This window comes from Durio zibethinus, chromosome 10 (assembly GCF_047325235.1).
Source record: "Durio zibethinus cultivar Kanyao isolate XHJ-2024 chromosome 10, ASM4732523v1, whole genome shotgun sequence".
Classification (NCBI taxonomy): domain Eukaryota; kingdom Viridiplantae; phylum Streptophyta; class Magnoliopsida; order Malvales; family Malvaceae; genus Durio; species Durio zibethinus.
The window spans coordinates 18,928,510-19,000,598 of NC_143171.1; the positions used below are offsets into that span (position 1 = coordinate 18,928,510).

General features: G+C 29.5%; 1 protein-coding gene and 1 long non-coding RNA gene across 7 annotated transcripts; both read right to left on the reverse strand.

Moving 5' to 3' along the window:
• Positions 1–16,105: 16,105 nt before the first annotated feature.
• Positions 16,106–34,721, reverse strand: LOC111291809 (putative sugar phosphate/phosphate translocator At1g06470). 6 transcript variants are annotated; one of them, XM_089766879.1, is made up of 13 exons: positions 34,457–34,721; positions 33,265–34,027; positions 32,994–33,163; positions 32,641–32,726; positions 32,435–32,484; positions 30,632–30,699; positions 24,533–24,633; positions 24,349–24,361; positions 20,508–20,650; positions 20,198–20,284; positions 18,314–18,408; positions 16,679–16,838; positions 16,106–16,498 (listed from the first exon to the last, which is right to left on the reverse strand). In XM_089766879.1, exons 2-12 carry the CDS (start codon positions 33,783–33,785, stop codon positions 16,709–16,711), a joined length of 1,464 nt encoding a protein of 487 aa, XP_089623005.1. In that variant the 5' UTR covers positions 33,786–34,027; positions 34,457–34,721; the 3' UTR covers positions 16,106–16,498; positions 16,679–16,708. The 6 variants fall into 6 exon arrangements, with proteins under 6 accessions (XP_089623005.1, XP_022739580.2, XP_022739579.2 ...); XM_022883845.2 differs by having other exon boundaries at positions 16,106–16,507; positions 16,688–16,838; positions 20,508–20,692; positions 34,457–34,720; XM_022883844.2 differs by having other exon boundaries at positions 16,106–16,507; positions 20,508–20,692; positions 34,457–34,719.
• LOC149516520 (uncharacterized) lies at positions 29,453–30,619 on the reverse strand. The gene is made up of 2 exons (XR_016345809.1): positions 30,009–30,619; positions 29,453–29,688 (listed from the first exon to the last, which is right to left on the reverse strand). It is a non-coding gene; the product is annotated as an uncharacterized LOC149516520 (long non-coding RNA).
• Positions 34,722–72,089: the final 37,368 nt, after the last annotated feature.

Consider the following 72,089-nt stretch of genomic DNA (forward strand, 5'->3'; position numbering starts at 1 on the left):
ACTGAACCTTTATAAATTCTTGTATTTCATTTCTCTATCCCTACTCCTTTTAGTTTCATAGTTACTTAGATTTGTTTCAAGTTCATTAATTATTGTTTATTGTATCATATTTTCATTAAGTATTATATTGATTTTAATTTTCCATTCAATTTAATTAAAATCCAATTTTGGAAAAGAATTTGTAGACAATTCGATTCACCCTTTATTAATTTGATTGTTATCTACAATTAAGCTAATATCCAGTACGCCATGCATTATCCTATCATTTAGATTAGGTAAAAATAATGGATTGTATTAAATATGCTCTCAATGCATCTTATTGAACTATCGTCATAATATGCCATGTAGAATAGCATGGTGTTTGTATCATCAATGGTTAATAAACCAATTGAGGTTGCCAGTCCACATGCCATATGTATATTTTTTAAGTGCATGCATGACAACTTAGGACATATAAATTGTTTATATGCATTGCTTGTTACTAGGTACAAAATGGAGAGGCATACTCTTTAATCCGTAAGCTAATTGCAGTGTTAATCTAAAGTGGATAAGTAGAGGTTGGTTTATCCCAAACTGTGTTTAGAGTTTTGATTCTTCTAATATTATTATCTCCAAATCAAGTTCATTGGTAAAGACGAGACTGTGATTTTGAAATCGACATACATTCCTAAGATATAAATAAATCGACTAGCATCTCTTAATCAAATCTTGGATCTCAACACTAAGATGAGCACTAAAAGATGAAACCCACACCACTCACAATATCAATTAGATAAAACAACATGCTCCACCTAAACGTGTGCATTAAACTTTTCAAAAATACTCTATTGTGAAAATTATCACACTTATCATAAGTGCACAATATTATAAATAAAGTAATATAATGATAAGAAAAGTATCAGTCTCACAGAGATTGATGCCCAATTATCTACTAACTAGCAAAATTATTTTAAATCTAAATTAAGGGGTAAAAGAAGATAAAAAATTTTAAATTTTAGATAATAAACAAAACAAGAAAAATTCCAAAGTGACTAAATCTAAGATTTCAGTTTCATTCAACCATCTCATTTGAATTACTCCTCTCTTTGATCCTTAATTAAGTTGTTAACTAAGAACACTAATTTATCTACAAGCCTCTTTTGATAGTCATGTAAACATATTCTCCTAGATAACCCTATATTTCTGTAGTGATTAATCTAACAAGAATCCATTGAGTACAACTCCCTTAATGGCAACGTGTGTAATGTGAGCATACACCTATCTCACACATGCACATGTTATTCAATTTAATCTAGATCCTTAGATTGAGTTTTTTCCTAAATGAGAGTTAATTAAAATCTTTGTTCTCTAAGTGTACTTTTAATCTTTATTTCATAAGTAGGGTATTTTAGCCACATCTGATGCCATGTCATTAGTTATATGGCTATAACTTGTTACATTGCATTTATATCTCATTTTATTTTTTTTTTCCTTTTCTTTGATTCCCTTTTTGCCTTTTTTTCATTGACTCCCTGTGTCAAACCCAGCATCATGAGATGAATTTTTTTGGATTGTGGTTGAATCTTTAATTAAGTTTTTATTTTTGAATTGAGATTTTAGTCACTTGTTTGAAAACTACCTTTGGAAAATATTAAGAAATTTTATACATTTATTCTTTAAAAAAAAAAGTTAAAATTTAAATTTGATAATTTGCTTCAAGATGTTATTAAGATCCGTCAAAAATAGAAAAATTTTCTCTATCTCCTTCACTAAATTCTAGTGTTTTCCTTGTCCCATGCGCTTTCTTACTTGCAATAAGGCGTTAATTTGAAAATTGCAATTTCAATCTTCAAAGAAGATTTGAGAATCACATAAATTCCTTTCATACTATACTCGTTCTCAAAAAGAGACGAGGACATTAGAATGTCATATAGGGAGATTTTAAACCAACTGGAATCCGCCAAGCAACTGTTCCTGGAGCAAACTGAAAACTAGGGTATTCCACAGCTTGAAAGGCTGTACACTTGTACTGTATCATGGAAAACATTTTTGAAGCAAGTTACGGAGGAGTTGGTGGTGATCCTAAGCCTTCAATTGTGTAGTTTTTATTGAAATTCGTAGAGAATGAGGTAAATTTCTGATATTGAATGCCTCTTATAACAGAAAAGAGAACAAAAACAAACCTTTTGGGTAAGTGTTGTAAAGTCGGGATTTTCTTTTTCCAATTCATGTTATCGAGTTAAGGCAATCTCTCTCTTTCTCAAACAGTAAGCTTTACATAAAATATGAACAGCCTAATAAGCCATATTCTGGTGCTGGCCATTTTATAAGAAAGCCGACAAACCATGCCCAATAGATAGTAGAGTTGGATTCCTTCCATTATTTTCCATTAATCTGTTTTGATCTTCTTTAGCCGATATTAGGACTCCTCATAGCCTTTAAATTGTTCAATTCATGTATAACATGAAGTCTTTTAACAGCCTTGCTCCTTGGTCTCCTTCTTGGAGGCCGATTCCTCTTAGAAATATGACTCACCAAGTCAAAGTTGAACTCTTTCATGCAACCTTCTTTCACGCCAACTAAGAGTCCAAATTTGATTAAGAGTTCAATTTCAATTAAATTCTTTCATAAAAATTCCTATTTTCACGCCACCTAGGATTCCAAATTTAATTAGAACTCCAAGTCGGTTTAAGCTTTTTATTTCAGACAATTTTAAATCTCTTCTTGCCATGTCAACTTGCCAAATCAGCATCCTAGTTAGTAATTTTCTGCATTGCACACTACAAAAGACTCTATGGATTTACATCCAAAATTATTGGAATTAAAATCTACCTCCCTAAATCGAGTACTGACTTGAACTTGCATAGGTTTCATAGCTTGAAATTGCATAAAAAATCATCACATTCTTGAGCCAATAGGTAAGGCATTGCTAGCCTAGAGCAAATATTGCATTTTCTCTCCAAAATTCTTTCAAATTGCCAAAAGTTCATCGAAATTCATCTTTTCTTGAAAATTTCCTACACATAGACAAATTAAGCAAATTAGAATTGAAAATTAAGTTAATTTGTCAAGAACAAAACCAAAATCCATACATTTAAATGTTAAAAATAACTTTATTTTATAGAGTTATCACTATCATCCTTTACTTTGAGGGTGTTTCCCATTTTGTCAAGGATATACATGGGAAAATTGATTTCCTGGCCAATAGCTAACAGCCATAGGTACTCTGTGGTGACGTTGTTATGAGTTCTACTCTTGCATTGCACTGAGGTTGCTTTAAAGTCATACTAGTGTCACAGACCTAATAAGGAGTCCTGAATCTCACATCGAACATAATAGGAGGGTCACTGGGGTATAAAAAGGTTCACACCACCTCTTCCTTGTGAGGCACCTTTTGTAGGACAAAACCATGAGGCTAGGGGGGTCAGAGCAGACAATATCTCACAAGGGTGTGAACCGTGGCAGGTAGGATGATCTGGGACGTCGGATGAGTAGATGCCCGGGTCCTGGAGCTGCACGGGTTTGGAGCTTAAGTTTCGACCTGTGACAAGTGGTATCAAAGCCAGCCCTAAATCGTTCGATCCACGCCAAGCACCTCGAAGGAGGTAGGCAAGGTGGCCAGCCTCCGTGACGAGGGTGTCACGAGGTTGGGTGGGAGAGAATGTCACGGATCTAATAAGGAGTCTTGAATCCTACATCAAATATAATAGAAGGGTCACTGGGGTATAATAGGGTTCACACCACCTCTTCCTTGTGAGACGCCTTTTGTAGGACAAAACCGTGAGGCCAAGGAGGCCAGAGCGGACAATACCTCACAAGGATGTGAACCGTGGCAGGTAGGCTGATCTGAGACGCCGGATGAGTGGATGCTCGGGTCCTAGAGCCACGCGGGTTTGGAGCTTAAGTCTCGACCCGTGACAAGTGGTATCAAAGCCAGCCCTAAACCGTTCGATCCACGCCCAGCACCTTGAGAAAGGTAAGCAGGGTGGTCAGCCTCCGTGACGAGGACGTCACAAGGTTGGATGGGGGAGAATGTCATGGACTTAATAAAGAGTCTTGAATCCTATATCAAACATAATAGGAGGGTCATTGGGATATAAAAGGGTTCACACTACCACTTCCTTGTGAGGCGCCTTTTGTAGGATAAAATCGTGAGGCCGGGGGGCCAAAGCGGACAATACCTCACAAGGGTGTGAACCGTGACAAGTAGGCTAATCTAAGATGTCGGATGAGTGAATGTCTGAGTCTCGAAGCTACGCAGAGTCGAAGCTTAAGTTTCGACCCATGACACTAGAACCTCAATGGTAACGACTTTAAGTGAAGAGGCATATGCCCTCTTATTATGCACACCACTAGTACTAGTATTTTCTTTCCAAGTCTTTTTGATACCAAAGTTGGTAGGTATAGAAGATGGACCACTAGCATTTGAGCAGCCAAGAATACTTCCTAAGAAACTGTGTACCAGTTTACTCCTTGTCATTGAAGAAGGTATGAAAAATGAGAAATTATCAAATATAATATCAATGTAATTTTTGAATTCAATAAGCGAAATTAACAGGATGATAAATGTTTTTATGATATATTTTTTAAAAATTAAAAAAACTAATTAAAAAATAAGTGGGACATATATCACATTTAATTTCACTTGTAGAGTTAAAAAATTTTACTAATAATATATCAAATAATTTTTCATAAAAAATATCTAATTTCAACTCATTCACATTAACTTCTCTTGGATGGATTCTTGACTCTCGGCATTTTATTGGGCTTTGAATAACTTCGTGGATTTTGGCCGAATTTGATGTTTTTGAGTGATGAAAAAGTGTTTAATCACACAAAAAGTTTTCGGGTGTTGAAAAATCAAGTGGATTTGGTCAGATTTGAGGAATTTTGAGTGGGTTTGAGGTTTGGCATGAAAGGGGTGAGGTTAGAGAAGGAGCTAACACGAAATGAAGAACAAGAGTTGATAGAACATTCGAATGCCCGAGGAAAAATATCAGGCAATGTTCAATCTTAATCCGACATTAATTCAATACTCTAAGGAGCGCAATCGAATCACAAAGATAAATCCTCTAAAAAAACATTTCTAAAGCATTTTAAAAATGGTGTCAAGCAATAGGACAAAGAATTCAATCATGAAACATATTTAAGTCAAAAATATAGACAGCAGGGGAAAATCAAAGTTCATTAACAGTTAGCATGCCTAGTTCTCTCCTAGTTCTGCAAAAATGATTCTCGCTCAAGGTTTAATGAAAATATTGACCAACTGATGCAAAGTATTAGCAAATTCAATAAATACATCACCTTTAAAAACATGATTGCAAATGAAATGATTAATAATGTTTATGTGTTTTGTTCGTGAGTGTTGGATCGTGGTAATGGTAACGACACTAATATCATCACATTATATAGAGATTTACGCATGAAGTTAAAATCATTCAATTGAGCTTAATCCATAAAATTTGAGCACAACTAGCTGTTCTCCAATAGAATTGGTTGACCTGATTGAATATGTGAAGTTGTTTTAGAGAGTTTTGTTTTTCTTTTCTTTAAATAATGTAAAGAAAGTGGCTCCATCTTTTCCTTTTGGATGTCCCAATTTTTTTTTTTTATTTTAAACACTTAATACTTTTATTCATTTTATATTTTAAATTTATTTTATTTTATTTTTTTTACTTTTTGACAATAAAAATGTTGTACATCTAGAGTGTATTGGATGTACAAGATTTAAGATAAAAATGATATTATGAATAGAATTTTTGTTTTAATATTAGTGAAAATCAAAGAGGACAGATTTCGAAACAAAAAGGGTAATTTTTTTTAATGATTAAGTAATATTATTTGTTGTAATGATGCTATGTAGCTAATTTCATTGATATATTTCAAGTTTTCGATCTTCCCACGAATTTATTAATACATTTTTATTGGAAAAATGTATATTATAAATAATATCGATAGATTTCGTTTGGATTGACGTTCAATAGGCATGTTGACTTAGTTTAATTTTTTTTTAATATATAAAAGAGTAAAAGAAACATTTATAAGTATCAAAATTTAAATTTTAAATCTATTGAATATCATCTTTTTATAAATGATTATATGAATTAATTGAATTGAGTATAAGATTTAACATAACTTTAAACAATATAAATTTTCAATTGTAATTGTTTGAGTAATTATAAATAGTAAAGCTATTTATAATTCATGATTGTTTGAGTGAATAAATATTGAAAATAATACAAGATGTAGTTAACTTTTAAAATCATTTAAGCGAAAAATTAAAGAAAAAATAGCACGAGTACTCTTCAGAATTTGCAGGATTGAATAATTCAAGAAAAGCACATGCAGTAGTTAAATTTTGTTTATGTGGAAAAGAAAAGAAAAAAATGATTCCTATTCTCAATTAAAAATTAAATAATTATTAAAAATATAAAAATTCAATTTGTACAAATAATATATATATGAACTAATTTCGGAATTTGACCTAAGCTTTACTCTCAATAATTTCAACTTTAAAATCAATGTGATAATATTTATAACTATATCATATGAAAAGTATTTTCACTTATATCTAATTTTTTTATATTTCAATCTTTGGTATCTCTAAAGGCTAAAATATTAACAAATATTTTAATTATTTTAATTTTTAAAATGAGTCTTTATATTTTTGTTATATTTAAATAAATCATTATTTTCCTATTTCTATCTAAATAAGTCTTTATCTTTTAATTTGTATCCAATTCAAATGAAAGATTGATTTATGTTGAAAACTTATATAAGTAAAAATTAAAAGTTAAAAATTTATTTATATACTAATTAAATATTAGGAACTTATCCGAATATAATAAAAATATAATAATTTATCTAAATAAAGTGATAAATTTTAAAATTTTTAATTATTTTAACCATCTTTCAATATTAAAAACAATGGTATGTCACATCTAATTTCATTAATATTTCAATTTTTAGATATTTCTAAATATTAAAAAAATCCTAAAGCAACAACGCGCGAGTTGACAGAAGCTTGTGAATTCTATTTGTGATGGTTAAGTTAGGCCCGTATGGATTCAATTGGAGCTGCAGTGGAGGTCCATTTATCATGAATTGGTGTGCCAAATGCAATTTTACATCATTTGGATGCAATTGATCGAAACGTTTATTACCAGATAGTGACTGGTAATTTTAGACAACCCTTTGTTTACTTTTTCAACCCTTTGTTTTCATCTTTATTATTTTTATTTATTTTAATTTGATTTTTATCTTTTTTATTTTGATTTTTACCTCATTTTTATTTTATTATTTTAATTTTTATCTCATCTTTTATTTTTTATTTTGATTTTTTTGCTTTATTTTTATTCAAAAATTATAAAATAATTCTTTACCTTAATATAACTTTATAAATATTAAATGATTTAAAATTTTTATTATATATAATATTTAATCTAATATCTTTAATAATTATTTTTTTTCATTACAATTTATCACACCGCCACAGTTACTTTTACATCAAAACACATATCCCATTATCGATTTTAGTCTCACGCTACAATTATCAATCTCACCTCTACAACTATTTTTAATTTTATCCAAATCAATCTTACTATCCATCCAAATAGATCTTTATATTCTTTTTATTATAGGTTTTACTAATTTTTATTTATGAAAAAAAAAACGTGTATGTACATGCAAAAAGAAAATAATATTTTTTATTTTGGAGTAGCAATATTTCTTTGCATGAAAACAAAGCAACTTGTTAGCCTTGAATTGATTCTAATTTTGAATTGACAAAATATTAAGCTAGAAAAACTTGATTGTGATTTTGCAAAAAGATTAATTTAGTATATTGTTCTTATGGTTTATCATTATTGTACTAAATACAAAATATGTTTATCAAAATAATTTTTGATATGCTAAAATTAGGAAAACTTGAAAATATGTTTTGAACTCAAAAAGAAAATGTTTGTAAGTATTTTATCAAGCGAAAAATATTTTAAGATCAAAAACAAACTTTTTTCCTTGTTTGAAAATGTTTTTATGCATGTTGGGAAAGAAGGGATCAATCTCAAGGCTAAACTAAATGATCCCCTCTTGTGTAGGATTAATTGATTTTTCATCCAAAATGCTTCCAAGTTCATTTTTCAGTAAAACCAATTGATCCCTTATGGTACAGAATTGACTAGGTCTAGGGTTTGAAGAATGGATCAACCGGGTCTTCAACAGGATCACTCGGGTATGCAACCAAAAAGAAAATTGGCCTTAAATGTAGCTTGACAAGATCGATTAGGTAAGGAACCGATCGATCATGTCTAGGCACAAGATGGATCCGATCCTTCCACCCATTCAATAGGCTCTACCCAAATTTGTATGTAACGACTAGTTTTTCAAGTTTCTAACAGGTATTTTCAACACCGATCAATCTTCACTGGCTACAAACTCAATTCTTCTATAAATAGGACTCTTTTAACACCATTGAAGCCAAGAGAAAAGATCAAAAGAGCATTCAATTGATATCTCTTAAAAAATTAAGAGTTTTAGAGCTAAAATTCCATATCTTTGTATTTATTCTTGTATCCAAAATTATTGTTGTACTTATTCATCGTTTTCTTTATATTTCATTAGGCAAACACTCAAACTTAAAGAGGTATTTTGGTTTACAAAACTATTTGGTTTATTTTAAAAGTAAGAGATAAAGTATCTTCTTGATCTTATAAAGGTAAAAATTGTTATCTAGGCCTTAAGAAAAATATAGGGATTTAGTACAAGATAAGTTTGTATCTTGTAAGAGTTTTCTTCAATTTAGTGGATTAAAGCCTTGGTTCAATTTAATGGATTAAACCTTGGTGTGGACAACCAAAAGAGATGACAAAAGTACCTTATAGAGAAAGACCAAACCTTTTAAATCATTGTATTTGATTTTTCTCTCCATATCTCTTTACTTTGATTATTGTTTATATTTGCTTCAAATTCATCAATTTATTGTTATTTGCATCACATTTTGATATTGCTTTTAATTTTTCATTCAATTATCTTGAAGTCTTTTTTTGAAAAAATTTGAAAAAAATTCAATTCACCCCCTCTTGAATTACCATTTACATCTAAGAAATTAACAATTGGTATCAGATCTTTAGTATTTTTTTATAGGTTTCTCAATTTAGGTTCCAAGATGATGAGGATGTCCTCAAAGCTCCAATGATCGATAAATATGAGTTTTGTAAATGGAGAATAAAAATGAAGGTATTCAGAATGGCCCAAGATTTTAGAGCTTAGAATGTGATAGAAAAAAAGATTTAAATTTCTTCAAATGATATAAACTATTTGAAGCAAATGATGAATGATGCCAAGGCTAAGTGCTTACTTTATAGAGCTATTAACTCTCATATTTTCAACTTGGTCTCAAATTGTTCAACTTCAAATGTGATATTGAGGAAGTTGGATGAGCTACATGAAAGAAATTTTTTCAACCAACATACATCATGTTTCATGGCTCTTGAAAAAAGGTAACCTTTAACTCAATTGATTCAACTCCATATACTTTTTTATAAATTACAAGATGTATTTGATGATTTAGTTATGGAATTCGAATCAAAGAGAAAGAAATATAAGAAAATGATTTCAAAATTAATTATAGAGAATGAGTTCTTGATGAATGCAAAAATTATTTTGGAAAAAGAAAATGAAAAGGTGAAAATAGATTTTGAAACCTCTTAAAGTAGAAATGAATTTTTGGAAAAAGAAAATTTTGATTTGAAAAAGAAATTTGATGAGTTGATGAATGAAAAACAAAAGCTTTTAAGAATTGTTTAAGTCTTAAAATGATCAAATGTAATTTTTATAATTTTTATGGTCATACTACACATATTTATCCTATTAGAAGAAAAGTCCCATTTAGAATTGACAAGTATGGGTTCCAAAAAGAATAAGAGATATTGTGACTAATTGTTAAGGAATCAAAGTAGTTTGGGTACCAAAAATGAAATAAAAATTTCTCTTGTCGATGTGTTAGAATAAGGAGCTACAATATGATATTAAATATTAGAACTTTAAACACATAATGGAAATAGGTAACCTCAAAGCTAAATTTTTATTTGAAAAGAATTTAAAATTTGGATGCCTATTCTTCATTGAATATTAAGTGCTTAATTGCTATTGACATATGCCTTATTGAGATATCTTGATTATGCAATTTTGATTTGAAAATATATATGTTGCATAATCATGATATTATATTTGAGCTTGAATTGATTGGTCATTTACTTTTGTTCTTATGTGCATTATTGTAATGCTTGTTGAAATTTTTTTTTTTATGCTTGGAGTGGTTAATTGTGTGCTTGATTGTTTTTATATTTATGCACAAACTTAAAAGGAGCATGTAAAGCTTAATGATTTTGAATTTTTAAACTTTGCTTTGAAAATAATTTTTGCTAGAGTCAAATTTTAAAATATGAAATTTTGTTTTAGCAAGTTTTTAAGTATAAAATGAATTTAAAAATCTTGTTTTCAATTATTTAAACTTGCTTAAACAAAGAAACTTGATTAACTTGAAATTGTTTTTATTTTTCAAAGTGTTTTATGCAAGTCAAAAAGGATTTTGGAACTTAACAGATTAAATTTTGTTTTTGAACATATATGGGCATAAAAACCATTTAGATAATTTTATATTGTGATATAAAACTTTTCTTAATGGTTTAATAAACTTAAATGTGAGTTTAAATATATTTGTCCATCTTAGTAGTCTTTTCTAAGGAAATATGGACTTTAAGAGTTGATTTTTTTATTTCCTTGTTTCTAAGATCAAATGACGACTTGAACAATTTTGTTTTGTCATTTCAAAATTTTTTGGAATGATTCAAGTTAATTAAAAATAAGCTTAACTAGTTTTGAGATTTTTCAAGATCTTTTTTAAGCAAAAATGAGTAATAAAGTATCAAAAATAAAAAATCTTGAATATATTAAGCTTTGAATGGATTAACCTATTGTATTTTTCATAAATATATTTGTTTGGATGATTTTAGCCTGATGACAATGATTGTTGTGAATTTTATGCATATTGATTTGTGATTGTTAAAAATGCTTATAGGGCCATGATGCTTAAAATTACTTAACTTATTCATAATGCTTGGATATTGTAGAACATTTTTTTAACTTTATTGTTTTATTCTCAATTATTTTAATTCTTGATTTGTGATGTTGAAAATTGATTAACATCTTTTGCTTAGGTAATATATATTGATTCTTTGTTCATCTATGATTTTGTCAAAATACTTACTTTCATGTTGATTAATTCAACTTGACCTTAATCCTTATAATTTGAAAGTACTAAAATTATCTCTTAATTGTGAAAAATCTTTTGCAAATATATCTATTCTTTTTGCTTAAATGATTTGTTAAATTTTTTATGAAATATTTTTGTAATATACTTGCTCTTACGCTAAATGTTTTATTAATTTTTGTGAAATATTTTGACAATATTTTTTTGATATTGTGCTTAATTATTCTATCTCTTTTTTTAAAAAAATTTTTAATTGATGAGCTACTTGATTTTAAATGAAAATATATCATTGGTTCAAATATTGCTCTTGTCAAGTATGTGTGCTTATGTGACAAATATGATTTAGCTTCACTTGACATGTTTGCAACATGACTTAAAAGAACTATTTTCTTATAATGCTTATGTTTGCCTTAAGTCTTTTTTATTATAGCTTACAACTTCTGTTGATATATTTATACTTTGGTACTAAATTTTTAATTTGTTTTGATGATAAGTATGTCTTCCTTGAGTTTTTATTTTTAAATGGCCAAAAATTTACTTTGACATTTTTTTTGTGATTTCTTAAATACATATAAATATTAAATGTCTTTTTGTGTTCATAAATAATCTAAAAAAGTTTTATATTTTAGACATTATTTAAGAGCTTTTGCTTTAGTACCAATATTATACTATATGATGTTTATTATGATGAATGGCCTTGAACTTAAGCTTATATCTCCCTTTGCTATTAGCAATTTGTGCTTAACGAACAAAATTTATTTTGTCTATAATAACTTAAAATATGAAATTTATTTTCTAACAATTGGTATAATTTTTACAATTGATATTTTTAATGCTACTAATGAAAAATTTTTATTAAGAAATTTTTTTAAGTTTATACTAGGAAAACTTGAAATAAGTATAAATGGTCAACAATCTCTTTGGGATTTCAAGTATAGCAAGCAAAGCATCTTAATCAATCAAGCCCAAGTATAAAAAGATTAGCTCAAATGACGTGAAATGGAAGATTCAAAGCTTCATTCAACTACAATGAGTACAACAATATAGCTTAAAAAGGATTGAGGTAATTATATTAAATTTATGCTATATACTTACAATTTATAATGTTTAATACATGATTTGATAAAATACTTGCTTTGATATGTGTAAAAATGAGATATTGTGATTGAATATATGAACACATTGCACAATTAGTTACCGAGCTATTTGTAAGGATTATTTTAACACTCTTAAAAGCTTGGATTGACTATATACACTTTGCTTGATATTCATGCCTAATTTTTTTTATTGCTTTGATGAGAATATATTTTTAACGCATGAATATTTGGTTAATGCATGAATCTTTGAACATGTATTTGAGTTAAATTGATTAATTTCTTTGAACATGTTCATTAATTAAGATCATTGAAATAGAATGTACCACATTGTTTTTAAATATTTGCATATTTTTGGTATATTACTATATATGATTTAAAATGATTTTGCATATGCTTGTGTGATTTTGTTTGAAATAAATATATATTTGATTACTTGTATATGCTTAGATTAAATACATTATTGTGCATTCAAATAAATAGGAATATACTTGAATAATTATACTTTCACTATTTCATTGCTATAGCATATGTGTTTATCATGTTTTAAAAATCTTGCTAATATTTTTTATGACATGATAATTGATAGAACCTTATCGCTCATTAATACTCATTTCTTATTAATTGTATATGAGCTTATGGTTCTTAGTTTGATAGGATATACTTATGAAATATATGTTTATCATTTTAGATTTATTAATTTAATCTTTCGTATGCTTAAAATATGTGTAATCATTGAAATTTAGTGAACACATTTGCTAAGAATTTTGTGAACTTCCATTGATGCTTATTTAGTATGCATATCCTTATTGTTTATATCTTTCATGCAAAATTAAGTGCCTTAAATTGTTTCAGTTCTTTTTTGCTCAAAGGAAGAAAAACCTTGCAATTTTGCTTAGATTAAAATGATTTGTTTTGCAATAACAATTTGTATGCTTTGCCATAACATATCTTTAACAATTGATATCCTTAACATTTGGTATTAGCTTGTATATATGTACTTGAATTGTATACTTAATTGATATTGATGTTTTATGTTCAAAGCGCATTTGTTAATAACATGATCTATGAGTTGCATGCATATCATTTCTCTATTCTTTGCTCATATGTTTCATGTTGTTAGTTTGAATGAATAATCATGTGCTAAAATGTTTTAATTGGATACACCTTATATTTTTTATGCTCTTATGATTAAATACATGTATGTGAACTTTTTGTGTACATTACATTTGATTGCATGCATTCAAAATGCTCTTGATGTTATTGATATCATATACTTTGTCCCATGCCTTGAATTGATCTCTCTTTCTTTTGTAATAATAAAAAGGGAAAGAGTTCACGGATATTTCTTCTTATATGCTTATAGCAATTGGTATAGGATTTTTAATATTTGATATAAAAAGCTTAAACAAAAGGGGATGAAAATGAATATGTGAATATTTACTAATAGCTCTTTGTTTACTTGCTCATACCTTTTTGCTATGACAAATAAAAGGGAGAAACATTATGTGGACAAATTTTCTTATGCTTGATATACATATGTTCTTGTGTGTGCTTAATTTTATTATATGCTTTGACATATGTATGCATATGTTTATGCTTAATTGTTATATTTGCTTTAACATATGTTTGTTGAGTCATGTTGGATTAAGATGCATTGATTATGGGGGAGAATATTGAGTTTTAGCATGCTTAAGAGGGAGTTTTGCAAAATAATTTTTGAAAATGGCTTTCAAAATCCTAAAATATTTTTCAAGTTTTTCCATCAAGCAAATTTATCTTTAATTTTGTCATATAAAAAAAAAAGAGATTATTAGCTTTGAATTGATCCTTATTTTCAAATGATAAAACATTAAGTTAAATAAGTTTGATTGTGGTTTTACAAAAGATTAATTTAGTATATTTTTTTATTTCTTATCATTATTGTACTAAATACAAAATATGTTTATCAAAATGATTTTTGATGTGCTAAAAATTGAAAAGCTTCGAAATATGTTTTGAATTCAAAAAGAGAATGTTTGTAAGTGTTTTATCAAGTGAGAAATGTATTTATTCATGTTGGGAAAGAAGGGATCAATCACTTTGCTTACAAAATTGATCCCCTAGCTAAACCAATAGATCCCCTTTTATGTAGGATCGATTGATTTTTCATCCAGAATGCTTCCAAGTTCATTTTTCAACAAAATCATTAGTCTCTTATGATCCTGGATCAATTGGATCTAGGGTTTGAAGAATGGATCGATTGGATATTCAACAAGATCGATTGGGTATACAACCAGAAAGTAAAGCAACCTTGAATTTGGCTTAACAGGATCAATCAGGTAAGGGAACTGATAAATAGAGTTCAGGCACAAGATTGATCGAGTCCTTTCACTCAATCGATCGGATTTGCCCAGATTTGTGTGTAACGACTAGTTTTTCAAGCTTCCAACAGATATTTTCAACACCAATCAATCCCTAACGGCTACAAACTCAAATCCTTTATAAATAAAACTCCTCAAACACCATTGAAGCCAAGAGAGAAGATCTAGAGCATTCAATCACTATCTTTCAAGAAATCAAGAGTTTTAAAGCTAAAATTTTATATTTTTGTATTTGTTCTTGTATCCAAAATTATTGTTGTACTCATTCATCAATTTTTTTGTTATTCATTAGGCAAACATTTAACCTTAAAGAGGTATTTTAGTTTGCAAAATTATTTGGGTTGTTTTGTAAAAAAAATGTGAGATATGCTTTTGATCTTGTAAAAGTAGAAATTGTTATTTAAGCCTTAAAAAAAGATAAAAATATAATATAAGATAAGTTTGTATCTTGTAAGTAATTTTTTTCAATTTAATGGATTAAAACCTCGATATGGACAACTAATAGAAAAGATGTAAATGATTTATAAAAAATAATCGAACCTTTATAAATCATTATATTTGATTTTTTACCTGATCTGTTTACTTTAATTATTATTTATATTTGCTTCAAGTTTATCAATTTATTATTAATTGCATCATATTTTGATATTATTTTTAATTTTACATTCAATTATCTTAAAATTTATTTTTGAAAAAATTTGAAAAAAATCCAATTCACCTTTTATTCGATTACCATCTACATCTAAAAGCTAATACCATCTATATCTAAAAGCTAATACATCATACCATATTAAGGAATTACCTTATTGAAATACAATCCCTAATTGGAAACAAAAAGGGTACAAATCCCTTGAATAAAATTTTCAAGTAAAGAATTTTATTTATATAAAGATTTTAAAATTTTTAAAACGAAATTATCTTATTTCTAAAATAAAAGCTAATTGTCAAAATTTTTATTTTTTTTATTTTTTTTCATATTATTAGTAAATCTACACATTTATACAAAATTAACTGCACTCAATGCATTTTTCTTCATTTTTTTATTCTATCTCTAATATCATTATTTCTTTATTATAATTATTTTTTCTCATCAAATTTTAATATTCAAAATTTCTTTTTAAAAAATATTTATCCAAACAGTTCAATTACAAAGACTAGCATTTTGAAATGAATCAATTCAATACGCTTGCATTTTTAAATTTTTAAAAATTCCAAAATTCCTCTCTCAAACACCCTAAAACTCTATTGATATTTTCGTTTTTAAAAAAATAATAAAAAAAGGAAAGTTTAAAAAAGAATTAAAAAAATTTTCATCTACCATTAAGGCCTTTAAACTGAGTTTCATGAAAATTACACTCAAACTTATTTACATTCAGTGCAACAACAACAACCGTCTAACATGATGGCATAAAAATATGGATCTAGGATTATAATCTGCAACTTGATCTACTACAACTCATTATAACAATATGTATCTTCAATTTCTTAAGAAATGTCAAGTGAAAATAATGACAATCAAACTAACATTAAACTAGGTATGGGAAATCGCATATTTATGAAAAAAGGCATTCCCCCTACTGAAAACTTGATGAAACGTTTCATACAAACCTGTTTTCCACTTTAAAATGAACAGCAAAATGTCAAAAAATTGTTTGTGACTTGTACTAATGTAGGAAACCTTCCTGTTTAGCCACCAACATTATAGTAGGTAAACTACACGCACAGTTTGCATCAAGCAAAGTAACCGGAGAACCCTGAGAGCTAAAAGCTGGCAGTACTCTGCTCAGTATCTCCTGTTAAAACTGAATTTTAGTTAGGCCACAACACATCATGCAGCAAGGTCACAAATTTGGTGAGAAATTGAATAGAAGTACAGTGTGAGAATAAAAGTCATGCATGGCAAAATACCACCGTTGAACCCAGAAATATGTTTAGCGATCAATTTATTTTATGAAGGCATTAGGGAGGCTTACTAGGTTTACCGAATGGACATTGTATGATCTCTAAAGCTCTCTAGAGACATCATCTTGATCCTCCATCTCCTCAACAATGACGTACTTCGCAGCATGCTTAGTTGGGGATGACCCCGCTGTTTCATCTACTTCTTGTTTACCCTTCTGCAGCTTTCGGTATCTTCAAAAAGGATAAGAAAAACAACATAGGTATTTTAGGTCAGCTTAGCCATGGTAGAAACCATAAAGCAAAAGGAGATCATTAAACAAACTCAGGAATTACATCAGTGAACTCTAAAAGGAGTTGAAGAAATAGATTGGACAGACAAATCCATATTAAAATTTAATGACAAATCCATATCCTCAGTTACAGAAGATACCAAGTAATAAATTTGTCTGCTCAATATAATTTCATATCCTCAGTTGAACTCAACCGCATAGAGGGAAAAACTAGATATTGGTTACAAATCCAAGCATGTCCCTCTTCTTCTATGGAATATTAGTTCAGAAGTTGTGATTCATTGAATAAAGAGAACAATATGGGTGGTTACAGAAGTAATGACCAGGCCATCCACACAAATCGAGGTAAAAATTGCAAAACATGAATTCTTAGGGATTACTGAGAGAAATTGGAAATAGATGAATTAGGGTTTAAAATTTGGGAATTTGGAACTGGTTGAGTATAAATTTGAAATAGATACAATTAAGGTAAGAAAATTGGTAATTCATATCAGGTTATGTCAATTTGCCAATAACACAAGTAGGAGAAGAAGATAAAAAGTGGCCTCATTTTACTAAGCGCCAGAAATCCCACGGACAAGAAAGCCTCATCCTTTCGAGGGTTTAGAGCAGCAAATAGCAGTAACTCTCCTAATACCTCATTACATTGTAACAAAGTGACTACATAGCATACTGGGTTCTCCATGACTGTTATCTAACAAGAATAAATCATCACATCCAAAAATAAACTAAATGAATAAAATAAAGAATTGCAAGAGGTATTTGTGAAGTTTGAGATTGATAGTAATTATAAGAGACTAAGAAATGCTAAAATTGTGTAAGTTAATTGGCTAACTGTGCAACGTAATATAACTAAACATAGAAGTCAGAGAAAAACAAAGAGCAACTAAATCAATTAACTTAGTAGCCCAACAACTAAAAACACCAAATTCTGCTATTAGTTTAAAGAATAAAAAAATGCAAAAACACTAAGATAAAAATTCTCCCTACAAATGACATACAACATTCCCAGATCCTCAACAAAGTTCAATACCTCAGGGGTGGGAGTTTAATAAAAGTGCTAATCTCTAGTCTCTTCGTGCAAAGCCATCTAATTCCATGCCTTCACTAATATAGAAATGACTCCATTATGACTAAAACCTCCAAACTTTGATTTCAGATATAAAAAGGCTGAATTTTAATATCTAATAAAATAATAAGATCTCAAAACAATGAATTGGAAACATATAAATATTCTTTTAGCATGGACCTCCTAAAAATTCAATATCTCAGCCACAAGTGCTAAACTTTAAATAAAATGTTACAACTTCAGAAAGTTTTGAAGGGAAATCACTAACTACAATTTTTTGCGTAGAAGGGGGGGCCTCAAGCCAGAACAAATTGCAAATTCATAAAGAAGATTTATTGACCACTTACTTGTACCAGTTGAATAAGCTGACTCCAACCATGATTGTGAAGAGTCCAGCTCCTTTTAACCAGGTAAACTCATCATGGAAGTAAAATACTGCAACCTGAATAAGTATTAGAAAAAGAATTAGAAAATAACTGCAAATACGTGGTAGGAAAATAAACAACAGAGTGCAATCAGCATGAACAGGAAAACAGCAAGAAACTAACATTATGCATGTGAAGGCTGACAACAGATGAAATCAAGAAGATTTTGTTGGATAAAATAAAGGGGATCAGGATTCCACTCCCAGCCCAAATAAAGCCAAAAAATTAGTGAAAATCAAGTAAGACCTGGTACCAAGCCATCAAACAGCCCACCCAACCCAATCCAAGACCTGGTTGTTAAAATGAAATCTGATAAACAATGTCTCCTCTTGTGTGAACAGCCTCTGACTCTCAGCTCAATCTCTTCTACCATTCATTTGCCATTCTTGACCTAAATAAGCAACTCATTGATTGCCCTCCATTTTGGTAATGACTCCAGGATACGGTTGGAAGAACTATGGATTACCACCAAGAACATCTTCAATTGAGCTCAGTGCATAATAATATCCTCACTTAAGTCATTGCATAAAAATGAGAATGTAGACAAAAAATATCCTCACCCTTTCTCTAGATTGTAGTGATTAGAATATCCTCGCTTATGCTCATCGCATTCAAATATGTGACTAATCATAAATCACAATACATTAGCATTGAGGGGTTGAAATAAGATTATATGAAACATGTAGTCCATGTTAATAAAAATACTCATTAAAATTATGACATGTATTCCTACTTTTTGACAAGTCAACCTTTTTTACACAGTTGATATGGAGTCAATAAATGGTGAAATAGTGTTTCACCAAGGTTTAAACAGGCCCTGACACATATTCCTACTTTTTAACGAGTCAACCTTTTTATACACATTCGATATGGAGTCAATAAATGGTGAAATAGTGTTTCACGAAGGTCAATTGATAGTATGTAAAATTTAAACAGGCCCTAGAATTGATATGTAAAAAAATAAAATGTGTCACAATTTCAATGGAGTGATATTTGCTGCCGTGGAGTAATAATTCAAACTATTCTTTCTTGGAGGGGTTGTTCATAAAATTAAGCTGGCAAAAGCTAACCCTGAGGAAACAACTTGCTTGAAATCCAAACTAGTCAAAATTGAAAAGGCTTAAAAGCCTACCACACAAACAAGTCAAACACCATAAACTCAAAACTCTAAGAAATCAAACCTGATCCATAAACAAAGCTAGGCTGTAAAAACAGAATGGAGCTGAACCAATCTTCCTTGGCAGGCTCAACTTGACTAGATATTACCAAGCTTGAACACAAACCTAGCTCACCTCAAGCTCAAGAATTATTGATTGAACTCAGCTTGGGGTAAGCCATTTTGGCTCAATTATAACCATGGAGCTCATTTTTGCCATTTTCACTTACTTTCTAAAGTTTCAAATGGATATGTGCAATACATATAACAAAATATATATATATATATATATATATCCAATGATAGATGACTGCTATCTCCAAGGAAACTATCTGCAGCAAGCACAAGTAGATAATAATTGTTTGTACTACCAGGGGCTCCCAAGTTGTATCTTAAATTGATGACTAGCATGAACTAATTCATAAGTACCAAAGTTTAAAAAAAAAAATGAGATGACTGATGAGACAACGTTTTTTTGAAGGACTCACACATGCAATTTTAAGATAAGGGGACTAGAATGCCATTTACTTTGGACCTTACTGAGTCAAACAAAAAGTCAGAATGCTGCATGTAACCCTTTAGTAAAAAGCAAAGATTTTTCAAAACCATTAAATGATAAAAAATATATATATCTAAAGAAAACTATATACCAATATGGTGACAGCCTCCTTCACAACTCCAGCTATTGTCACTGTAACTGCACTTGTTACAGAAACGAAGATGTACTCTGTTAAAACCTGCACCAACAAGAAAAGCAAGCTTCTAAATAAACCACAAGATTTGTATTACAGCCACAGAAAAGAGAAATGTAAAGCTTGTAATTTGGTCCAGAAGCAATTCCAAAAATTTTTAAGAAGAAACCTTACCAACCTTCCAAAGAGTGAGAAAGGACAAATAGATTTAAAAGGGAAAACTAAAGGGGGAAAAAAAAAAAAAAGATGCTTCAGCATAGATTCCTACCATAAAGAATGCCAGTGTTCCACCAAAAAGCATCAACAAGCAACTTCGAGCAATATGCCATGAACTGTTAAAATATTTGTTCTTCTGGAAATCATCCCACGGATCCAAGAAGAGAGAAAGAAGAGCTGTCACAACTGCCATCACTGGAGTCACGTAGCTCATGAAGGTAAGTGGGTTTTTCAATCCTGGATACATTTAAATAGAAATTACCTAACAGCAATGCTGTAAAAAATCAGAAAAACAAAGAAGAAAAAAAAGACCAGCTTATTTGAAGAAAACAAGTTACTTTTAGCAAAACCACTTGCAGTCTATCAATACATCTATATATCTATACATTACATTAAAATCATCCCTGGAGGGGGTTCTTTTGCTGTCACATGGCAGTCATGAAAAGTTTTTTATATATTATTAATCAATTTTCTTTCCCTTTATTTTAAGTTACACAAATCTTACCATTCATAAACTTATACATTCATGAATCTATGGAATCTATGAACCCTATTAGTTGTGGATGAATATATTTAAAGTTTAGTGTCATTTAAGTTTAATATTTTGAGTCTAGATTTACATCTGTTGAATAGTACAAATACTCATGAATCAAATCCAGATTGTTCCTATCAATATATGCTCCCTTGGTGTATTTAAATTTTTCATACATAAATAGCAATTATAATTATGCTTTCAGTATATTTAAAAGTTTTATTTCAGTTTGGTCTTTTTTTTTTTTATTAATGTTTCAATTTCAGTTTAGTTTATAATTATGCTTTCTATATAAGTTATTAGTTTTGAATCATGAAATTAAGTTTTTAGTTTTAGTTTATAAGGTTTTAGTTTTAGTGCCAAAGAAGCCTTGGCTTAGTGGCAAGGAAAAGGACCTAGAACTTTAAGATCCCACGTTAAGGTCTCACCATGTATGGGCTTGGTTCAACTTTATGTTAGATTATTTGTCTAGTTATGTTCTAGTTTGTTAGTTGATTATTCAATGATTTCTTATATATAGATGTAATACTCAATTAAGATTGTAACTTCTCTTGTACTTGAAATTTCATTAAAAAAAATAATAATAATAAGTTTTTAGTTTTAGTTTATGCATTAAGAGTTTGAACCAAATGAATTTGTTGACATTATATACTATTTTTTATTCATTCTTACAAGTTCTTCATTAAAAGTTACATGCTACTCTTTTCGAAAAATATGTATTATTTGTTCATATTGATAACAAAGGTTTTTTTTTTTAGATCTAGAAGACACCAAAGCTTGTAAAGGTAAAACTTAAAAGATGTGGATGCAAATAATAATAGATGATATGAGGGTTAAGGAAATAGGTGAAAATAATTTTTTTTTTATAAAAATAAGTGGCGCAAGAAGATACAAAATTATGAACTAACATGATTCCTTTTCTTGCCTTTCATATAACCGAGTCCCAGAGATATAAGGCTTTAGTTTGTTATTGTTGTTGTACTTATAATAAAGTTTTTTGTACATTTTTTGTCAAGTATCTACTCTAAAATAATTTTTACCAAGTAAAAATACTCTAAGTGAAGCATGGGCAACAATTTAGTATAAATTAAAACCCTCCTTTTTCATAGATATTACAAAAGTTTTCGAGACTATCATTATCAAAATGAGAATTAGAACTTCAAGATTGCCAACTCAACATCCACTCCAAATACTATCCCCTTATAAACTATATCTACTTAAGACAAAAAAGTTCACGAAAATAAAGCTTTTATAACTAGACCTATTAATTGGGTGGGTCGAGTTGGGTTTGGATTAGGTCAATTTAGGTTAGGTCAATCCAGGTATTAAAGTCTGGTCAATTTCAGGTTCAGATTGCTTTGGATTCAAATCATTCGGGTTAGAATCACTTCAGGTTTGGGTCATTTTCGGTTCAAAAATTATCAAGCTCAGATTGTTTCAAGTTTAAGTAATTCAGGTTTTACAATCAAGTTATTCGAATTCGGATCATCTCAGGTTCAATTTATTAATTATTAAAATCAAATCATAATAAATTTAAACAAATTATTAGTAAATTAGCTTTATAACTAGACCTATCAACCATGCGAGGTTTGGGTAAGGTCAATTCAAGTCAAGTCAATTAGGATCTTTAAAAATTCAGATCAATTTCAAGTTCGGGTTATTTTAGATCATGGTCATTTCTAATTTGGATCATTTTGGGTTCGGATCATTGCAAATTCAAATCATTTCGCATTCCAATAATTTGAGTTATTTGATTTTGGGTTATTTTAGATTCAATTTATTTATTTTAAAATCAAATTATACAAAATTTAAACAAATTATGTGATCAAGTCAAATTTTATTAGAATTTTATCGAATGAAAAAAGTATAAATAATAAATACAATTTTAAAAATAAATATAAACATTTTAATTTTTATGCTTTAAATTAAAGTTAGAATTTTATCATTTATAAATATGTGATTTTACTTTTTTATTAAACTAAAATGTTTTTACTAATTAATGTTCATTATAGTTATTGGTTCACTTTCAATCAAATTCAACAAACTCATCTCAATTCTCAACTTTTATACCAAATATATTTCAATTTTAAAGTTAAAACTTTAAAAATGCAATCATTTTTCTTAAACCAATCCAATATTAATATATTACTACCACCTATAGGTCATATATGCCCATAAACAATATGATGAATGATATTATTATTAAACAAAATTATTATCTAGTAAGTCAAATACAATAAAATCCATTTCAATTTTATGTTGTCCCAAATATGTAATGGAGCCATGTGGATGTGGGTCATAATTTACAGGTTACTTTCTATGCCTATAAGGACTATATAACTAGTCTATACATATATGCCATACCAATGTGATATAATTAGGTTTAATGAATTGTTGTCATTTTTTTAAATAATTATTATTGATCTATTTAATTATTTTACCAAGTTAAAAAAATAATAATAAGGAACTTTATTTATAATATAATAAACATAAAAATCAAATTCAATTATAATCCTAGAAGTAATTTATCTTTTATTCTTTCTAAATCATTATTAAGAAGGATAATATTTAAAACTATATAAAAGTGCAATAGTAAAAAAATTTTGAAAGATAAGTTATAAAATTAAAATTAATTAATAATTTATATTATATTTATTATTTTCATTAAAATAATACTTTTAGAAATAAAATTATATATAATTTAAGTTTAGCTAATCTTTCAAGTCATTCAAATTCGGATCATTTCGAATCTGTCATTTCAAGTTCGGATCCTTGAGGTTTAGCTAGCTTTTTGATTCAGGTTGTTGAGTGTTAACTTTTCCTAGTCCAATCGGATTAGATCGGGGTCAGGTTTTGGTGGGTTGGACAGATTTCATGTTCAAGTCAGATTGGACAGGTCTATTTTTAATTAAATTAAACCAAACTATTAAGCAACCATTTATTGTATGCATAAATCAATGGAAGTAACCATATCTCACATGAGTTATCTAGAGAAATGATATAACCTAGGATATAGTGCAATATGCCTGGAGAACTTAATATTGCAGTAGACAAATTCCTCTCCATGTTACTGCTAATAAAAGATTTCTCATTTTAAACAAAATGAAGGGTATGTTATTCCTTCTTAGACACGGGAACATCCAACACAAACTCAATCACCAGTCCAGCAAAAATCAAATAGAGTACAAGTCTTTTGGCAATAATGGTGAGAATGTTGTCTAAATTAAGAATGGATGATGATAATATCATGCAAACATACTGATCCAAAACCATAGAAAAGAATGTAAATAACGTGGTGATGTAATAAAATAACAAAGAAAGGGAAAAAAATGGTAAACTTCAAAAGAGAGAGACCACTTACCATAGGCTTCTTTCTATAGATAGTAGCCCATTCCAGCCACCATTACCATTGAAAAGTCAATTTGGAAGCAACAATTAAAATAATCAATATAATTAGTAAAGAGAAAAGAAAAATATCGAGAAAACTGGATCAAATAATTGAACTCTATGTGTAATATATCATGTAAAATGAATCAAAGCCATACCTGCAAAAGTATTTGAGTCATGCACCAGCGAAAACCAGACATAACAGCAGCAAGCATGACAAAAACAAAACCCCAAAACTCGAAATCTGTCTCCTTTGCAACTGGAATAAAAAAGATCAAGCTTTACAGGTGTTATAAATATTTGACATTGTAAAAGCTTGAGAGAGAGGGAGAGAGAGAGAAGCAACAGAAAAAACGGACACCATCAATACCTGCTCAAATATTAGACAAACTCACTGTAAAAAGTTATTTTAGTCTGTCAAAATGATTTGGATGATTATGAACCAATTTAGCATCAGAAAGAGATTGCAACAGTGTAGTGAAAAGTGCAATTGTTAAAGTTGATGATTCTTAAAATAATGACAATGTGATCAGAGATAAAATTACTATTAAGGATATCATCAAAATGAGATTACAATAAATTATATATTCATAACATATTTTATTTGACGTTTGAAATTATCAAAAATAATATTTCAATTATATTAAATAAATAATTTTCTCAAAATATACAATTTATTTGTCAAATGATATAAAAATTATCACATCTAAAAAATAAAAGTAAAACTATATAAGTACCAAAAAAAGATTTTAAAAAATGAGTTTTAAAACTGATTTCAACACTTGTATCATTAATTTACGTTACTTACATTATCAAAATGTTCTTTGTTCCGAAGTTTTATATTGCTTTGTAACTTAATTATGAAACATTTTTTTTTTTAATTTTTTATTCTATTATAATAAAGAATTTTATTTAATTGATTATACAAAAATTATACATAGCTTTCATTTTATTGGACCAGGAGCACAAACTTGTCAGAATTTTCAGCAGCTATTACACCTACATGGACTGTGTGAAGCAACCCAACCCAGCTGTGAAACCTAAGAAAATGTAGTTGTGAATCCAAGATTTCCCACCATTTTCTTCTTTACTACTCCCTCCATTGCAAGTTGAATGTTCATCTTTCTGTTATGTGAGTCTCAAAAATGTCCACTTTCCCAAAACAGTATTTTTCCAATGTTGCCCTTCACCAAAATACTAACTTTGGATGGGCCTCTCTAGCCTTTATAAATTGTAATGGTAAAAGTAGTAAAGGAACAAAATACTTCATTCCTAAAACTTTGAGCTGTTGGTAAAGTGGACATCCAATTTTCGAAGGAGGAAGTATTTTTTATTATCACTTCAGTTACAGATTAAAAATCATTCCTATATCAAGCTCTTTCAGCATTAGAAGAGTCACCAATCACTCCCAAACAAACTCACCACAATTAAGTAAATACATCAAATTTCAACCCTAGCCCTAAACTGCTTTTCACAGGTCCATTTACAGTACAAAGACAGCATCTAGATAGCATTCTAAATTACAATTTCTGTGTTCAGTTAGAACCCCATATTAATAGCTTAAAAGCCCTAATTCTAGTAATGATTTTCCATCCTTTTGACATCAATTAAACAAAAAAAATAGTCTCAAACCCCTGAAACAGACTGCTGCTTTTCAACAATTACCAACCTACTGTCATATTAATGCAAGCCTCCCTTCAAGTTTTACATCTCTCGTACTACCACATGAACTCCAATATGTTTTATATTCATGTGAATCATGAAATGCCAAAAATCATAGGAACAAATAACATGCCTTCAATGTCTTATTGAATAATTAAGGATTTAGTTTCCAAAATGCTTGAAAACTTTAAGAAAGGTGAAAAGAGGATGATACTCCATAAAGACAGAAGCCAAAAGATAGAATATCTTTGTCCATTAGTGAAGCATTAAAGCAATTAATCATTACTACAACAATGGCCTATGGGTCCCACACCAAATTTCCTACTGAAGAAATCTCTAGAATAAAACTATTTTATTCTTCTATATTTTTCTTATTACAATACTAGAATTGCATGAAAATATATAAGCTAAAGGCCGAATATTCTCAGCCTTAAAACCCAAGATTTTCATGCATTAAAACAACTAATCAAATGAGTAATTTACTGTCTACATATAATAGAAAAATATCTAATGGATTTGGTGTAATTACCCAAATCACTCCTTATTCTAAAAATAAGAGACTTAACTAAAACAGATAAAGCCAATCAATCAAGTAATAATGAAGATTAGATTTCCATACTCCCCCTCAAGCTGGGTGGTAGATGTCAATCATGCCCAACTTAGACTTCAGATTCTCGAAGTTGTTTCAAGAGAGAGCTTTAGTGAGTATGTCTGCAGTTTGGAGGCATGTGGAAGTATAAACTAATCTAACAATTCCTTCCTCTATCTTCTCTTTGATGACATGACGATCAATCTCCACATGTTTAGTCCTATCATGATGAACAGGATTCTTTGTTATACTTATGGTAGCTTTGTTGTCACAGAATATCTTCATGGATTCTTCTGCAGAAACCTTTAACTCCCTTAGCAACCTTTTCAACCAAATTCCCTCACATATGCCATGAGACACAGCTCTAAACTCAACTTCCTCGCTACTTCTAGCCACTACAAATTGCCTTTTGCTTCGCCAAGTAACCAAATTTCCCCACACATAGGTACAAAATCGATAGTTGATCTTCAATCAGTAATAGATCCAGCCCAATCAGCATCAGTGAAAATTTCAACATTTTGATGTGATGTCTTATTAAAAATTAACCCTTTACCAAGATTTTTCTTTAGGTAATACAAGATTCGATACACAGCCCTCAAGTGTTCCTTGGTTGAGTTGTTCATGAATCTGCTTATCATGCTAACCGAAAACCAATATCTGGTCTTGTATGAGAGGTACATAAGTTTCCCAACAAGTATTTGATATCAACCCTTATCTGTTGGTGGACTTCCTTCTTCTATTCCTACCTTATTCATTATGTCCATAGAGGTGTCAACAGGTTTGCATCCAAGCATTCCAATTTCTTTTAGTAAGTCTAGGACACATTTACGCTGTGAATCAGAGATGCCATTCCTTGAGTGAGCTACCTCTATACCAAGAAAATATTTGAGGTGTCCCAAATCTTTGGTTTCAAATTCTTTGGCTAGAAGGTTCTTTAGGTGGCTAATTTCTTCCACAGTCTCCAATAAAAATAATGTCATCCACATGACAATAAAAATGGCTATTTTTCCATCAGGTGAATGTTTGACAAACATGGTGTGATCACTCTGGCATTGTGAAAAACCATACTTCTTTACCACCTTTGTTAGTCTATCAAACCATGCACATGGGGATTGTTTGAGACCATATAAAGACTTTTGAAGTTTACATACCTTGCTAGAATTGTCCTGATTTTTAAATCCTGAAGGGATTTTCATGTAAACTTCTTCTTATAGGTCGCTATTAAGAAATGCATTTTTGACATCTAGTTGGTGGAATACCAATCTAGATTTGCTACCAATGATAATAACACCCTAATTGAATTAATTTTAGCAATCGGAGCAAATGTCTCCCCATAGTTAACACCATAAGATTGAGTAAATCCTTTTGCAATAAGGCGAGCTTTGAATCTATTAATACATTCATCTACATTGTGCTTGATAGTAAAAATCCATTTACACCCAACTGGATTTTTTCATTTGGGTAATTCTGAAATCTCCCATGTTTTGTTCTTTTCTAGGGCATTGATTTCTTCCAAAACAGCCATCTTCCATTTTGGTTGCATGAGTGTTTCATGAATATTATTGGGAATCTACATATTGTTTAGAGTGGTAACAAAAGCTCGATAAATGGGTGATAAACCTTCATAAGAAACCACATTACAGATTGGGTGTTGAGTACATGATCTCACACCTTTCTTTAGAGAAATCGGTTTATTAAGATCATCAAAAGATTCAATTAAATCAAATTCAGTAAGAGTGTTACCTGTGTTGGTTTCAAATATCTCTAAAATCAATTTAGATTCTTGGTTTTGCTTTGAAGGTGTACATTCTCCTAGATCCTTCTAAGTTTTATTTCTTCTTGAATAGACAATCAATTCTTTGTTTGTTTTCCCTTGTGTGGACTTTGAGCATGGAGGATCTGGTCGGATGTTTTGGACTTGAAACGAGCTTGGAGAATCTAGTTGGACATGAAAAGGAGTTGGAGAAGTGTTTGGTGATTCCATAATAGGATCTTCCCAAAGCTGATATTCTCGTGTAATTGGATTCTCCCCCTGAATGGCAGTTTTGGGAAAGTAAGGTTGATTTTTGGAAAAGGTAACATTCATGGAATGGTAGAATTTCTTTGTTACTGGTAAGTATTACTTGTATCCTTTTTGATTTAGAGAGTATCCGAGAAATATGCATTTGTGGGATTTGGGATCTAATTTGCTTTGGTTTTGTTGGCTGGCAAGAACCAATGTAGTGCATCCAAACACTTTAATGGGAATAGACAAAATGATTCGAAGGTGAGGATAGAAACTGAGAAGAGATTGTCAAGGGGTTTGAAATTTCAGGACTTGAGAAGGCATTCTGTTTATAAGATATGTAAAGATAAGAACAGTCTCACCCCAAAAATACTTAGGTACATAGGTAGCCATCATGAGGGATCTTGCAACTTCCAACAATGTCGATTCTTTCTTTCAGCAACACCATTCTGTTGAAGAGTATCGACACATGAGCTTTAATGAATTATACCATACTTCATTAGATATGATCCAAGGATTGAATTCTAGTATTCTCTCACATTGTCGATTCTCAACACTTGGACTTTGGTTTTGAATTGAGTTTGAATCATATTGTTAAAGTTTTGGAATAACTGGCCTACTTCTAATTTTTCCTTCATAAGAAACACCCAAGTAACCTTGGTGTGATTGTCAATAAATGTGACAAGCCATCCAGAAGCAGTAATGTTATTTACTCTAGAGGGATCCTAAATGTCACTATGTATCATTGAAAAAGGATGGGATGATTTGTAAGGCTGATTAAGATATAGGGTACGGGTATGTTTGGATAGTTGGCAGACTTCACACTAAAGGTTGTTAGGATTTTTATTGAATAATGAGGGAAACAACCTTTTGAGGTACAAAAAGTTTGGATGATCTAACCGATAGTGCCACAACATGATATTACTATCTTTATTATTACTAGAGGATGAAGCCACACAAGAAGTCTTCTGATATTGCCTTTCAAAATCATTAACTCTTAGGATATAGCGTCCTACACACATCTTAGCATTGCCAATCATCTTCTCCAAGTCCAAATCCTGAAATTCACACATATTTGAAAGAACTTTAGTAACATACTTAAGGTCTCTTGTAACTTTGCTTATTGATAGTAGATTGCAACTTAGATTTGAGATAAACAGAATAGAATCAAGTGTCATCTCTTTGGAAATAATAATAGAACCTGCACCAGCCACTTTTGAAAGTGACCCATCAGCAATTCGAATTGTGAAATTTTCATGACATGGGTTGTATTTGCTGAATACAGATGCATCCCCAGTCAGATGGTCTAAAGCTCCTGAATCCACAATCTATGAATTTGATTTCTCTAGTTTTACACTCAAGGCACTTAGAAAATTACCTTTTGTGCTAAAGAACCTGTTCCAATAACACTAGATCCGGGGTTAGAGGTAACCTCCGACGCTGGGCTCTCCCCTTCGTCAACCATGCAGGACTTTGAGTGAAAATTTTTAAAGGTTCAGATCGTGCTCTAATACCATCAAGAAATCTCTAGAATAAAACTAGTTTATTCTTCTATATTTTTCTTATTAAAATATTAGAATTGCATGAAAATATATAGGTTAAAGACTGAATATTCTCAACCTTAAAACCTAAGATTTTCATGCATTAAAACAGTTAATCAAATGAGTAATTTACTCTCTACATATAATAGAAAAATATCTAATGGATTTGGTGAAATTATCCAAATCACTCCTTATTCTAAAAATAAGAGACTTCACTAAAATAGATAAAGTCAATCAATCAAGTAATAATGAAGATTAGATTTCCACACCTAAAAGAAAATTAGACCAGGTGCACATTACTCACAATTAGGAAGCAGTACATATATCTAGTAACTACTACCTTTCTTCCACTTCATACTTCATAATTTGAGTAAGAAAAATACATGCAACAGTGAAGGTGCTGTATGTATAGAAATTGAATTGCTTATAAGAAACATATGAAATTGTCAAGAATCCACACCTGTTAATAGAATCCCAACAGAGATTACCAAGATAATTCCTAATAGCTTAAGGCTTGGAGATTCCAACCTTTCAAAAAACATTCAACATCAATATCAGAGCAAGAAGGGGCATGAGAAAAAATACAATCGATTCTCAGGAAAAACAGAAAATGAAGCAGTTAGACTGACAGATATCTGAAGACAACATGCGACAAAAACTAATTGATATTCAGAGCATGTTACACGGACTCTTCACTTTACTCTAATGTATCCGTCTCTAACACTTCTGGGCACTTCCCTCTATATATATGGGTCTGACTCTTTGATCCTCAAAATTAATGTAAAAGATTGTCAAAAAACATAGTATTCTTGTATCTGACACCCTATGTCAAGTCCATGTAACATACCCAGTTCCTAGGCTCAACTGAGTTAATCTTATAATAAAATAGCATAGGTGTATTAAGTTACCAAATAGATATGTTCCATTTTCATCCCTAATAAGCATAAAAACAACTGAAAGCTTCAAATATGATCATGATAAATCAATAAAACAAACAGTTTTTTTAAAGAAATAAAATTAAAGTTCTAAGATTGGTTTAGCATAAAAAGTGAGAGTTAAACAAAGTCCAAAAATGAATTTAAGTAACTATCTGACAGTTACACAGTAAAAGTAATTATATAATCAACAAGACAGCTGTCCTTTCAATCAGTGAATTTGAACCCAAGCTCCATCCTAGTCCCACCAACAAATTTGGTCAACACTTGAGCTAATAAGAGGCTCAATAAAGCCTTAATTCAACAACTTTAGAGTAGATGCATTTACTAAGTTACACTATGTTCTGGAAGATATTATTAGTTCAATAAATTACTCCACATTATGGATGCATTCACTAGTATTTGATGTAGACCATAGAAACATGGTTTTGAATTTTCATCATCTTTTTTGGTTGCTTTAGATCTTTTGGATGTAGACCTTGACCAGACAAAATGGATAAAGCAGATTCAAGTGGACAACCCCAACTAGTTTGGGAATTAAGGTTAAAATCACTTTTGCTGGGATATTATTGGTGCTAATTCTAATGCAAGTTTAGCTCAATTACATAACTAACCACACCATTTAGTTCAGCATAAAACTAAGGAACTTATCCTGGAGTGGTGAACCCCTCATCTTTTTCAGGGAAAAACTTTTAAAGTCAAAATCATGCAGTCATACTCTTTTATCAAGACAAGCAATTATGAGTTTTCTAAAAGAGGCCAGTTGTCTAACATTCGGAATAATTGCCTTCTAGTTAAAAGGGCACAGATGCATGTCAAGGTTTGAAGATGAGTGAGCAAAGGGTCAAAGCTAACACATGAATAAAGTTGGTTCAAGGAAAAGTCTAACGAATCCTGAGATAGGGTCCTGATAGAGTTAGTTCCTAAGAAGCCAACCCAGTAGACTAACCAAACTATTTTTTTTTATTTTAACAATGCCTAAATTTCTAATAAAAGAAGTTTCTGATGTGTAGGTATATTTATTCTCCAATGTCCAATCACAAAATCCTATACAGTGGTTCATCCAACCTTCATTGTTTTGGCAATATTGCTATTGCCATGACCAAAAAAAAAAAGGCAATTAAGGAAAATAAATGAAATAACAATCGACCATCATCTAAAGGATACTCTCAAAATGCATTGTTTCAAGCTTCTAATAAGCATTAACTACCAAATTACTTAGTTCTACATCTACAAAAAGAGCTTCATCCCTAAATTTGAAGACCCTTCAAACAGCTCAGCACCATTCAAACATGAACAATAGACATGAAATCAATTTGAAAACTCACCTTAATGCAAATGCAAATAGGAGAAGAAATATAGGTGCTGCAGATTTACACTGCAGGGTACACAGGAAAAATATTTTAGTCAACAACACAACCTAAAAAGGAAAACTCAAAAGGCATGTTCACAGACTGGAGGAGGCAATTCATCTGGATGAGACTAAATATTCATCAAAATATAGAGTATATAGAGTATAGAAAAGTTATCAAACCATTGTAGCAAAAGTAACAGATATGAAAACCAGGGATGCATTGCTCAGATTAACATCCAGTGCTGTTGAAAGAGCCGTAGGTACAACTGTGAAAGGCAAAGTCCATCTGTACATTAGTTGATAGAAAAGTTAATAACATAAGTTACAGAGAAAGGCAAAGAGGTGGAAAAGCCATGCAAGAACAGAAGACTAGGATTTTAAAACACTAAATCTAAGTGCAAACATGCATTTAGATTTGAGCTAATGATGTAAAATTAAACAGATAATTTACAAATTTATTTCCATCGACAACATGCAAGTGCCAAATTCATATTATAAAGAAGCATGAAGGAACATATGTTTGATGAATTTACCTCTATAGAAGTAATCCCTCCATGACATTGGAACGGTAAGCTGAAATCTATGAGACCAATACCACGTGATCACCTTTGATAAAACAGCTTGCATGGTGAAGTGAACAGTATTCATCAATAAGGGAGCTGGAAACTTTCCCAAGTCATCTCCCAACAAGGTTTTGTTGTACCTACTCAAAGCAAAATATAAGAGGGACAATGAACAAGCTTCAAAACAAATGATTTTAAATTTAGCTACCATGCTGCTGTGATTAGTTTAAGATGGACTTACAAGGTCAAAAATGTGCTGAAAGTGTACCATACAAGTATAAAGAACAATGTCTTCAACACATCCACTGAAGAAACAGGGCTGTTAGAATTCAGTGACAATGCTTTTGGATTGCCAGTAGAATTGGCTCCATCAATACCAATATTTGATGATCTTATGTCCCCAGCATACTCATTTTCAATATCAAAAGGTTCATATTTTCCATCTCTATCTCCTCCATGTCTGTCTTCCATGGTTCTACTACCATTCAAGTGCATACTTTGCTCTGAAAATTTACTGTATCTAACCCCTTCAACAAACCCATTTTGTAACTCACTCTGATTAAGCATAGGTAACTCAAAATCAGAGTCTTCTACAGTTGAATCACTATTCTCTGAACGGCTTTCCAAATGGATTGTCCCATCGTCATCGACCCAGCGAGAGAAGGAAGGCTCCCTGCGAAGAACTGAACCTTGATTTCCAGTCTGAGTATCAGTTGTCCCCGTGCATCCAACTGTTTCTTTATTAAAATTACTCTCTACCATATCCTTTCTTATTCTAAGTTAGAGCCATCTATGCACTGCATTAGAACACAACTCGCCAATGCCCAATAAGTGCCTTCTTTTTCCATCAATTTATACAACTATATCATTTGCTCAGGTTTACCACATGAAACTATTTTGTGAACAATATTTTGAGCATCAAATGAATTAAGAATCAACTAAATATATTAAAAAAGTTCTGCCACTCCACTTAGGTTAGATCATTCAAAAACCCCAGATGTCACCTGTCGCAATCAAATATAACCGCAAAAATTGAGTATAATACAGCTTCATTTAAAAGAAAAGGTGAAGAAAATATGAAAAAACAGAAAATTTTAATTTCCATTGTCAATAACCTGGCATTATTTTTCCGAAAGAAATTTTGATATTTATTCAGTTTTCCCAGTGATAAACAAAGCGTTAAATGAACTCATTAGGAAAAATAAACCCCACCTCGCCATCTCTTAGATTATCCCATATAAGAATTCGATTGAATGAAGAAAGAAAAAAGAAAAAACTCTATAAACAAACCAGCATTTGGAATCAGAAAAATATCTAATACAAATTAAAAAAAAAAAAGCTGAATCGAACCAATAAGAAGCTCAATGAATTTCAAAAATGACATAAACTTAGATGAAAAAAAAAAAAAAAAGAGGAAAAGACATTGGAGTGACCTGGTCAAGTATTATTGAGATCCAAAGCGGTGAAGAAAAATAAGAGAGAAAGGACTTTAAATTAAAAAAACAAAAAGGAAAAATGAGAGATCTGATCTTGTAATCGATTAAGGATTGTGGATTATTAATGAAATAAAGTTGATGCTGGTGAATGTTGGTGCCCAGTCAATGGATGCGTCTGTGTGAGCGTTGTTGTCTGCTGTTGTTGTTTTTGGTTTGTCTCAAAATCGTAGATTCAAAGATACAATTATGTTTTTGCTTTTCTTTTCGTTTTTTTCCCTTTTTTTTCCTATCTTCTGCTCTAATTTTGAATTTTCCCTTTTTAAAAAACAAATAGCATCATCAAATTTCCATTTTTTTCTAATACCATTAAAAAAATATTAGATCTTTATTTTTAATAACTTCCACGAGTAGATTTACAGTTTATAATTTTTATGAGTTCATCTAAGTATAATTATAAAATTCAAAAAGGTTAATCCAATTTAATAATTGGTATATTCATGTCATTTGTTTTTTATATCAAATACGTACAAGATATAAAAATTTTTATATCATAATTCATGTTAACACGTAAAATATAAAATATTTTTATTTTTTTAAATCTAAATATAAATTTTATTAAAATTTTAAATCGTATCATATTTATATTGTGCCATCATATTATATTTAAAATTAGCAAATTCAGTACAATTAATAATAAGGTTTTTTTCTTTGACAACTTAATTTGATTTTTGTGAAAAATATTCTAGATTAAAATATTGAATTCTTTAACTTAATTTTTAAAAAATACCTCTTAAAATGATCTGAATAAAAAATTAAACTCCAATGAAACTTAAAAAGTAAGTGTATCACCAATATATAAAATTAATTAATTAATTAAATTAAATTAAATTAGTGTTTTATATCATTTTCAAAATTATCATAATAATATAATTACTATAGTAATAAAATCACCAAAGTGATTTTAGATGACCATATTTAATACAATATTATAAATCACTAGTATTTTTAAATCATTGTGTTAGGTATTATATGAAAAAAAAAGTCATATAGTACAAAATTATCCAAAAGAACTTTACAAAAAAGTAAAATATTTAATATTTATTAAATCAACAATTTATAAAATAATTAAACGTTATTTCATAGAAAATCACAAAGTATAGATCAATTTTGATAAAAATAAATTCTAAAAAATTATTAAATAAAATGGGTAAATTTCATTAATATATCATGTGGTTATGATTGAAATGAAAGTACTTCCTGAAGTTAAAAACATGACACTTAATTATCTTACAATTTATTTTATTATTCTTTTACCCAAAACCATTATTTTTTTTCCGTTTTTTTTTATTTTTTCCTTTTTATTCATCTCAATTCATATTCTCTTTCTAAAAATTCATTCACTGTCTCTAAAACCAAACAAATTCTCTCTCTAAACCCAATTCAATCCATAAATAGTAACATTCAAATCATCAGAACCCCCATACCACCACCACTATTACAAATTCACATCATCACTAGACTAGACGATTACCACCAAATCCAACAGCAATCGAGTAACCTCACTATTACCATCACCATTACTAAACAATCAACCCTTCCATTAATACCAATATCAAAGAATCAAACAAAATCATTCCCAATAACTTACAAATAGAAAACCCAAAAAATGCAACCAAATCAAGGATATTTGGTTTTTCACAAGTATTGAAAGAAAGAGACAAACACCAGAAAAAAAAAAAAAAAAGAACAACGAGGAAGCTAGAAAGGATATTTCATGGGTTTGTCAATGTCAACATACAATGGTGAAGTAACAGCGATAGTAAGGTTCAGCGAATTATAGGATTTGAGCATTGGTTGATAAATTTGTTCTTAAAAAATATTTAGAAAAAAGAAAAAGGGTCTGATGATTTTAAAGAGAGAGAATGAGTTAACAATAAAGTTTGGAGGTGATGTGAACTTGTAATGGTGATGATGATGTGAACTTGTAATGGTGATGATAGTGTGGAGGATCTAGTGGTTTGAAGGTTATTGTTTGTGAATTGGTCTGGATTTAGAGAAAAAATTGGTTTGGTTTGAGAGATAAAACAAAAAAAAAAAGTTTTGATAAAAAAAATAAATCATACGGTATTTAAGTATTATATTTTAAATCTCAAAAGACACTTTCATTTTGATCTTAATCACAAATGTATATTTATGAAGTTTACCCTAAATAAATTTATTATTTTTTAATCAATATAAATTTATACCATAAAACTTTTCCATAATAAATAATTAAAAAATCACTTTTTATTTTTTATTTTTTAAGTGGCTAGCTTCCTGGAGTAATATTAACTATAGTTTTGGAAGGGTAAATTAGTCAAAATTAATATTTAAAATTATTTTCTCATTATGATAAAACTTTTTTATCCTTGAGGTTGAGAATCAAATCACTTTCCAAGACGGTGATCTTATTACCTTAGTGATTTAAAATCACTATCACGTAGGATTTCTAAATTGCTACCATGATATAATTACTAAGTGCAAATCACCATAGTTTTTAAATGAATCACCCCATAGCAAACACTCTTTTAAGAAAAATTTTTTTTTATTAAAGAGTTTATGATGTGTTTGGTACACAAGGTTATGATATGATAGGATAAAATAATATTATGATTATGATTAGATTAAATAATGTCATCCCATCTTATGTTTAATGGGTGTAAGAATTAAAATAAGATAATTTATTTATTGGTCAAAATTATTCTTTATCAAAGTTTATACAATTTAAATTATTGATATAATATTAAGTGTATGACAGGACATGTAAATTTAATCTTATGGATTAAAAATAATCATCTCCATTTTTTAGAGGATTAAATCATCCTATCCCAAGAGGATAATTAATCATTCTTCTAATCATATCCTTGTTTTTATATACAAACCAAATGTAACATAAGATGATTATTATCCTATTTTATCTATTATTTTATGTATCAAACATGACCTTATGTATTATTATCAATTAAGTGCTTTATTTATCTCTACTCCATAATCTTTATTGGTAAGTTTCTTTGGTTGAGATTAATTATTAGCTATCCACTTACGCCAAAATCTCAAACATTAATTTTCAGCTAACCACTAACATCAAAATCTCAAACCTCTTTAACTAATAGAACATGAAATTATTCAAATTGAAAATAGTATTTGCATTGCACATGCTTTTTTCTTTTTCTTTTTTTATATTAATGTTTCGTACTTTTCTTACTTTATTAGTATACTATATATAATTATTTTTACAAAAACTTCTAAGATTTTCATAATATATTAAGGATTAATCTAAATTCAATCTTTTTATTATATCAATTTTTTAATTTTAGTTTCTTTTCCCTAATTTTAACAAATTTAATCTTTATATTTTTATTAAAATTTAATATAAGAATAAATGATAAAAATGTTAAAATTATAAAGTTAATTTTGGCATGTGATAGGTGATATATCACTTGAACGTTTTAAATCATCTAGCATTTATTAGTGCAAAAAAAAAAAAAACTTAATTTTTGTAAAAATTGCCAAATTTTTTTGTTTGAATTTTTAAAATTATTAAAATAAAGATAATATATTTCAATCGATATCTATCATGAAATCAAAAAATTAATTCAACTAAATATATTTATCACGTGACTATTACCTTCTTCCCATAAAATCGACTTATTAAGGTGTATAATGCCAACTTTTATATACCCAACAACCTTTCCTTTCCTAACTGATGTGCGATTAAAGCATCTTGCCTACTCTTTTGGATTGTTTGGTGTGACATTCTCTCTAACCCAGTCTTATAACTCCCTCATCACAGTTGTCACCCTGCTTGCTCTCATTTGGAATGCTTGGCATGGCAAACTTTGCCACTATGTCTTATTTTGATACCTTGTTAAATGACAGACTAGCCCACCCTAGTACCCCAATTGGAGCACTTGGTATGGAGTCGAATGATTTAATAGTTTACTATAATACCACTTACCATATGGCCACTACCCTATCCTCATAAAACCAGCTTATTGAGGTATGCAGCACCAATACTTATATACCCAGTGACTTTACATTTCTTATTCGATAGGGGATTGAAACACCTTACCTACTCTTTTGAAATTCTTGACATGACATATCACGTCATCTCTAAAATGTCACATATTTCAAAAATAAAAATTTAATACTCTTATTAATTATCCTTAAATTAATGTTTAATAAAATGGTTAAATATAAAAATGACCTTTATACTATATTTTCTCTTAGTTTGGTACCTAAAGAAATAAAATTTTCAGTTTGATACTTCAACTTTCATTCTATTATCCACTTTGGTACTTGAAATTAACGTTGTTAGTCAAGTTACTAACATGATATGAATATTCAATAAGATGCTGACATGTGTCAAAAAGTCTACTTAATACCACATTATCAATTGCTACGTCAACATTAAAAAAAATTTATAAAAATTCAAAAAAAATCTAAAATATTTTTAAAAATCTAAAATATTTGAAAAATATATAAAAAAAATATGAAATACTTTAAAATTTTTTAAAAATATGAAAACTCAAAAAATCAAAATTTTAATAAAAAATCCAAAAAATTCAAAAAAATTTAAAAAATTTAAAATTTTAATAAAAATAAAATTTTCTTAAAATTAAAAAATTGAAAAAAATAAAATCTAAACTTTTTTGAAAAAAATCTAAAAATTTTAAAAAATTATAATTTTTTTAAAAAAACTGTAAATTTTTTTTTTAATTATGAAAAATTTTCACTCTTTTCTTAATGTTACAATTTTTTATATATTTTATGAATTTTTTAGATTTTTTTTTAATTTTTTAAGATTTTTTATTGAAATTTTAAGTTTTTCTAATTTTTAATTTTTCAAAAAATTTTAGATTTTTTATTTTCAATTTTTTATGTTTATGATTTTTTTTAATTTTAAAAAAAATTTATTTTGATTCAAAGTTTCATTTTTTAAAATTTTTAAAAAAAATTTGGATGTTTTTGAATTTTTTATTAAAAATTTGATTTTTTTTTATATATTTTAAGATTTTATAATTTGTTAAAAAAATTTTATTGATTGTTCATACCACGTCAACAAACTAATTAGCAATGTTTGTTAGAAATATTAAAGTAAATGACAAAACAAAAATTTAGATACTAAACTAATAATTTTATTTATTTAAATATACTAACAAAAATATATATTATAAAATTTATTTTTATATTTAACCTTTAATAAAAATGCAAGTCCTAATGCATTAAAATTAGGATAAAAAGACTAAAATTATCAACTTGACATAGTAAAAAGACTATTCTAACAACATCTACCTTTGCTGTATATAAATCTTGACTCACTATTAAGCTTTTCTTAAACGTATCCATATTGGCATCACTTAAGTTTATTCTCTTTTTCAATTTTTTCTTTAGGTCACTCACTGCTTATTCATTTTTTGTACTTTTTTTCTACTGTTTCACCTACCTTCAAATTTTTTTATTTTTTATTTTTTCTTTTCCTACATACTACTTAATCCATCCTTCTTTTTTCTCCTAAATGCTAATATATAAATAATGAAAAAATCCAATAGCAAAATGAAAAAAAAAAAAAAGAGCAACATACGCAATAAGACACACACACCACAATCAAAATTCAAAAAAATTTAGAAAGAAAAAATAAAAAAGGAAATTTTTGGTTTTAGGATTGGGGTAGATTTGAGCATTTAGTGTCTTAGAGAATGAAGAAAGGAAGGAAACAGAGGTGTTTTCGATAATTGAAGGAAGGCAAAACAAGCGATAGTAAGTTAGGTGTTTCATTTTTTACAGGATTTCTTAGTGTTTTGTCTTGAAAATTAGAAGAGATAGAGGCCATAGAGAAAGGATTAACATATTAGGAGTTTGAGGCAACGGAGGAAAGTTTTTTGGAATTAGAAGCCTTGGCTTTGGACTTAGATCTAAGTCAATTCAAGAGTATTTCAAGAAATTAAATTGGAGAAAAGAAACAAAAGGTAACAAGAAATATTTAGGTGGAATTTTGAGGCAATATGATGCCAATGAATAGTGGCCAACGACACCTATGACAGTGGTAACACACCAAATTTAGTGAAAATCTTGGCTGTTAGTTGAAGAAGAAAGGAAATGGAAAGAGAATAAGAGACAATAGAGAGAAGAGTAAAGGAAAATAATAAAATGTTGACCCATCTCTACTAGCTTGAGATCCAACACTAATCTATGCGCAATATTTGATGTGGTCCATTTAATCCTAATTTTCATTGGATGCATCAGCCCACTTTTTCTTTAGGTATTCTTTTTTATTAAAATCCAAATATATTTATGATTTTTTTTTGAATTGGATTGGGTAACTCACATTTTGTTGGCCATAAAACTTTTTTTGCTGATATATTTCTTTAACTCTTTTTATTTGGTGGTAATTTATTTTATTATATGCATATTTATATTTTTAGAATAGACACATGTTTAATTGGTGTAATAAAAAAAATATGGTTTAACAAGTTCAACTAGTTCATTTTTTAAATGTTAATTTCTTTGTATATTTTTGAGTTTGTATTATGTTGTAGGAATTAAAGAAACACTAATATATATCATTGAAAAAATCTTGATAGAGAATTATTTTAAAAAAATAATTATCTCTTGCATCTCATTTTTTATTTATGCAAAGTATATGCAAAATTGCTACCTTTATGCTTATTATCATTATAAGCAATCCAATTTTGGTATAGACATTTTATTTTAGGTACAAATCCATGATTATTAATCTTGACTCTTAAACAACGTATCTTTTTAATGCTAATTATATTTATTTGATATTATTTTGGCTTAAAGATATAATAAAGATTGTCTAATTTGTTGTTTTAAGGTGGGTCTATTCTATAAATGATTTGTTTTCTAGAATTAGCATACATGTTTGTTAAAATGTGAAGATGTTATCGTAAAACTAAAATTATGTACATTGCTTTACTATTTTTTCATTTTGAATTGTATAGATTATTCTCGATAGGTTCTTAAAGGAATATTCTACTAGCATTGTATTGTTTGCTCGATTTTTTCAAAATTTTTATTTTTTCATATAAGAAACTATAAGTGTCTAAAACTGCCTAATTATATTTTTATACTAAATCATTTTACAAAAAGCATAAGTTCTATTTTTATTGATATTACTTAATTTTTACTGATCGTTTTAATTTTTGTTATAAAATTTTTCAACTAAAGACATGAGTTTTAAAGATGATATTTTCACTTATTTAAGTTTGTTTATCTTTTTATTTTGAACATTTTTTTCTTTTTTTTATTATTGTTTTTATTTTCAATACATGGCTTTATTTTTTTTTTAAATTTATTGGTTGTTTTTTAATACTTAATAATAGTTCTAAATTTTTATAATAATAGCATACGTGGTTATGAAAAACCCAAAAAATCTAAGACATAAATAAAAAGGTTAGTTTCATATCTTTTTCCTTTTTTAATTATCGAAAAATATGTTTTATATATAGGATGATAGTGTTGGGGCACTTGATTATTGCAATATTTTAGGTCTCAACTTAAGGTAGAGTGCATAAATCTTTTTTGTTATCAGAGTTGTGATAGAAATCAAATGTAATAAGTTATTCCAAAATTTCATCTTTCTCACTTTTAATTATTTGATTAAGATTTTTCTATTTTTATTTATGCAAACATGTTGTTTTTTTTTTAATCTAATTGTTATAATTATATATTCCGTCATCATTATGCTTCGTAGTAACATTTTTTATGTCTATTAGAATAACAAATACTATTAACACTAAAATTTTTTCTTACATAAAGAATATTCAAAGAACACATTTGTTCACTTAAAAGGCTCTATCATAAGGTTGACTTCATATATTTTAATCAGTTAATTTTTCTTTTTCTAGTCTTTGCTTTAATTCCTTTATTTTATTGAAAATATATCTAAAATTTTCATTATTCTCGAAATATTTAGAATATTTTCTTATCTAATTTTTTTTAAATCTACCATTTTTTATTTTTTATAATTTCATAATCAATTTACTTAATTAACTTTTAAAATTAATTTTTATTATTTCTAAAATTTTTCTTTTTTATTCTTATTTTTACTATGCTTATAAATAAATGTTAATTATCATTATTGAAATTTTATCTAATTTTGCCACCATTCTTATAAAATTTAAAAATAAATATCTCACTTAGAAGTTTCTAGAAAATCAACCATTCTTAAATTTTAGAATTTCATCATTGAAATAATAACATTTGTTTCAAAATGTTTAAAAAGTTTCTTATTTTCTTATTTTATCTTATTATGTGAAAATAAATGATAATTATTGGTATTGAAATTTTATTTAAAATTTTCACTTTTTTGGCAAAATTTAGAAATAAATTTATCACTTAAAAATTTCTAAAAAGTTAACCATTATTGATTTCTTAAAATTTCACTATTGAGGTAATTACCATTTATTTCCAAAATTTTTATAAAATTATAATTTTAAATTTAACAATTATTTTTTATATATATAAGATGAGCATAGCCCATAAGGAAAGAGACATGATGTCATGGTTCAAAATCAAGACTTCTATATCCTTTTAAAATTGCCTTAGCTATTAGGCCAAGGTGCTCAAGACAATAATTATTTATTTTTAGCAATCTAAAAGTTTTTTTTTATTCTTTTTATTATCAAATAATCGAGATATGTCTTAATTTAAAAAATAAAATAAATAAATAAAACAAAAAAAGAATAAAAACAAAAGAAAAGAAACAAATAAAAACAAAAACACAAAAAAATTATAAATGAGTCAAATTAGACACGTGTTGAAGAACATATTTCTAGGTCAATTTAGCTTATATGTAGTTTAGGTCTTTAAACTGTGCAATTTTAGCTCACCTATAAAAACCTAAAATTCTATTTTTTTTATTTCATTTTTGTGCTACTCTTTCAAGTGCAAGAATTCTCCACCTTTTCTCTAAATTCAAAAAAACCCAAAAACATCACTGCCAACCACCTCTAAAACTAAAAAATATGAGTATCATCACCGTTTTTGCCATTATTGGCCTTCGTCAATCATTGTCTTCTGGAACTAGAATAGACCAAAATCAAGTTAATTATTCTCCTCAATCTCGTGAACATGACCATTGGACAAATTTTTTCTAAAAGAACCCCATAAAATCGAGATTTGAAAATAACTCACAGTTTCAACTTCTTAAAGGCTTTTATTTCCACACTTCTAAAGCTCTAATTTTCTACTTTGTTGTTACCCTTCCCCTTCTTTCTATTTTTCACAACCAAAAAATTCCTAAAAAGAACCCCCATTATCTAAACTTGAAACACCAACACTGACTACCCAAAACTTGCTTTTAGTTTTTGTTTTGTGCTCCTATGTATTTTATTATGTGCATTGTGATCTTTATATAGGTAAACAATCCCATTTTAAATAAAGTTTTTTATCCAAAATAGTTTGGATTGCTTTTGACAATTTCATCTACCAAAGGATTTAATTTCAATCATATTTAAACTCAAATCCCTTTTCCTTTGAAAAAATTTCTAGTTTACATTATCTTTTTTTATTTATCTGATCTATTTTCTATTTTTTGTTTTATTTTTTCCTTTATTTTCTCATTATTTTTTGAAATAATAAAAATAACAAGGTAAATCAAATGAAATTAAATAATAAAAAGGAAAATAATAATAATAATAATAATAATAAGAAAATTGTTTTCAGAAAAGGGATCTTATCACTTGTAATTAAAATCTCTTACAATCCTATAATTTGCTGATTTGGACCACAAAGATATTGACATGTGCACATGAAATCTAGTTCACTCTTGACGACTAACGTTAATGGCACAAAATAGATCATCACTTGGGTAGTTTCTCTTAAATAAAAATTTTTGTTTGTTTGCCTAAATTGTATATTTTAATTTTTGCTTTTCCTAAAAGATCAGAACCTTTAAGATTAGAATCCTCCTGAAGATAATAGTAACCAAATACTTTAAAAATCAAGGTTTTGTTAGGATTAAAGCTTTTTTTTTTGTCAAGTTTGCCTATCAAAAAATCATTCAACTCATTAGCCATCTCAATAAAATTCTTGGTTTTTTGATTCAATTGATAATTCCTTAAAGTAAACTTTATTCATCAATTGGGCATTCTTACAACTCCATTGAGTATGCTTACAAATGAGTTGAAAAGATAAGCAATGATAAGGAATAAAATCATGATAGATTACCTAGGATTGGTGGTAGAAATAATGATTGGAACTCGACCTTCTCCTTGGCTTGACATTTTGCCATGCTTGCGTTTCTCATCATTCATAATTAATTTGGCTTATGTTTTCTTCATTCATCAATTTTTTGTACTTATCAATTCAACTAACAGTTTAAACCTATGGTATTGGTTTTATATTTCAATTTCAGTGCTATTAAGGAAATTACCAGTTTGCTATCTAGATTAGATGAAGTTACAGTTAGAAAAGAAATTATAAATAAATTTGTATTAGTTTGATGGCATTATCAGTTTGTCTATAAAAATAATTGCAATATCTAATTAACCTATCTCAATTATTTGTTTAACTAAGGATCTAAGTGAGTATAAAAAAAACTTAGTGAGCTAAAAACAAAAAAAAAAGAAATTTATAGTTTTTTGAGCTTAAAGAGATAAAGTTGATATTTGAAATTTATTTTCATAGTCTACTGAATGCTTGAAGATATATGATATATTATAAAGGTTAAGGTAGATCATGGAAGTGATAAATATGTACCTTTAAAAGAGCTAAAACTCTATATATATATATTTGTATATATATATATATATATATGCATGTTAATGAGCAAGTATTATTAAAGTGGAAGGTAACATAGTAGTGAATTTTGATTAAGTAGATGCACGCATTTTAAAAGAAAATGAAAAAAATGGGGAACCATTATAAAAAAGTATAATTATAGTTTATCCTTTTAGCATTAATGTTAATAAGCAATTCATTTTTATTGGTATAGATATAATGGAAGAAAAATTGTGTTCCAAACAAAACAATATTGGAGATGGTGCCAAAGTTAAACATGTAATTTGAATCAGAAAATCAAGCTTATTGGTTTTATAACAAGTATGCTGGAATGGTTGGATTTAGTATTCGAAAAGATTTCTTGAATACAAGTTAAATAGATGGGCATGTGGTGTCTCGTAGATTTGTTTGCTACAAAAGAGGTTTTTAGGTACCAAACAAATGTTATAGGGAAGTTAAAAAACCCTAAGAACAAGTAAGAATAGGTTGCTTGGCATGTACGACTATTTCTCACCAGTCTAATGAAAAATATAAGATCACCCATTTTGAAAAAAATTATAATCATGAGCTTGTATCTTTAGAGAATAAGCTCACATGTTGCCCCCATAAAAGAATGTGACTATTACTCAAGCTACTAAAGCAAATATGATAGATAAGTCTGGTATTCCATATAATATAGCCTTTGGGTTCATGAGTAGACAAGTAAAAGATAGAGAAATTATTGGTTATCTCTTCATTGATTATAGTAATTATTTGTGTTCAAATTAAGTAAGAGATATGAAAGAATGAGATGTTAGAAGGTTGCTAAATTATTTTCAAAAATGATAATTAGAGAATCTTTCATTTTTTTATGCTATACAACTTGATGTGGATGGTTTGATAACTAATGTGTTTTGGGCAGATGTAAGAATGGTACTTGACTATGGCCATTTTGGTGATATTGTTTACTTCAATACTACCTATAAAACTAACAATATTCCTTGATTGCTTTGCATATTTTGTTGGATTGAACCATGATAAAAAATGGTACTTTTTAGGGCTGCACTTCTTTATGATGAGTGTATCAAATCGTTTGAGTGGCTTTTTAAGCATTTGCTCACATCTGGTAAGAAATCGTAACTATTATTATAGATTAAGATCAAGCAATGATGAAAGCTATAAAAAATGTATTGCTTGAAATTGTTCATCAATTATGTGTTTGGCACATGTGAGAAAATACAAAAAGATATTCAAGATAGCAATTTTGAATGCATAACACCTTGGTTAAAGAATTCTTGTATTGCATTAATGATATTTTATACAAAGATAAGTTTGTTCATGCATGGAAAGATATGATTGGCGAGTATAATTTTTAAGGAGAAACTTTTGAGAATGTAGAGAAGTTGGCAATGACATTTCGAAAGAGTATTCAACTAAGTGAGAGTTTTAATAACCAATTAAAGAAGTACCTGACTTTAAAGTTAAATGTGGTGTTATTCCTTAATCATTTTGAAAGATTAGTGGTTGATTTACACTAGAATGAGGTGAAATTTAATTATGACAAGAGTCAACACATTTCAATAATGAAGGTGAATGCAACCATGTTAAGATATGTTAAAGATGTTTACACTCCTAATATTTTTAAAGAGTTTTAAGAAGAATTTGAAAATTTTTTTGATTTGGTTATTGGAGATTGTAGTCAAAATGAATCATTCTTTAAGTATAAAATCAATGCTTTTGGAAAATATCAAAATCATTTTGTTAAATTTAACTCTTCAAATAATTTAATCTGTTGTACTTATATGAAGTTTGAATTTTTGAAAATTCTCTGTTATCACATCTTAAAGGTACTAGACTTGACAAATATCAATTTTGTAGTTGAGAAATACATTGTAAAGACATTGGCGAAAGCTGCAAAGCTTGGAACTGTAAGAGACATCAATGAAAGCATTATACAAGAAGATCCTAAGTTAGCTATAGAGAATCAATATAAAGAGTTGAGTAGGAATGCAATTAAGTTGACAACATGGGCTACTAAAATAGGGAAAGGGTGCACTGTTTTAATAAAATCTTTAAAGAAACAATGCTTGAGTTGGAAAAGATTTCAACAAGTTAAAATTGGTTGAATTGGTTTTGAAAATTTATTAATGAGCAACTTTGATGATTATTATACAAAGGTGATAGAGATGCTTATAAAAAATCCAATGTTGTGGATGATTCAAAAATATGAATATGAAAGGACTGAAAAAGAAAAGTGGTAAAACTCATTATAAGCATAGATTTAAGAGTTATTTTGAAACATAGTCCAAAAAGAGAAAAGGTCCAAGCATTCAACCTTTTATCAAAATATTGTTTTCGTTAATTATGTTGAATTTGACTTCTTTTTATAATGTCCAATAAGTTATGTGCTTATATTGCATTCAATAACTTATATTTTTCTTCTATTTTTCTCCTACATTTATTTTAATTAATAGGATTCAAATGTAAGGCTAACTTTACCATATTTTGCTCCATGCATGGGTTATACATTTCCCTTGGTATGCCATTTTACTATACAAGATAAAACAACTTCATCTAACCTATAAATTCAAGTAATTAGAAGATTTAATCAACTATGATTTTCTTAAAAATTTTTGATGTACTTGCATAGGTTGAACAACATGATATTTTTAAATAAGGATAAATTCTTGTTTCTTTTATGTTGCATACTTGAGTCTTATAAATTGAATTTCATTATTCAACTTGTAGGGTCTACATGTTGAACATAAAGAGCTTCCTTCAAACAAAATGTTTCTTTTTGGTATTTCCTACAGTAGTTCAAGTAATATTCAATAAGTGATGAATATGACATTTGAAACTAACATTCAATAACTTGTGGGTATGACATCTTGAAGCAACTAAAGTTGTAAAGGTTGTCACTAAAAATTGAGTTGTCAAATGTTTGGAAGAAACAAAAACATGTCTATGAATTTAGTTATATCATTTTAAATTTTACTTTAAATGAAGTTCCATGAATAAAATTTTTTTTCTTTTAAGACAGAATGCTATTATTTATATATCTATTTGAAACTTGTCATCTTTGAATTTTAGTGTTTTTTTTTTGTTTTCTACCAAAATTTATTTAATCATTTAGTATCAATTTAACTAAAATTCTAATTTTATTGACAAAAATTATGGTGACCAACATAGAATTTGAAATGTGACGTGTAGCAAACAAAGAAATCATAAGTATACAAGTGTAACAAACAATAATTCAAATTTGTATGGTTACATGATCCTTAAAGAGATCACCAATGTGTGGCTAATTAAAGTTACAAAATTGACTAATCTAGGCCTAATTAGATAAATAAATTAAGAATTAGAATATGTGAAGAATAAAATAATAAGGATGAGCAAACATAATTAAATTTATATAATCATATTCAAGGAAGTGCTTTAATATCTTTTGAATTGCTTCCGCAAATTACAAATTTAGCTTTCTAAAAAAATTACTATGTTTTTTTGTCATTTTACAAAAGTATAGACATTCAAGCCAAAAACTAATGTACATGAATTTCCATAGACTTAAGTAATAATCAAATAAAATTTCTTTTGATTGAGGGAAGACTTAAGAATCATGCTCTCTTCTAAGAAAAAATTCAATGTTTACAAAATGCAAAATGATAGCTAAGGTGCGATTAAAGTGCTTGCAAAAAATAGGTAAAGGTCTCTATTGGAACTTTTCTCTTCTTAGGTACATTTTTTTTGTCACCATATCTTTAGCATGAGTATCTTTAACTTATTATTAAATTTATTGAAATCTCAAAATTCAACATAATAGATTTAATAATTAAAATCACACAGTTTTAAATTTTACCTCTAGTCCACCATAATTAAAATGCATTCAAATAGCTAAAAAGTCAAATGGCTATGTAGCAATCATGCTTTCCTTTTCCAATTCCCTTTTTCTTTAGCATTATACTTTATATAATGCTTGGTCATTAGGTTCAAGGGTTGGTTTAGCTTTATGGCATATCAAGAATCAAATATACCATTTGTCAATAGAAGGAAATAAGTGTTATAGACTCAAATCATGCTTTAAAAAGAATTGAATATGTTCCTGCTAAAATTTCTTTAGAATGACTTTTGAGTTGATTCTAGCACATCGTATAACCACCATCATACTAGCAATTAAGTATCATAGCAACATATTTCCATGGATATGTCATTCCTGTTAGCCATGTTTTAATGACAATTTGTCATGATTTGTAATATAATTGTAATTAGCCTTAACTGATTTGAAGTTTATAGCTATTTGAGAGCATATCAATTATTAAGGAACTAGAACTATTAACAATGTATTAATAACAATGTATGTAATGAATATTAATATATAACTTCATTGTAGTATAGACTCCAAGAATTTATGACATACTGAAAGCAAAATTGTAAGTTTGCCTTATGCAGATTATGTCATTATTATTTGGTTTGAACTAACCAGCAACATAGATATCCTTATTTTCAGCATCAAATTCTTCAATTGCACCAATTCCAAATCCAAGAGTAGTTTTTCTTGTTGGTGAATCTAAGCTAACTAGTTGAATCATCATCCATTAAGTAATTCATGCATGCAAAGCAAACTGGAGAAAGATGAAACATTAAGAAATACACACCAAATGACTTGAAGAGGTATGCTTACAAGACAATAGATCTTACACTTAGACCCAAAGATATTATTTTTTATTGATATAGCTTTTTTGTACCCATGCTACTTATTATTGGCCATGCATGATATTTTCTTTTCTGAAAGCATTTATAAATAAAACAAATTAAAAGGGCAGTAAGAATTACTATTTCTAACACTAATAAAGAGTTATTTTAAATAGTTTTCCTTTAAAAAATCACATACCTCTGAACTCAGAAGCATGATTAAATGGATCATATCCAAAACCATTAGCTAAGAAATTAAAAATTAAACAAGAAAATTGAATAGTTACCATTGTGACAATTTATCAAATATATTAAAGATAATGGAGGTGCAAGAATGCCTAGTTGATGAATAAAGTTTACCTTAAAGATTTGTTAATTAAATCAAAGAACCAAGAATTTAAGGGAGATGGCTAATAGGTTGAGTTTTTTGAGAGGCAAACTAGATAAAAAAAAGCTTTAATCTACAAAACCTTGATTTTTGAAAATATTTGGTTGCTATTGTCTTCAATTGTTTAGCTATAGGGGGATTCTAATATAGAGGATTCTAATCTTTTAAGAAAAGAGAAAATTGAAAGATATAATTTTAGTAGACAAACAAAAATTTTCATTTGAGAGAAATTACCAAAGAGAGTATATACTTTTTGCCATTAACGTTATTCGTTGAAAATAACCTAGATTTCATGTCCAGTGTTAATTTCTCTATGGTTCAAGTTAGCAAATTGTAGGATTGTAGGACATTTTATTGTAGGTGATATGAACCCTTCAGAAAGAGGAATTTTTCAAGAAGCCCAAAGCCCAAACAAGTTCACATTTAAATGGTTAGCCCAATTTAAAATGACCTCAACTAATGGACAAAAAATCTAATAGTATTGGGACTTGAAACAATCTTAAACAATTCCAGGCAAAATGAATTGTTTACAACGTTCATAAAATTCAAAAATCAAATTAGTCATATAAAAAATTAATTAAAAATAATATGTATATGTACAAAATTTAATAAATACTTGTTAAATAGTGAAAACTTAGCATGAGTTATAATTTTCTTTTCTTTTGACCAAATAATGAGTGGTAAGTTACAACGAAAAAAAGCATGCAATTAGAAGCTAATAAATTTGAAATTCTTAAATAAATATGACTTAATACATTAAGTAATTAAAAATTACTTAGCATTTTAAACACTTTTTCATTTAAAATGTCCCACTAAATGGGTTCTAAAAATGAATTAGAAACTAAAAATGAATGGCCAAAGTATTTCTAGCTATTTAGCATTTCTAATATTTAGTTTAGGAGCTTTGATTTCTCCTAATTTCGTACCTAAATCTTTAAATCATATTTTCTGGTAAAGATGAACTAGAGTGTCTATAATTGGTTTTCAATTTTGAACATAAAATTAGGTGGTTACTCCAAAATCAAACTCAACGCCTAATGAGAAGGATATGGTGAAACCTGTCCCACTCATAATAGAGTTTGAGCTTGTTGATTCTTATTGCCTTATCTTGATAGAGGCTAATGTACTAAACTTTTTGTCTTAGTTTTTTAAAGCTGTTTACCAAGTTTTATAATGAACTTTTTAGTGCACTTGTGTTAAGAAAGGTGTTTTGATTTTGACATGATTGTTTGATCTTGAGCATTTTGGATACCAATCAAACTTAGTAGTTTTGAGCAAATAGTTTGGTTACATTAAGTTGTGTAGTTCTTTTTTGTCTTGACTTTCTTGACTTTATTCTTTTTGGCCTTTGGCTTCTTCATATGAAGCGTGCGCATCCAAGGGTGATGTGTAAACTTAAGAATAGAAGTTATAGGCATCTAAGGCAAAAGTGATTCAAGCTTGGTAGCTTTGGGGCTTCATTGTCCCAAGTTTAAAAGTTTAAGGGCTTTAATATCTAAGCTATGGAGCTTGGAAACATCGATTTCCAAACTTAAGAATTTAGGAACTTAACATCTTAAATTAAGAGCTTAAGAATTTTGATATCCAAGCTTGAAAGCTTGGGAATTTTGACATCTAAGCTTGAGAGTTTGGGAACATTGACATCCAAGCTTGAGAGTTTGAGAATTTCAATATCCAAGCTGAAGAGCTTGGGGGCTTTGACATCTAAACTTAAGAGTTTGAGAACTTTTAAGCCTTTTTAGATGAAGACTTAATGAACTCGTACGTCTTATCTTTACTTTATGAACATAGTGGTGATAGAGGTCTTTTTGTATGTGATGCTACTTATAAGATGGCTCTTTAACTTATACCTTAACTCCTTGAAGGAGCTTATGATCCTTGGCTCAAGTGAGGATTACTAGGACTTAGCTACCTTTTTAAGCGTGGTTGGTAAAGCTTTACACATAATGGTGTCGTTTGCACTTTAGATAAACATGTTTATGTGAAGCACTTCCAAGTGGTTAATGGGGTATAATTTTTCATCATAAGAATCCATTATGGTGGTTTAAAGTCTTAAAGTTTACAAAGAGTTTCTTAGTGACATCCAAATTGAATAATGAAGTGTTTGTTATCTTTTTTCTTTCCATAATCTCAATCATTATCGTTACGTCTTCTCTTTTTTTTTTTTGAAATTTATGAGCTATTTCAAGCTTGTTGCTCAAGTTGGCTTTACAAGTTTATGGTGTTCCTTGGTTTCCATATTGGATCATCATTCTCCTATTTTTCATCAACTTTATAGTCATTACTCTTTGGGTCATATTTGCCTAAACTCTTATAGGATTAATCTTTTCATCTTTTCAACTCTTTTTGGGTGGCTTTTTTAATTCCTTGAAAAAGAGTTTAGTTGATGAGAGTGAGTTGTCAAATTTGGTGTAAGTCTTTAAAGCATTTTAGATTTCTTTGAAATTTCATGTTGAACCCTTATTCTTACTCTCTACCTCGTCTTCATCCGTTGTCATTAGGTTCATCCTTATATTGAATTGGGTATGCCTTGGCCTTTGAGGTGGTAAATCTTTTGCTATAAAGTCTCTCACCACTAAAGTTAAGTCGTGGACATCATTTCTTAATTGTTGAAACTCTTTATCTTTCACACTATTTTTTTATTATTTAAGAGTGCTAAAGTTCACTTCCTTTCTGTGCCTTTTTCTTTTTTTTTTTTTCATGTAGGTGAGAAGATGGTTAAGGCTTGGTGGTGGTTCTTTTGTGTGTGAGTATTGGCATTATATTTGCCTCACTCCTTTGCCTTCTTCGTGGTGGATCACTTTTAGGTGAGTGAGTAAAGTTGCTTTTCTTAAGGACACTTTCTTAAGAGGCATGTTGGATATGCCTGAGTTTTTCCTTTACACTAAAAGCACGTTGCTTGCATTAAAAATGGTTGAGCACTTGGGGGAGATCAACTTTATTTAACTTTCATAAAAACTTTCTTTTAAGACGACTATTATAACGTATAGATCTGTGAACCTATTTTAAACATGGATAAAAAGAGTCACCACCAATCTTTTTTATTTAGGTGTGATTGGCCACCTAATATAAATTTTGATCTGTAGAATCAAATTTTAGGTTTGGGAGTCAGTTACACATAGGGAAAGTTGTAGCACCCACATAATATCCATCCGAAGGATGGTACTAGTTAGATTTTGAATTATCCAAGCGTTGATCATTTTATGCTTTAGCACATAATTTAATATTGAAAACTTATCTTAAAATTGTCCCAATAGTTTGATAGCAATTTAAGATAATTTTCTCATCTCAAAAGTATTAATAAAGACTAGTGTCCCATTCTGAAGAAGCTCCATCATCAGATTTATTGAAGTATTTTATTTAGTATATAGTCTCCCAATAGTTTGGTAAGACTTAATTTGAAGCAATCCTCCAATAGTTTAGAAGATAAAAATTATTTTTTTAATTTTTAAAAACATTGGTCATCGAATTTCCCAATAGTTTAGTAAAGTTCATTTTGAAAATTAAATCCATAAAAATTCTCCAATAGTTTAGTAGAATTCCATAAATTTATTTTGTAAGGACTTTTTTATTTGAAAAAGATTTTTTTTGAAAGGATTTTTCTTTAATACCCAGCTTTTTCTATTCTTTTAGAAAGAAAAGGGTTTTTTGTGTTTTTTTTTATTTATTATTTTTTTAAAAAGAACTAAATAAAAAGCTGAAAAATATAAAAATAAAAATTAAGACAACAAAATGAATAAAATCAAAAAATCAAATCAAAAAATAAAATAAAGATGGGAAAGGAAAACCTTGCGATCGTGTCGGGTTAAAGCACAAGTCAACACGTGGGTCACCAAGTCAATGCGTGGATCTTGGGTGTCCAAAACGACATCATTTCGGGTCAGTATAAAAGGTAATTTTTAGCGTTTCTCCTCAAACACCCTTTGCTCCCTCTTTCTCTTTCCTCGATTTTCTTTACCTTCTCTCTAAAAATCTCTAAGAACCTATCAGCAAATTCAACCAAAAATTAAAAATCCCATCAATTTCTGGGGATGTCATCGGGAAATTCAACCGAAAACTAGAAAACCCACCAATTTTTGAAAAATTGGCTAGAATGTGGCTTAAAAATTCAACTAGTCACTGAAAACTTTACTGAAAAATTCAAACCTTCATAAAAAAATTCATCCCAACCTAGAAAAACCCAAAAATTTTCAAAAACACCCAGATTTCTTCAAAACTTTCCAAATTTCTCCCAAATTTTGTCCCAATTACTCCCAGAATTGTCTAAAATCCTAATTCTAACCCATAAACCTAAAATCAAACCCATAACTTCAGATTGAACCGAAAATCTCAAAATCAAACTCTTAGAATATTCCTACTACCTAAAATTTCCCAGACCTTTTTCTCTAATAATTTTTCTGTGTCCATCCTCTGTAGAGTCGATTCAATTTATAGGCAGTCCTAGGAATACTTTTAGGAAATAGATAGAATCAATCCCAGGCTTGAATCTTGGGATTGCATTCTGTTTAATGTGATTTTTTATCTAAAATTTTTGCAATTGTATCAACACTTTGACCAAAGGATTTTGATTTCAATTCCATTTTTTTGTTCATGTGTGAATTGAAACAGAAAAGGAAAGAAGAAAAGAAAGAAAAGGAAAAGGAAAGAAGAAAAGAAAAAAAACAAAAAGAAAAGAAAAAAAATAATATAATAATAATAATATAATAATAATAGTAATACAATATAATAATAATAATAATAATAATAATAATAATAATAATAATAATAATAACAGTGACATTAACTATAATACTATATTATAATATATACTATAATAACAAAAATACAAAAGAAATCAATCCAATTACACTTAGACACAAATGGGTGTCTACAACTACTCTTCTTTGCACATCTTTATTAGACAAGAATGTTGCAAAGACCTAGACACCCATTCCATTCAAGTCAAATTAGAAATGATCCGTAAATCTAAAAAATGATCTGGATTGAGCCAATATTGGGTGACCAAGACGACCATAAATCATAAGAAACGATCTGAGCTAAGCCAAGATCAAATGACCGAGACAAAATTACAAGTCAAAATGAAGTGACTAGGACCGAGCCAAAGTAAAAAATGATCGAGATGAAACCATGAATCATAAGAAATGAGATAGACTAAGCCAAGATAAAGTGACTAGGACAAAATCACGAGTCAAAATGAAGCGACCGGGATCGAGTCTAGGTAAAAAATGACTGGGACGAAACCATGTATCATAAGAAGTGATTTAGATTGAGCCAAGATCAAGTGACCGAGACGAAACTATGAGTCAAAATGAAGCGACCAGGACTGAGTCTAGATTGAAAATGACCAGGACAAAGCCATGAATCATAAGAAATGATTTAGTTAGAGCTAAGATTAAGTACCGGGATGAAACCATGAGTCAAAATGATACGACCAAGCCTAGTCAAGGTCGAGAATGACCAAGATAAAACCATAAATTATAAGAAATGATCTAGACTAAGCCAAGATCAAATGACCGGGACAAAACTATGAGTCAAAATAAAGTGACCAAAATCGAGTCGAGGTCAAGAATTATCAGAACAAAACCATGAATCATAAGAAATGATCTGGACTAAGCCAAAATCAAGTTACTGGGATGAAGCCATGAGTCAAAATGAAGTGATCAGAATCGAGTCGAGGTCAAAAATAAATGACTGAGATGAAATCACGAATTATATAAAATAATCTGAACTGAGCCAAGACCAAGTGAATGATGTAGGTGCATGCCCTATCTAGGATGCAAATGAAACATTAATTATGGTACTAAAGCTTTTATATTTTCATTTCTACACACTTTTGGCCAAGAAACCATCTTTTATTTTTATCCCAAGAAAGACTATGAAAGTTATTTTGCATTTATTTTGGAAGAATTCATCTTTGGTCCCTATCTCCTTTAATCCTTCAAAGTAACACACAACTTCTTATGACTTTGTTCAATTATTAATCATTATCCCAATTTCAAAGTGTGGGATGCAAGTTATGCACTTCTTCCATTCATGGCAAGGTATAAAAATAAGAGACAAATTAGCAATGTATAGAACAACAAGATTTATTTGGATAAGTAATAAACTACAAATGATGGTATAAAAACAACAAGAGAGAGTACAAGAGTGACTATTTGGGGTAGCAGTGCCCTAAGACAAATGATTAGATAACCATGACAACAAATCTTAGATCTCTTTAAAAACTAAACCAAAATACGATGTCCCAACACCTCAAAGCTCTTTGAAATTCATCGTCTCTAGTACGCCTTCCAAGTGATGCCTTATTCTATACATCTGAGTTTGCTTTCATTCAATTCAAGCTACCTTTCAAGGTTTTCAACCACAAACCTTTTCTTTGGATCCAAGCCACCTTTTTGGTTTTTTAACTTGAACTTTTTCTTTTTGTTCTTTTTTTTTAGGTTCAAGCTACCTTTTCGGGTTTTCAACTTGAACTCCCTCTTTTTTTTCTTTTTTTTTTTAGAGTCAAGCAAAGTACTTCTTTACAACATCAAAATTAATAGGATTAAGAAGTTCATCTCAAGGCTTTTCCTAAAAAAGCTCACTTTACCACATACGTTTCTTTCCAATTTGGAGTCCATTTTCTCCTATCATCATACTGACTTGAAAGAATCTTTTCAATACCAACTCTTCTTCTCGAAATTGATGAGGTCTGACCTTCTTGTCATGAGCTCTCATCATTTTTTTTGGTATAATTGGCCATGACAGAGCACCGCTAATCTTTTTCTTCAATGAAGTTTAATAGTTCATATCACTTATGAACCCATGTAGCTTCTTCTTATCCCACTTCCATTAGAACTCTTAGGTATGGGATCTCTAATTCTATTGGCAATACAGCTTTCATCCCATAAACCAAGGAAAAAGAAATTGCCCCAGTAAAAGTGCGTACGAAAGTTCGATACACATGTAAGGTAAAAGGTAATTTATTGTGCCAGTCTTTGTATGTTTTGGTCATCTTCTTTGGAATCTTTTTGATGTTCTTATATGTCGCTTCCACTTCCCTATTCATTTTGGATGATATGAAGTTGAATTATGGTTTTGATCTTGAACTAAACATAGATTTTTTACATTATTTTACTATTTAAATTCTTTATATTATCTAAGATAATTCTTTTTGGAAGCCTATATCTATAAATTATTTTTCTTTTGATGAATTTACAGACCACTAATCTAGTCACAGTTGTGAAAAAGATAGCTTTGACACATTTAGTGAAGTAATCAATCATCACAAAAATGAATCTATTCCCATTTGAGACCTTTGGGGTAATGAGACCAATGGCATCCATTTCTCACATAGAAAATGACCAAGGTGGCTTTTCAACATGTAAAGTACTGGGTGGAGCATGAATCTTGTTAGCATAAATTTGGCATTTGTGGCATTTTTTAGCATAATCAACACAATCTTTTTCTATTGTCAACCAGTAATATCCAGCTCACATAGTCTATCTTGTCATCATATGTCCATTTGCATATACTTCGCATATGCCATTGTGAACTTCTTCAATAATCTTTTTGGCCTCAGAGGTACCTACACAATGTAATAATGCTTGATCTTTGCCTCTTTTATACAAAATTTTCCCATTTAAAAAGAATCACATAGCTAACCTTCTTAAGACTCTTTTGTCATATTTTATCGCATGATCGGGGTATTATTGATTCTTTAGATATTGCATAATATCATGATACCAGGGGTGACCATCCTTTTCTTTTTCTAGGTTGGCATAATGTACTGGCATGTTCTTGATATCTAGTTTGATAGGTTGAATTTTAGTAGTATCAGTAATCTATACCATTGCAGCTAAGGTAGCCACGACATCTACAATCTAATTTTTTTTTCGAAGTAATTGTTCAAACTGAATTGCCTTGAATTATTTGTATAGCTTTAAGATGTATTTGTGATAAAGGATGAGTTTTGGATCCCTTGTTTCCCATTCACCTTTTAGCTGATAAATGACTAGAGTTGAATCCCCGAACACCTTCAACACTTTGATTTTCCTATCCAAAGTAGCATGAGTCTCATAACATAAGTATTATATTCAGCTACATTATTAGTGCAATTAAAGTTCAATCTTATTGTAACAGGATAGTAGTGTTTTATTGGAGATATTAAAATTGCTTCAATCTCATGCCCCATGGCATTGGCCGTCTAATTGAAATACATTTCCATATCTTTTTCTTGCCATTATTTTTTTCTGACCCCAAGATGGTTATTAATTCTTCATATGGAAAATCCAACTTCATAGGTTCGTAGTCATCAATAGCTTTATCTACAAAAAATTCAGCAATGACATTTCGTTTGATTACTTTTTAACTTACATACACTATATCATATTTTGCAGGCATCACTTGCCATCTTGTGATTTTTTTTGATAGTGATGGCTTTTTGAAAATGTATTTAATGGGATCTAATTTGGCTATGAGCCAAGTTGTATGGTAAACCATATACTGCTTGAGTCTTTTAGCTATCCAAGCCAAAGTATAGCACATTTTCTCTAGTGATGAATATTTGGATTCATACTCTGTGAATTTTTTTCTCAGGTAATAAATAGCTCTCTCTTTCTTGTTGAATTCATCTTCTTAGCCCAACACACATCCCATTAATTCCTTATGTATCACTATGTATAGGATCAATGGTTTTCTTAGAGCAAATGATGCTAATATTAGAGGGTTTAATAAGTATTGTTTAACCTTATCAAAAGCTTCTTGACATTGTTCATTTCATTCACCGGGATTATTCTTTCGAAGGAGTTTGAAATAGGGATCACATTTAAAAGTGAGTTGAGAAATAAATCGGGAGACATAGTTCAATCTACCTAAAAAGCCTTGAACATCCTTTTGTGTGCTTGGAAGAGATAAGTTTTGAGTGGCCCTAATTTTGTCCAAGTCAACTTTTATTCTTCTTTCACAACTATAAATCCCAAAAGCTTCCCTAACTTGGCTCCGAATTTACATTTGGCCGAATTTAGTTTAAGTTGAAACTTTCTCAATCTCTTAAATAATTTTTGAGATTGACTACAGAATCCTCTCATTTTTAGGATTTGGTAATCATATCATCCACATATACTTCAATCTTCTTATGCATCATATCATGGAAGAAGGTTACCATAGCCCTTTGATAGGTTGTCCTAGCATTTTTCAGTTTGAAAAGCATGATCTTGTAGCAAAATGTTTCCTATATAGTGATAAATGTGGTTTTTTCTATATCTTATTGGGTCATCTTTATCCAGTTATAACTAGATAATCCATTCATAAAAGAGAACACTGTATGTCGAGCCATATTATTTACTAGTGTATCTATATGAAGTAGAAGAAAATTATCCTTTGGACTAGCTCTATTCAAATCTTGATAGTCTACACACATTCATATTTTTCCATCCTTCTTAGGGATAGGTATTATATTAGCCACCCATTTAGAATATTTGGCCACTTGCAGAAAGCTCGCGTCAAATTACTTTTTTACTTCTTCTTTAATTTTCAACAGCATCTTTGGTTTCATTCTTCTTAATTTTTATTGTACTGATTTGCATTATGGCTTCAATGGTAGCCTATGCTCCACTATTTAAGTGTTGAGACCTGGCATATCTTGGTAAGACCAAGCATATCATGGTAAGCAAACAAACACATCTACAAACTCCTAGAGCAAATCCTCTAATCGTTATTAGTCAATTACTGAGAGTGAGGTACCAATCTTGACTTCTTTCTTGTTTTTAGCATCACCCAAATTGATTAATTCAATTAGCTCATTAAATCTGGAGATAAAGCGTATTTCTCATAATCTTTTTCAGTATTAAGTTCATCAATATTAATTGAATTTTTAAAATTAAACCCTGGATTATTGTCATGATTACCTTCGCATTCATTTGGGGACTTAAAAGTTAAAGGAATAAGAAATATTGGCAAGAAACTTTGATGGGATAATGAATGGAATGAAAGAAATGAACAAAATGCATGCTCATACTTTTATTGAAATAATGAAAAATAAAAGGCCAAAATATGAGAATTCATCCCAATGCTTTTGGGCATAAGCAATTTGGAGATATGATTACATTCAAGAAAAATAAAAAATAATAGGCATCTGGATGACCCTTAAATTCTGTAATTCATATCCAGGTGGGCATGGGTAAACCAAAGCTTTTTCATTTTGACTTTCATTATCCATCATATGAATGGACAACTTGGCAAAAGCTTCCTCCTATTGTGGTTCTTTTTTTGTATCCTCTTTAGCTCTTGGGTGTATATACCCTTCAGGAACAAAAGTTTCACTTAAATGAGGAAAAATCATCAGTCCATTCTTTACCTTTTTGTTATTGTTTTAAATTTCTTTAGTTCTATAACCCAATCTTAATCTATAACTATAATCTTTAATTTTAGAAAACTCTATTATCCCTTGAAGGCTTTTGCCCAAGTTGAACCCAGTACTCCAACCTTTGTTAATCATTTGATTGATCATAATTTGGCTAAATTTAAGTCCTTCACCTATGCAGTAATAGGTTCAAAAGATCTTTAAGAACATTCTAATGATTCCTCTACTGCTTCTGCATATAGGGCATTTATAGGTTAGGTCACCAATAGATCTTCTTCTCTAGCCACAATCATTAATTATCCTTCTACATTGAATTTGATCTTTTGATGTGGTGAGGAATGGATGATGCATGCCTTGTGGATCCATGGCCTTCCCAATAAGCAACTATATGTTGGGGATATATCCATAACCTGAAATTTTATGTTAAAGACATATGGCCCAATTTGTATAGGTAACTCAATATCTTCTAAGACTTTTTACCTAGTCCTATTAAATGCTCGAACCACTATTTGACTGTCTTGTATATGGGACATATCAAAGGGTAGTTTGGCCAAGATGGACATAGGCATAACATTAATAGCTGATCTGTTATCAACATGGACCTTAGCTATTATATGGCTTTTACATTTAACGATGATGTGCAATGCCTTGGTGCTCCTCTTACCTTCAGGCGAACTCTCATCATCACTAAAAGAGATATGATGTGGCACCACTAGATTCTCTACCAAGTGATTCACATACTCTATGGATACGTTATGGGCCATATAAACCTGATTCAATATTTTTAACAAAGCATTGTGATGTGGTTTAGAGTTTAAAAAAAGTGATAGTAGAGAAATTCTAGCTGGCATCTTATTTAGTTGCTCTACCACAGAATATTGACTATGCTTAACTAGCTTTAAAAACTCATAGGCTTCTCTTTTAGGCATAAACTTTGGGACATCTTTCTCTAGAATCTTTGGTTCTGTTTGCTTTTCTTTTTTTTTTTTTTTGTTTTCTTCAAAGTTTTCAGAGTATAACATCTTCCACTTCTAGTTATGCCTCTTACACCCGTTATATTGGTAGTTTCAGCTTTCGACATACCTTTTTATTGCCTTTGAGTTGTTACTTCACACTCATATCTTTAAGGCACCGCTTTTTCATCTTTGTAGAGAAATGGGTGTGAGACTTTGAAAGCCACTGGTTTGGGAATAAACTTATTCCCAACTGATTGTGGCTTTTTCGTACAGTGTATGGTGATAGGTTTCAGCACCCATCTGTCTGTTATAGCCACTCTAATGTCTTTCAAGGCTCTTGACTCCTCATATAACTCTATTTGGTAAAAGTCCATTAGCTTATGAACTTTACCATAGAATTGCTTGTAGACGTCAATTGATTGTCTTAAAGCCCCATTATGATACTTATATCTTTGATTTGGGATGCATTTTTCCACACTACTGGTTGTATCATCCTAGTTTTATATAAGGCTTCATACAACTGGTTAAATGGCATCTTAAGCTCTTTTACCTTTTTTTCACATGCTTCTTGCCCATGTCCAAAGTATTGACTATATGACTGGGCAAAAGATTCCTGTTGACATTGGGTATTGAATTTCCACTGGTATCAAACCTTATCAACGCTTTCTTGATTAGATTTTATACCCTATACTTGAAAGGCATATAATTTTTAGTAAAGTGTCTCGTTTCTCCAAAATGGTAATCACAGTGGGCATTGGAATCATACTACTTAGGGTAAAGAGGTTCAAGCTACTTGGCAAGGATGGGAGCAATTATGTGGTTTTTATCAAGTTCTTGGTATAGCTCAACATAACTTATAGGGATAAGGTTGAATGTAGGTCTTTCCCTATTTTATGGTTCTTGGGCACTACTTGTTGCACTAATTGGGTGAGCGGGTGATCGTAGTGAAAATTGATAAGAAGGTCATGTAGTCAGTTGATAGGTAGAGACATGACTTGTTGTGTGATAGTATATGGGGTATATTGGTCGAAAGTAGCTTTTAAATTACTGTCCTTCAAGATTTCTAACTTAAGCTTTATTTTTTTCTTCTTATTTGCTCTTTTAGAAGGCTCTCTTTCTTTAAGCTTACCATTTTTTATAGCATTTTCAATGATCTCCCATGAAATCACCATATCAACAAAGTTTTTAGTTGCATTTCCTATCATTTTTTCATAGTATGGCAACTTTAAAGTGCTTACAAATAGCATTATAATTTTTTTTGTCAAGGGAGATTGTACCTAAGTAGCTACATCCTGCCACCTTTAGGCATATTACTTGAAGGATTCAGATATTTTCTTTTCCATTCCATGTAAAGAAAAACGGTCTTGGGCCATGTCAATAATGTGGTGGTACTGATTAATAAAAGATTAGGTTAGATCTTTTCATATCTTTATATGGGTCCTATCTAATTGGAATACTACCTTGTTGTAAACCCAGTTAAACTATCTTAAAAGATATGCATGAGCAACCTCTTATTGTTAGCATATGCCGCCATCTTACGACAATACATTGTGATGTGTGTGATAGGACATTTAGTGTTGTCATACTTTTTGAACTTTGATACTTTGAATTTGGGTAGCACCACCATGTCAGGTACCAGGCAAAGCCCTACTGCATTCATAGATTTATAGCCCTCAATCTTTCTTCAAGCCTATTCATGGCTCGATTAGTTTTAGAATTTTTTAAAGGCATAGCTGTCTGTAACTTCTCTTTCTCCTTTGCCTTATCCATAATAGGGACTTGAATGGGTTCAGCTATATTTTTAGCATAAACAAGATTGTCATACTTTGGATGTTCTTATGACTGGGTGCAAAAGTCATCTTTGGGTAATTGTACTTTGGAAAAACTACCTATTGAGATTGGAATATTATGGCACTTTGCGTTTGTTGCAGACAAAAATCAAGAGGATATATGATTTAGTAGCTTCTAGTGAGGTACCTTTCTCTATTTCTTTTCCTTTGTTTGCCTTTTCCAAGGCCTCCAGAATCTTGCTTAACTTTCTTTCTAGTACCTCTTGAGCATTTTTTATCCTTTTAAGATAATTTGCATTGTCTTACTTCATCTTCTTGGCTTTAGCTATTATATAGATGTGTAGCTATTCTTGCACCTTAGTACCATAATTAAAGATTCAATAATGATGTTATGATAATGAATGAATGTGATGCAAATGCATGAAAAAGAAAAGAAAAAAAAAAAAAGAAAAGAAAATATTTACCCCTTAAAAAAATTAATAAAAGTGAACTTTCATTTATCTATAGGAGTCTATTTTACATCAAATCTAATACTGTCCCTTTATAAAAATACTTAACTTGCTTATATTGATCCTTAGCTTCTTCAATGAAGTTTAGCAGCCTATGTCTATGTTCTCTTGCTGGTGTAACTAAAGCTCTCAATGCCTTAGCTTTTTCTACCATTTCATCTACTTTGCTCATTGCCTTGCATATTTGAGCTATGAAGTGCTCTATGTATTTGTCTTCCCAACCTTTCTCTTTTATCACACCACACCTAATAGGATAATTCTTTGTTCTTCTCTATAAGGGTTCTAACACAATTTCTTTGTTCATCTAACTTTACCTTTAGAGTCCAAATATAGTCTGTGAGCATTTCATTTTCTTGTTGAACTTCTTCAAAATCGTCTTCTATATGTGCACATTCTTTTTTTAACTTTTCATTCTCATGAGCTAGATCTGTATTGTTTATTTCATTGGCCTACACCTATATGCATAACCTCTTATGTTATTAGCGTAGCTCATTTAATTCTTTAAGGGCATCATCTCGTTTTCTGACAACTTTTTAGGCTTTGCTGTATTCTTAAAAAATCCTATGGACTTGGATTTTTAATTTTTTGCTTTATTCTACCATTGGTCATTTTCTTCCTAGAGCTTTAGAATTTCTTGTTTTAGTTTCTCTTTTTCTACTTCATGTTCTTTCCTTACGAATTTTAATTCTAGAAGCGCATCATCTATCCTATGGTCCATTGACTGGCAATGGTTTTTAGGTATAAGTGCCACTTTTTGACCTTTTTTTGCTCTCCAAATCAAATACTTTTGAGTGGCCTTATCAGTAAATGATCTAGGGCTTATCCTTTTAGGCCTCTTTCAAGCCTTAATCATATTATCAATCTTCTAAAAAGTTTTAGGCTCCTCATATGAACAATCAAACTGGCTAATATGTCTTAGGAGTAAACTGTTCGACTCCATGCTGTCTCCTTACCATCACTGCTACATAACTTGTTGAACCCCATAATCCTAAAAGTGGAATCCCTATCTCATCTCCATATTGATATAACATTGGTTTTCTGTTCATCCATGGAGCTAACCATTTTACTTAATCAACTGTAAGTTCTTACAATAAATTTTTTCACTCCATCTGAGTCTTTGCTTTTGGCCAACTACTCTGACAGAACTTCTTAATCGAGTTTTAGGTGTAGAAATAAAGTTTAGAGAAGGCACTTTTTTTGCATTTGAAATGGTTTTTCATCCATAAATATAGTAATGGTATGCATTCTATAAATCTTACCATATCATTTGTTCTGCAAAAGTTCAGAGATCTAATGGTTTTTACCAAGATAGTTGGAGAAGGATTACACCTTTTTTTTCTATTTGTTTAAAAAGATCAACCACTTCTATTTCAATGTGGCCTAAAACCTTAGGAAAAATAACCAACCCATATATGACTAGAGCAAACACATTCATCCTTTGATCATTATTTGGATGCTTGATGATAAAATCTCGAAGAATCTCCTATGGAATACCCTTATGCTCTCTTTTTTCGTGAATATAAGAATATATGATCTCTTTTCCCACTTTTAGAATCTGGCCCAATTTTTTGTGATTCCCAGACTTGTGCTTCTTCACATATATTTTATTTGGATATAGTAGGTGCATGCCTACTAAAGTCAAGTACTCCACTATAGTTGGCACTAAATTAACTTCATTAAAGATGAAGCAATGGTAGGAAGGATACCAAAACTGTATCATTGCCTTAATAAGCAAGTTATCAACATCCACTGACAAGAGATATACAATATACCCAAACTTCCGACAGAAAGCTTCTTGCCTTGGATAAGTCATATTATTCCATATATCTGCTAGGCTTTTCAAGTCATTCTATTTGATGAGCAGTTGAACTTCTTTTGGTCGTGTAGAGATATGACCAGGTGGCAAACAATCTCCTTCTTCTAGCTATTTTTTCTCTGATTTTATTCACATTTATGGTAGAGTCACATTTGAATAGTGTAGATGAGGTGCAAACTTGATGCTTTATGGAGTCTATGAAGGCTTTTGTTGAAATAGCTTTGAGCCAAGAACATTATGCAATCTGTAAACATGTTTATGAATGTGTATAAAAGGAAAAAAAATAAAAAGAAGATAAAGAAATTAATTAGTCACTTCAATAAAATATAACGTAAACATCATATAGCAAGTATGATAACAACATGACCTTGAATTTTAGGTTGACCATAAAGCTGGAAAGATAAGGCTCTATCTATGGTTGGGCTTTTAAAGTTGACTATATGTGGCTTGGGTTAATCCTAAAGGTTCCCAAATTGTTCCTTACATCATGGTCCATCACAGACTAGTAAGGCACCCCAATCCTCGCCCATCATAGGTTATAAGTGAAAATGGTTCAATCTGAGTGGGAATGTTTCGTACGCCCATGCGGAGACATGAAATCTCATGAGAGCATAGGTACTTTACTCCCTCCTAAAGGTAGAGCCTAGGTGAAGGGCTTATGTTATGCATATGCAAATAAATGATAGGTATATATACAATAAATAGATAATTAAGCAAATATAAGTAATGAATAAAAAGAAAGGCAAATAAATAAGTAGGTATAGACAATGAAAAGGAAAATAAATAATAAAGCAAATATAAGCAATAAAAGTGAATAAAATAATTTTAAATTTATTAAGCAAGGCTTGGATAATAAAAAATTATTTACTGGCTTGACTCTCATTATCCTCGATGGAGTTGCCAAACTATCATAATGTATAGATCCATAGACCTACCTCTAGACATGGATGAAAGGAGTCGTTACCAATCTTTTTTGTTTAGGTGTGATTGGTCACCTAATATAGATTTTGATCTGTAGAATCAAATTTTAGGTTCGCAAGTCAGTTATGTATGGGAAAGGTTGCAACACCCCCATAACGGCCATCCAAAGGATGGTACCAATTAGATTTTCAATTATCCAAGCCTTGATTATTTTATGATTTACCAAATAATTTAATATTAAAAATGTATCTTAAAATTATCCCAATAGTTTGGTAACAATTTAAGATAATTTTCTCACCTTATGAGTATTTATAGAGACTAGTGTCTTATCTTGAAGAGGCTCCGTCGTTGGATTTATTGAAGTATTTTATTTAGTATAGTATCCCAATAGTTTGGTAAGATTTAATTTGAAGTAATCCTTTAATAGTTTAAAAGATAAAAATTATTTTTTTTTATTTTTTAAAAACATTAGTCATAGAATTTCCCAATAGTTTAGTGAATTCCATTTTAAAAATTAAATCCATAAAAATTCTCCAATAGTTTAATAGAATTCCATGAATTTATTTTCTAAGGACTTTTTTATTTGAAAAAGATTTTTTTTGAAAGAATTTTTCTTTAATATTTAGCTTCTTCTATTCTTCTAGAAAGAAAATGGTTTATTTATTTTTTTTATTTATTATTTTTTTTGAAAAAAAACTAAATAAAAAGCTAAAAAATATAAAAATTAAGACAACAAAATGAATAAATAAAAAATCAAATCAAAAAATAAAATAAAAATGGGAATGAAAAACCTTGCGATCAAGTCGGGTTGGAGTGTAGGTCAGCATGCAGGTCGTCGAGTCAACATGTAGATCTTGGGTGTCTAAAATGATGTCATTCTGGGTCAGTATAAAAGGTAATTTTCAACGTTTCTCCTCAGACGCCCTGTACTCCCTCTATTTTTACCCTAAATTTTCTCTACCTTTACTCTAAAAATCCCTAAAGAACCCACCGACAAATTCAACAAAAAATTAGGAATCCCACCAGTTTCTGGGGATGTCACTGAGAAATTCAACCAAAAACTACAAAACCCACCGATTTCTAGAAAATTGGCCAGAATGTGGCTAAAAAATTCAACCGATTACTAAAAACTTCATTGAAAAATTCAAACCTTCATTGAAAAATTCATCCCAACCCAAAAAACCAAAAAATTTTTAGAAAAGCCCAGATTTCTTCAAAATTTTTCAGATTTCTCTCAAATTTTGTCCTGATTATTCTTAAATTGTCCATAATCCTAATTATAACCTAAAAACCTAAAATTAAACCCACATCTTCAGATTGAACGCAAAATCCCAAAATCAAACTCTTAGAATTTTCTATTGCCTAAAATTTCCCAAACCTTTTTCTCTAATAATTTTTCTGTGTGTCCATCCTTTGTAGAGCCGATTCAATTTATAGTCAATCCTAGGATCAGTTTTAGAAAATGGACAAAATCAATCCCAGGCTTGAATCCTGGGATTGCATTCTGTCCAGCGTGATTTTTAGTCCAAAATTTTAGCAATTGTATCAACACTTTGGCCAAGGGATTTTGATTCCGATTCCATTTTTTTGTTCACGTGTCAATTTGAATAGAAAAGGAAAAAAGAAAAAAAAGGAAAAGAAGAAAAAATGAAAATAATAATAAATAATAATAATATAATATAATATAATAATATAATAATAGTAATATAACAATATAATAATAATAATAATAATAACAATGACATTAACCATAATACTATATTATAATATATACTATAATAACAAAAATACAAAAGAAATCAATCCAATTAAGCCCAAACACAAATGAGTGTCTACAGAGATGTAAGTGAATTCAATCTATGAATGAAAGCACCAAATGTTATAAAGGTAAACCAAGGAGTAAATTTCAGAGTTAGTCACCCAACTTCGGTTACTTTTTCAACTAGGTCACTCGGCTTCAATTTATCCCATTCAAGTCATTTAGGTTAATTAAATATCCCAAATCTAGTCAATCTAATGTATTCTACACAATCAACTAATAGAAAATGATTTGGCTGCCATGTAAGTTGCACATTAAAAACCATGCAAGACATCACATCCATATCATCTGTCAACCTCAACAAAGTTGAAACTTTAAAGTTACACTCATGACACTTGAAGAACATTGGAGAATTATGCATGGCCATGCTTAACAAGTTAAGCTCTTATACAAAAACTAGTTGCATAAACAAAAAACAATAAGAAGAATGAAACTCTTGTTAAGCATCCAACCTAAAAACAATTGGTAGTAAATGAAGGGACCTAACTTGAATATAAGACTGCAAGATATTAAAAATTTATTAAATATGGGATAACCCACTTTAATAGGCCCCCATAACGTGTAACCGAAGATGAAAGAAACCTTTCACGTGACAAATTAGGAAAGGCCAACGGAAAGAAAGTCTTGGCTCTGATGCTATGTTAAGCATCCAACTTAAAACCAATGGCAATAAGTGAAGGGGCCCAACTTGAATATAAGACTACAAGATATTGAAAATTTATTAGATGTGAGATAACCCACTTTAACAACTCCAAACCCAAATTTACCAAAAAAGTCCAAATCCAGATCCACTGATCAATCTTTGCCTTATTCATGTTTTCATATGACCTCATAGAGAGCATATCAAAAAGCTGTAATTTAGGGAAACTTCAAGTAGAAGTTCTACTATAGAGACAAAAAAATATATTTTCTAGTCAACCAATTAGTATAAGTGTGAAATGTCCAAGTCTATCAATTTAAGCTTTTATTATTTTCTCAATAAGTATTTACAGATTTAAATTTAATTATAGCAATAGTAAATTGTGCATATAAAAAAGAAAAAAAAAAGCCTAGAAACAACTAACTGACTAAACAAGCTATGGTGAATTCAAGTAGTGACATTAAGCGCATTCGCCCCAATCGCAACCCCAACAATTGCCTTTCAACCTTGCCACTGCTCCAATCCCTAAAATAGCCAAAATCCTAATTGGCACTCTTTTCAAAATTGCCTTGTAGGTGTTCCTACCATGGGATTAGCGAATAACACCACTGTTCATTCCCGAAATTGGATGACCCATGGCTTTTCATTGTTTTGGGGCTTATGTTGGTTTTGAGTTATGAATTGCAAAGTTAAGTTAAATTGGGAGTGAGTGAGTGGAAAAGGGACCCAAAGAAAAATGAGATGGTATGGATAGAGGGAAGTGAGTGATTAGTGTATGTTAATGGTAACAGAACTGTCCTAACATATAGATCTAAAAATTTATAGCTAGACTTAACAAATGGAGTCGTCACAAATCTTTTTTATCTAGGTGTGATTAGTCACCTAAGGAATCTATTATTTTAAGGAGCTCCTAAGTTTGACTAAGGGCCCTTAAAAGAATAGGTTCAGGTTTACAAACTAGAACAAGGTTCGGGAGTTCGGTTACATGTGGGAAAGGTTATAGCACCCCCACATGCCCATCAAAATGATGTTACCATATTATTTTAAATTCATCCTAGGGTCTTGGTTCTAATGGTTTTAAATTTTTATGTTGAATATCAAAAATAATTTATAAGATTCTTCCATCAATTTGGTAGAACTCTTAAAAATATTTTCTCATCTCAAGTGTATTCAAGGATCCCGTTTGATTTCTTGAAGAGGCTCCGTCGTCGGAAAAAGATTTAATTATTTAATTTTTTTATTGAAAATATATCTAATTATTCCACCATTTAAGCCAAATTAGAAATATTTTCTTTTTTTAAATTTCTAAATTCTCCATCATTTAGGCCTATTTAGAAATCTTATTTATTTCTTTTTTTATATATTTTTAAAATTTTCACCATTTAGGACAATTTAGAAATATTTTTTTTTAGAATTTCTAAATTTTCAATCATTTGGGCCTATTTAGAAATTATTTTTATTTCTTATTTTTTTGGAAAGAAAATAATAGGACAATTATTTTTATTGAAATTTCATTTAAATTATTCCACCATTTGAGACAAATTCAAAGAAATTTCTCATCTAGAGATTTCTTAGAAATTTACCATTTGAAATTTCTAAGAATCTCATCCTTGGATAATTATCAAATATTTTCAACCCAATTTTTATTTTTTATATATATATATTTTTGGATTGGAAATAAATATTAATTATTATTATTAAAACTTTATCTAAATTATTCCACAATTTGGGACAAATTTAGACAAATTTCTCCCCTAAGAATTTTATAGAAATTTACCATTTGAAATTCTATAAATTTCATCATTGGATAATTAATATTTATTCCCAAACTTTATTTTTTTATTTTATTTTTTAAAATTTATTATTATTACTTTTTACAAAAAAAAGCTAAAAATAATCAAACACATAAATAAATAAAAAATACCAAAAAAATAGAACGGCTTGGTTGAATAGCTTTGGCGTGGCTTGGCTTAAAAAATAAAGAGCGGCTCGAAGGTGCAGCTTGGGGCATGGCTCGGCTAGGCTCAATTGCAAAAATCGATTGGGACGCTGGTGGCAAAAGTAGGTTAATGCGTGGGTCGGGTCACCCACTAGAAAATGCACGGATCCTAAGGTTTATTTAAATGACAAAATGACGTCATTTTTGGGTGATATAAAAGGTAAAATTTTTTATTTTTCCCTTTAGATTTCCTCTTCCTTTCTCTATGCTCTTTCTTTCTCTCTCCCTCTCTCTTCTAACCCAAAAATTCGGTTGAATATCTCACCGAAAACTAGGAAACAGTGCCAAAAATTGGAAAATGTCGCCAAAAAATTCAAGTTTGGATGAAAATTTTGCTAGAATCTAGATTTTTCCAAAAAATTCCTAAGAAAAAAATTGCCAAAATTTTGGAAAAATTCCTAAAAATCCTAAAATTGCTTCCGCTCTTCTAAACACCCATTTTTTTTCTTGTGTTTTTTTTTTTGTTTCTCTTATGTGTTTTTCTTTTGTTGTTTTGTTCTTCTGTGTTTTTGTGTCAATTTATGGGACCTGGCAAAAGTTATCCTGATTAACCAGGAATCCATCTTTAAGTAGACTTTTGTATTACCACAAAAACATCAGATTTATCTAATAGAAATTGAAACCAACTTCAACTCCGCCACCATCCATTTACGTCACTTTTTTATTTTATTTTTATTTTTTATCACCTAAAAAACTAATAATAAATCTAATAAAATAAAAATACAAAAAATAGATAAATCAACAAAAAAATGAAGATTAATCATCTGCCTAATAAAACCAGAAAATAATAAAATAAAACAATGGCTAATTGGGCCTAATAACTTAGGCCCTATTGAGTTGGGCCCAATGGGCTTGGCTCGGACCAAGTAGGGTTTCTACAGTTATCCCCCTTTGCACATTTTTTGTGAAATAGGAATTGTGCAAAGACGTAGACACCCAATCAAGACTTACAAGTTATGTCGACCAATCCATCACTATGTTCATTTCTTGATCGTCT

Coding starts and splice junctions, on each gene's coding strand:
- LOC111291809 (XM_022883845.2), bottom strand. CDS start 33,785: ATGGTAGAGAGTAATTTTAATAAAGAAACAGTTGGATGCACGGGGACA. Junction 32,485..32,640: donor CTGTTACTTTTGCTACAATG/GTTTGATAACTT, acceptor TGTACCCTGCAG/TGTAAATCTGCAGCACCTAT. Junction 20,285..20,507: donor GAACACTGGCATTCTTTATG/GTAGGAATCTAT, acceptor TTGTTGGTGCAG/GTTTTAACAGAGTACATCTT.